Source organism: Gossypium hirsutum, chromosome A02 (assembly GCF_007990345.1).
Source record: "Gossypium hirsutum isolate 1008001.06 chromosome A02, Gossypium_hirsutum_v2.1, whole genome shotgun sequence".
Classification (NCBI taxonomy): Eukaryota; Viridiplantae; Streptophyta; class Magnoliopsida; order Malvales; family Malvaceae; genus Gossypium; species Gossypium hirsutum.
Window position 1 is genome coordinate 87,555,438 of NC_053425.1, and position 72,089 is coordinate 87,627,526.

Sequence of the window (72,089 nt, forward strand, 5' to 3'; positions counted from 1 at the left end):
TGGACTACAGAGATTTGAACAAAGCCAGCCATAAGGATAATTTTCCATTGCCTCATGTTGACACCCTAGTGGACAACACGGCGGGACATTCACTGTTTTCATTCATGGATGATTTCTCCGGATATAACCAGATAAAGATGCATCTTGAAGACATGGAGAAGACCACATTTGTAACCATGTGGGGCACGTTCTGCTACAAGGTGATGCCGTTTGGACTGAAGAATGCGGGGGCAACATATCAAAGGGCCATGATAACCCTTTTTCACGACATGATGCATAAAGAAATCGAGGTTTATGTCGATGATATGATCACAAAGTCCCGAACAGAGAAGGAGCACATGCAAGTCCTGAGAAAGTTGTTCTTAAGGTTGAGGAATTTTCAGCTAAAACTCAATCCAGCCAAATGTACCTTCAGAGCCAAGTCTGGAAAGCTTCTCGGATTCGTGGTCAGTGAGAAAGGGATTGAGATCGATCTAGACAAAGTCAAAGCCATACAAGAGCTATCTCCGTCGCGTACCCAGAAAGAGGTTCGAGGCTTTCTAGGAAGATTAAATTACATCGCTCGGTTCATTTCACAACTAACTGAGAAATATAACCCTGTCTTCCTTCTCCTCAAAAAACACAACCCAGGTGTATGGGATGAAGAATACCAAAGGGCTTTCGACAAGGTCAAACAGTACTTATCCAACACTCCGGTGCTGATGCCACCTAACCCGGATAGGCCATTGATACTGTATTTGGCAGTATTTGAGAATTCTATGGGATGCGTATTGGGTCAGCATGATGAGTCAGGAAGGAAAGAAAAAGCTATTTACTATCTTAGTGAAAAGTTCACTAATGTGAGACGAGATATCTGCCGATAGAAAAGTTGTGTTGTGCCTTGGTTTAGACAACCCGAAGGCTGAGGCAGTATATGTTGTATTACACTACTTGGCTTATCTCAAAATTGAACCCTTTAAAGTACATGATGGAGTCGACAGCTTTGAATGGAAGGATGGCCCGATGGTAAATTCTGCTCTCCTAATTCGACATAGTCTATAAGAACCAGAAAGCAGTAAAAGGGAGTGCAATAGCAGATTTTCTGGCCAGTAGAGCTTTGGAAGACTACGAGCCTTTGAACTTCGATTTCCCGAATGAAGATCTAATGTGTGTTGCGACCACTGAAGAAGGTGCTCTGGAAGAACTTCCCTGGAAACTAAACTTCGATGGGGCATCAAATGCTGTGGGTAATAGAGTCGGGGTAGTCTTGGTATCCCCAAACGGAGATCATTATCCATTCACTAGGATTTTGATTGTATGAATAACATGGCAGAATACGAAGCGTACATCATGGGTATCCGTGCAGCTATAGAACGCAAGATTAAAGTGCTAAAGGTGTATGGAGATTTTGCGCTAGTGATTTATCAACTCAAGGGAGAATGGGAGACCAGAGATACCAAGTTGATCGATTATCAGAAACTGATCCTTGAATTGGTTAAAAAGTTCAATGACATTACCTTCCACTACCTTCCACGGGAGGAAAATCAGATGGCCGATGCTTTGGCCATCTTAGCCTCCATGATCAAGGTGAACAAACAAGAAGATGTCAAACCCATCTGGATGAGCATTTATGAGACTCCGGCTCACTGTTACAATATTGAAGAGGATGAAGAAAAAGATGATCACCCTTGGTATCATGATATATTGCAAAACGTGAAGAATCGTGAATACCCAGACCAGGCAAGCGAGAATGACAAAAGGACGCTGAGAAGATTGGCCATCGACTATGTCTTAGATGGGGAGATCGTATACAAAAGAAGAAAGGATCAAGTGCTATTAAGATGCGTAAATGCTGTAGAGGCTAAGAAAATCTTGGAAGAAGTCCATGAGGGCGTTTGTGGGACACACACTAATGACTTTACAATGGCCAGGCAAATTATGAGATTCGGGTATTATTGGTCCACTATAGAAGGAGATTGTGTCAATTACGCCAAGAGATGTCATAAATGCCAAATCTATGGAGACAAAATTCATGTGCTGCCTTCGCCGCTGCATGTCATGACTTCCCCATAGCCTTTCTCTATGTGGGGCATGGATGTGATTGGACCAATATCGCCGAAAGCTTCCAATGGGCATCGGTTCATTTTTGTGGTTATCGACTATTTCACCCTAGAAGCTGCTTCATATGCCAATGTTACAAAGTCGGCAGTGAGCAAATTCTTGAAAAAAGAGATCATATGTTAATATGGGATGTTGGAGAGGATCATATCTGACAATGCATTAAACTTGAACAATAGTACGATAGCGGAAGTCTGCAGCCAATTCAAGATCAGACACCACAACTCGTCACCATACCGTTCGAAAATGAATGGGGCAGTGGAAGCGACCAATAAAAACATTAAGAAGATTGTGGGGAAGATGACTGAGACCTACAAAGATTGGCATGAGAAGTTACCATTTGCCCTCTTTGCTTATCGAACATCAGTCAGAACCTCAACTGGGGTAACACCTTTCTCTTTGGTCTACGGAATTGAAACGGTTTTACCAATCGAAGTCGAGATCCTGTCCCTTCAAGTGTTGTTGGAACTAAAGTTGGATGAAGCAGAGTAGATCCAGTTTTGATATGATCAATTAAACTTGATTGAGGAAAAGAGGCTAAGAGCTATCCGTCATGGTCAGATGTACCAAAAGCGAATGATGCGGGCTTATGACAAAAAAGTTCACCCTAGGGAATTCCATGAGGGAGACCTGGTTTTGAAAAAGATCTTTCACATACAGAAGAATTTTAGAGGAAAATGGATGCCTAATTGGGAGGGGCACTATGTGGTGAAGAAAGCTTTCTCCAGAGGAGCATTGATTCTAGCCGAGATGGATGATAAAAACTTGCTCAATCCTGTAAATTTAGATTCTGTTCAGAAGTATTTTACCTAAAGAGGGAAAGGCCAAGGTGAAAACCCACAAAGGGCACCTTGAGACCCTAAAAAAAAGGGAAGGCCAAAGCGAAAACCCGCAAAGGGCGCTTTGAGACCAAAAGGGTTTTTGAGTTGAAAACCCAAAAACGGGCAGCTCAAATTTTGAACATGGGGTATGTGGTAGTCCTGTCCTTCCAAAATTAACAAGAGGGAAGAATAGTACACCTTGAAGGATCAACAAAATATGCGAGATCTCCTGAACACACATTTAGTTCGAAGGAGCCTTTGAGAAATTCAAATAGTGAAGCTCGTTCTGCGATATCTAGGGCACCTTTTTTTCCTCATTTTATTTTGTGCCTTAGCAGACTTGCTATCCTGTTTAATGTATTCACTTCGAGTTTTGCTCAATAAAATTCCATCTTGTCCATTATGATAATCTCTTTCGAACATTTTTGTTGAAATCACGATTTTTGGGCTTATAACATTCACACAAAAGAAGTTATGCATATTACTCTGGAAAGTCTCTAAATAGTACAAGGACATGAAACAGGGCCACTAGTCAGGACTAACCAGGCTCAAAAGTGGGAAACCTTGGAAAAAGAATAGTCCAAATTGTGATAATTTCTTCAAACTTTCTGTCAAAGATAAAGGCTAAGCAAGAAGACGCGATAGCACATCAATGATAAAACCCGGATGAACTATGAGCAATGATACCTTAAGCATTTAAAAAGGAATTACTCTCATGACATTTCTACATTCATAATCGTTCATTTAGTTAGGAGCACTTGATTCAGTTTAATCATAACATTCTAATTATTTGACATAAACACCACATCTTGTTAGGAACATTTGATTCATTTCGATCATAGCATCCTAATTATTTGACTTACGCATAGGTCTATGAAACCGATTCTACAGATCTTGTCTCCTTGAAGTTGCAGCGGAGCAGATCGAAGACGGCGAATCTAGTCTTCCTGAAGTTGCAGTGAAGCAGATTTAAGCCACCATCCTAGCTCTCTAAAGTTGTAGTGTAGTAGGCTAAAGATTGTAGATCTTGTTTCCCTAAAGTTGCAGCAGAGCAGATCGAAGACGACGAATCTAGTCTTCTTGAAGTTGCAGTGAAACAGATTTAAGCCACCATCCTAGCTCCCTAAAGTTGTAGTGGAGTAGGCGGAAGATTATAGATGTTTCCCTAAAGTTGCAGTGGAGAAAATCGAAGACGGCGAATCTAGTCTTCCTAAAGTTGCAGTGAAGTAGATTTAAGCTGCCATCCTACCTCCCTAAAGTTGTAGTAGAGTAGGCTGAAGATTATAGATATTGTTTCCCTGAAGTTGCAGTGGAGCAGATCGAAAAAGGCGAATCTTGTCTTCCTGAAGTTGCAGTGAAGCAGCTTTAAGCCACCATCCTATCTCCCTAAAGTTGTAGTGGAGTAGGCTGAAGATTGCATATCTCGTCTCCAGTAGAGCAGATCGAAGAAAACAAGCCTTAACCCCCTAAGTAGTAGGGCAACAGGCTGAAGATTGCAAGATCTTGTCTCCCTGGAGTTGCAGTGGAGAAGATCGAAGTCACAATCCTTATCTCTCTAAAGCTGCAGTAGAGTAGGATAAAAACACGTGAACCATGTCTCCTTAAAGTTGCAGTGGAGCATATTGAAGTTACTTGAAGAAAAGAAGCACCAAAGAAGTCATGATTCGTCGAAACCGGGCAAAATTGGCCCTCTTCGAAGTCTTTGCTCTATTCTCATTACACGATAATGAGCAAAGAGGGGCAGTTGTAAATGGGCCAATTTGCCCGGCCCATTAGAAACCCAAAATAAAATACAAAATAAATAAATAATAAAAAAACCACATAATTAACAGTCCATTAAATGTCCTTTTACAAACATGACCCAAGTCCCAATAACCAACTAAAGCCCAAATTAATACCTAAAACCAAATTAATCTAAGACCCAAAATACAAGCCCGATAGGCCCAGAAAATTAAAACTCTAGAACCCTAGGGTTCTCTCCTCGCGCTGCAGCCAAGAACCGGACAACGCCTCCAGCAACCATGCCAAGCTCCAGCACCGTACGACTAGCACACAGCCCTCGTACGCTACGCCCGCGCCTCCGTACGATGCCAACGCACTCCGTACCTACGAAAGAAAACAAACAAAAGCAACAGCAGAGCAGTAGCAAATAGGGAATAATAAAAAAAATTGTATTTTGTTTTTCTTTCTTTCCGGCTATAAAGGCCTTAAAATTTCATTGTATTTTGGTTACGAGTACAGGTGATATACGCACACCAAAAAAAAACACACACAGAGAGAATAGAAAAAAAAAAACAATCAAATAGCATAGGTGATATCGTTTTTTCTCCGAATCTCTTTAGTTTTCTATGCATCGTTTTGTTTTCTGTTTGGGTCATTCGCCATTGTTATTTTGAAAAAAAAATAAAAGAACGGTGACAAAGGAGCCTTACTGTGCAAGCAAGCCATGGATTTCTTCTCCCTTCTTCGTTGAAATCGAAGTTGAGGAGGGATTTTGGGCTAAGATTCCTTTAGGCTCGAAGAGCCCCACATGGTGAAGATGAATCGGCATTTAAAAAAGGGGGTTAGGGATTTGAAAAATAAGCAGAATGGGTGCTTGTTGATTCGATTGGTTTAGTCCATATAAAAGACTGGGAACGGCGCCGTTTTGACCAATTTTAATGGTCTTGATACGATGTCGTGTGGTGGCCTTCACCCGATGACCCGACCCACGCCTGGTTAAGGCCCGCGTGTTAGGTCAGGGAGGGATATTTGCACCTTAAGTCCTTTTGTTTGGCGTTGTGTTGTAATTGAGTTTTATGTGCTTTTTCCTTTGTTTTAAATTTATTCCTTTAATTTACAAGTGAAGTTAATTCGATCCGCGCCTAAACGTAGCACTTTGGGATCTGGTATATTGCCAGTTTTAGTCCCTATGCATCCGCACGCGTTAAGCTTTAGTCTTTCTTCTAATTTCAGTAACTTATTGTATTTATTAATTGTCCTTTTAGTTTTATTTTTGTTTCAATTGAGCTTCTTTTTATTTATTCATTATTTTTAGCATGTTTTTATTCTTTGAAACCCTTTTATTTTTAAAAATTTACTTATTATTCATCATTTAATATATTATCTTGGAGTATTTTATTAAGTTTTTCATGGTCTTAGTTTATTATTCATACTTTCATTTATATACATGCACATATATCTATATATGTAACTATATATATATCTATCTATTTATTTTCTTTTAAATTTGTTTGTTTAAAATGTTCTTTTATATACATATATATATACTTTATAATAAGGTTAACTTTATTTTATGCATATTATTAATCTTATATTATTTTACACATATAATTTCTTTTAGATTTATCCTCATCTTTTATTATATAATCTTACATAATATATCTTTTAAATTATTATTATATATATATTTTTATTGACACCTATGTTTAATCTATATGTATATTATTAAATTTATGTATTTTACACACATAGTTTTCTTTATATATATATATATATATAAAAACATGTTCTTAAGTCCATTATAATTTATAATAAAAATAATTTAATCTTGTGTGCATTTCTATGATATTTTACTAACAATTATTTCTAAGTTTATTTATATACATATATATACATATGATTTTTAGATCCACCATGTTTTAAAGATTATATTTTATTATACATTATTATTTTTATTTTATATTTTCAGCATAATTTAAAATTTTCTTTATTACGTGTAAATTGTCAAATTTAAACCAATATTCTTCAACACTTTGCATATCATTCGATTTAAAATATTCATCCTATAATATATATTTTAGTAATTTAGTATATATTTCTAGTTTATTTTTACAAATAGTTTTAAATTCACCTATTTACATATTGTGTAAATTACATTCGTCATTATTTTAAAATCGTTTTGTACCATATTGGCTTCTAATTGTTTTTTTTTACATCTTACATTGATTGTTTTATATCATGTTATGTATATTATTGTGGCACATTTTTATGTATTGTTTTGTGGTGTTGTATTGTTGTATTATTATTTTCTTTATTGTATTACATGTTAATTATTCTCCATGCATGATCGAAATTGAGTAATATTTTTAAGTTAGTTATACTTAATTGTTTGTTTTGTCAATCGATCAAATAAGACACATTATCTCCATTCATCAAATATCGTATCTTATGTGTGTATATTATTCCATATCACTGTTTTCCACTTGGTTTACGAAATTTGGTTTTATAAGGTCCAAATCTTTAAAATTAATTCCATTTTATTTCAAGTCGAATTATTGCGTTTTAAACTAGTTTTATAATTATTCATTTAAAAATTCTTTAAGCAAAGGCGATGTTCGATATTTGGCAATTCGCGGAATCGTGCCCTATCGTGCTGGGTTACAATTTCTCGTTTGTTCAAAATAATCGAAGGTCCCTTTAAAATTTCACCCATGTCTTTTAAAAATTCTTTAAACGAAGGCGATGTTCGATATTTGGCAATTCGCGGAATCGTGCCCTATCGTGCTGGGTTGCAATTTCTCGTTTGTTCAAAATAATCGAAGGTCCCTTTTGAATTTCACTCACGTTTTCTAAAAACTCTTCTAAATGAAGGTAATATTCGATGTTTGTCAATTTGGGAATCGTGCCCTATCGTGCTGGGTTGCGATCTCCTGTTTATTCAAGATAATTGAATATTCCTTTAGAATTTCATTCATGTTCTCCAAATTCTAAAATAAGGCAATGTTCGATGTCTAGAAATTCGAGGAGTCATGGCCTACTGTGCTGGGTTTCGATTTTCTTGTTGGACTAAATAATTAGACATCCTTTTGCGGTTTTCAACAAATCAACTTTTGGAAGTCGAAATTTATCATGTTTTCGAGGGCATAAAGGATCATGTCCTATCGTGCTGGATGTGATGCTATATTCCTCTTAAGCGAGAGAATTTTGATGACAACTCGGGTTATTCAAATATTATTAAAAGGAACCACATTTCAAAAACATCTTTAAATCTTAGACATAATGACAGTATCTAATCGATTTGGTACCAATTTTGGGCGTAATGAGGGTGCTAGTCCTTCCTCATACGTAACCGACTCCCGAACCCGTTTTCTCATATTTTCGTAAGACCAAAATCGCTGTTTTAGTAAAAAGAAATATTTTATTAAAATAACCTAATTTCTAGGTGATTCGATCACACCGAAACAAAAAGATCGGTGGCGACTCCATGTTTTATTTTCAAAAAGTCGATTCCCCATTTTTCATTAAATTTAAAATCTTGAAAGATGGTTTCGACACCTTGGATACTCTTATTTATCTTATGTTAAAGTTTATGAATTAGATAAAAATTTCTGTAATAAATATGGTGTAATTATAAAATGAATACATGTAAATTCTATGGCTTAAAAGACATGAAATAAGTCAATAATGTCTTATTTTGAAATTGTTAATCATGAAATGCTAAGTTAACTAAATATATGATATAGGGTTATTAATTGCCATGGGAGTGCGAGTAAACATGTTTTGATACGTAGGAATTATGTTAATAATGTAAAAATGTGAATAAATGTCATCATCGCTATGAATAGAACTTATTGGTTAATTTTTATTTAGTCGATAGACTCGATATCATGTTAAAACATGAGATTTGTTTTGTAAAAGATAAAAAGCTATTGAAAATATGACTTTTCATTATTGGGAATTATTAAGTAAATGGACATGTGTATAAAGCCTAAGGAAATGTAAAAATGTGTATGTAGATGTAAAGCATAATGATGCCTACATGTAAAAAATATCATGCCCATAAGGCCTTATTAATATGGAATTGATCATAAGTATGTAAAAGAACTTAAAGTGCCCTTATATGATATATGGATATGTATGTGTTAATGGCCTTGATGGATATATGTTAATTATAATTGTAAAGTGCCCTAGTAGACTTAGTGAAATGTTAGAATATGGTTGGCATGCCAATTAGGATCTATAACGCCTTAGAGTTCTATCGCCTTTCGCCTTGGAACTTTGGTGCCCTTTGGTGTGGTGGAGGTTTCATATTTATGTGTGCTTTATATTTCCTTTGGGCCATGCACTTCGGTGCATCTTGGTTTGGTGTAGTTTATGCTCTTATAAGTTTATTGGTGTGGTAGAGGGATGTGTTGCACTTCAGTGCCTATTGGTGTGGTGGAGGAGTCCTGTGTTGTGAAATCAAATTTTATTTGATAATATGTTTTGATATAACAAATTAAAATATTTTTGAATAAAAATTAAAGTTGAACAAAATTAACAAAATAATATTTCAAATTAAGTTTAAGAGATAAAATTTTGAATCTTATATTTTGAACTCTTAGAAAATTTTTAAATCAACTTTTGAATCAAGTTAAAACGATCTCAATCAAAGTTAGATTTTTTGTCAATAAGTTAAATTGTTTTTAAACAAGTTAGAATAGCTCCAGGCCAATACTTTTTGGCCTAGTACCAATAGTTTTCAAAATATTGACACCCCTTTCAAAAATGATACCAAATTGACATTATGTTTTTCACAAATTTAGTTAAGTATTGATCAAGTATTGATTCATAAAGTATTGATAAAAGTCCTCTGGTATCGATATCTTTAGCTCCAACGGTTACTGAATTTTGCATTAAATGCAAAAAAAATCAATACCTCCTTTGCCAATATCGATACTCGTTAGGGGTGAGTATTTGATCGAGTCGAGTCAAAAAAATTCAAGTTAGTCGAGTTGATGAATCCTATTTTAGCAGTCGAACTCGATTTGAATTTTTTCGAATCAAATTGAATTAAGTCAAAAAATTTCGAGTCGAGTTAACGAATCCTATTATTTACACCCAATGTTGTATTTACATGGATTGGTTATTTAACTAGTAGAAGAATTACAAGATTATTTAACTATATAAACAATATAATGGTTTTGCTTTTTAACTTAATGAGTATACGTTTATCAAAATGACATAGTTTTGTCTTTTAACTTAATGATTTTGACTTTTAATTTTAGAAAAGGTGAACATTTATCAAAACTATGTAGTTTTGACTTTTCTTATTCAGATTTTCGGATAACTCAAATTGTGTAATTCATATTTGAGTTAAACCGAAAAACGTAATTTTTTATTCGAGTTGATTTGAATAATTTTTTTATTCGAGTTGATCTGAATAACTTGATTAACTCAAATAACTTGAACTATTTAATTCAAAATTTTAAATTTTTATCGAGTTCTTCAAATCAAATTAGATTTTGCTCACCCCTAATATTTGTAGTTGTAGGTGAATTTAATGCACTGGTTACTTCATATCCAATGGCTCTATTCATGTCTTTAATAACCTCAATAGTTGGAAATCAATTAGGGGTATAAACACTAGCTTCTAAAGATCCCACAACAACAAGATAGATAATCAAGAAAAAATATCAATAAAAAACAACCTTGTGCTTACAATTCTTAACAATTTTCTTTAAACACTTGTGTGCTTTCATTGTTTTATTTAGCTCAAGTGTTTCTCTTTGTAATTGAGCTTAATTTGCAAACATTCTAATCTTGTTAGGGTTCTTTCTTTGTTTGATCATTTGTATATCTTTGAGAAGGGATTGTGTCTTAAGGTATGGGTAGAAACTTTAAGGGAGTTTGTAAGGTTAAACCTTATCCTCAAAGGTTATCAAATTAGTAAATTTGAGAAAATCCTTAGTAGTGGAAAGCTAAGGTAGTGGAGTAGAGAATTGGGCCCAAACCACTCTTAATTATTGTGTAAAATCTTTCTATCCTTATTCTCTAGCTTCCATAAATTTTTTAAAAGCCAATTCACTCCGTATTGGCAATTTTGGTTTGATTATTTGAGTTAACACGTGTATTTAAGTAAATTTTACTAGAGTTTGAAATGGGCATAAATGAATTAAATTTTGATAATGAACTTTAATGTGCTTTAAAGGTAGGTGGCCTAGTGAACTTGTCCTGATTGTTATTAATGAAATTGATGATCATGTATGCATTAGTGAACTTGTCCTAATTGTTATTAATGAAATTGATGATCATTTATGCATTAGTAAAAGAAATAGAAATGAAATGTGATATGATGTGTAAAGAATATGCGCGAAAGTATATATACTAGGAATCTAAGGTATAAAGGATTAAATACTATATGAATAATTTACGAAATTCTTAAATGTGAATTTCATAATGTAATAGTCTAACAAACTATGAAAATGTAAGTTAAGCCCTAAAAGTTTATTAATGCAAATGGACCTGTTAATGGAACTAAAATGTGACTTGAATGAATTGGAAAATATAAGTTTAAGAATGACTCAACAATAACAAAACATAGGATAAGTAGGTTTGTCCATTGATACTTATTGAGCTTATTAAGCTCAGGCATTAGTTGTTTAAAGGCGCAGGTACCAAATTCGTTAAGAAGTTGTGATTTCCAACTTGGGAGCTTCGCATCACCCTCTATTAGAGATTTTTATGGATTTATAATAGTTATTATGGTATGAGCACTTTGGAATGCACATAAAGACTCAATTTGAATATGGTGTTTGTAAAAAATTGGTTTAAAAATCAAGTCGTTTTGATGTAATTATTCAATCTTTGTTCCTTTTTTTGGCGTGAATGTGATTATGCTATGTATCTTGACCTTAAATGAGTTTTGAAATTGATTTTTAATTATTTATAACTTATGGAAATGATTTGGACATGTTTAGGCTTGATTTTAAGTGTTTTTGACTAATTTTAGGGGCCTAAGGTTCGGTACCTCTACCAAGGGTATTGCATCCCAACTGTAACGAATCAGTTTTTAGTGGTGTTGGAAATTATGATTCCGAAATGCCATTTCTGTAAGCTGTGTTTATAAATATTAATCTTTAGTATTTACAAGACTAGAATGGAAATATATTAAAATTTGGTCTAGTAATTTTGTTTAATTGATAGTTAATTTATGTATAAGTGTAATGATCCTTTTTTGAAAAATGCGGTTTTGGAACCTCGTTTCCATAAACCAAACATGTAAACATTTTTATTAAATATTTATGGAATTAAAGTAGAAATGAATTGAATTTTGAACAATTAATTTTATTAAATTAGTGATTAACTATGGTACATGGACTAAACTGTAAGAGTGGTAAAAGTTCATTTGCTAAAGAATCTCTAATTATAAACTAAAGTAAGGGCTTAAAGTGGAAATTTTACCACCATATGAAGTTTAGGGAACGGTGGCTTAATGAGTTATAGATTAATTTTATAAAATTAATTAATTTATAACATTTATAATAAAAAAAGTAAGTAATAAAATAAAACAAAATATGTAATAAAATTTGGTTAGTGGAGAGAAAAAGAAACATTTTCTTATTTTCTCCATCAAGAGGCTGAATTAGAAGAGTTAAGAAGAAGGGGTTTCGACCATAGGTGGTCAACTTTAAAGCTTTAAATTGGTTAGTGCAATTTAGTTTTTTTCTTGTAGTTTTTATGTTTTTGAAATTTCGTGAGCTTAATCTAGTTGAATTGTGTGTTACTTTTCGGAATTGTTAAAGATTTAGGAAGCTGCCATTGTTGAATCTTTGCAGTTTTAGATATTAAATTGATAGATTTTAAGCTTAAGAGTGAAAAAGGACTAAATTGTGAAATTAATTTATAGTTTTGTACAATATGGACTAAAATGCATAAATTTTGAAATTTGTGGTTGAATTGAGAAATTACATGTCCTAAATGGACTATAGTGAAATTGGGTTAGAAATTTGAGCTCTAAATTGGAAGTTATGTTAGTCTCGATTTTAAGGACTAAATTAAATAAAATGTAAAATTTTAAGGACATTTGAATAATGAAATTAAACTAATACATGAACATAATAGGATAATATAAGATGTGTGGAATTAATAAATTGCATGGAATAATTTTATAAATAAAAAATTGGACCAAATCGGAAATAATCAGGGAAAAGAAAAAATTATTTAATAGTCCTTAAAGTTTTAATTTGTTTAATGTTTTATCCAATTAAGTTCATATGGTAGGGTTATATATAATTGCAACATATTCTTAAATTATGAAATTTTTTTTGTGTGGTTGTAATTTGAATTGTTTACAATTTGGTACAAAAAGATGTGATATGGACTAAATCGTAAATAAATGATAAATTGATTGCTAAATTGAATATAATGAACTTAAATTTGATATATTTAATTAATTGATGTTTTATTATGATTGATCGAATAGGATTGGTATGAATTTGGTTGATTATTGAGATAGATGATTAAATTTAACAATTTGCAAAATATGTACGACATTGAAATTGAATGTGGTTTGAATAGATTTTGATATTATATCATTATTGAAATATTATCCATAGTTAAAAATGACGCAAGATCGTCAAGAAGAAAGAAAAAAGAAAAGGCGAGAGTCGACGACGGGTGACGTGAGCTTTCGATTTGTATTTCTATGACCCAAAACTAATTTTAGTTAATACATATTTATGATAAATTTCATTATATAGCATTAAGGTAAGCTATTAACACCACGTTTGATTGGGGGGAATGGAAAAGGGTTATAATGGATTAGAGCTATAATCATTAATTCAGTTGTTTGGTTGAATGGAATGGAATAGAGCTGTAACAGTATTCTTGTGTTTGGTTGAATGAAATAGATTTTGTAATTTTATAAGGAAAAAGGCTTAAATGACCAGATCTTTAGCGTGTTTTTTAGGTAGATGATTTTTGTTATTAATTTATAATAAGATTAATATTAAATATAATTGAATAAAAAATAAAAAATAAAAAATAAAAAATAATAAATAATTTAATCATAATTTTAACATAATTATTATTAAATACAATTTAATAAAACAATATATAATTTAATGACATTCTTAATATAATTATTATTAAAATATAAACTAATAAAAATCATAATATATAATATTATAAAAATAATATATAACCTACTTTATTACTTTTAAACTGCAATGCATAATTAATTTGCTAAAATATCATTAGCGAAACAAATAAATTAATTATCTTCTAAACTAAAAACAAAAGATTAGAAGTAATAAATAACTTGAGAATTATATTTTACATCTAAACATGATGGTCACTGAACTAACTATAAATACGACAAAGGCAAGTGCACCTATTGAACAATAGTATAGCTATGGTGAGTAGAGAAAATCGTATCCATAAGAACTAAAAGTACTAGTAATTACCGTCTTCTTATTATTTAGCCGATAAATTGGAGTGATTTTATTTTAATCGAAAATTTATAAACTAATTTAACTAAGAATGCAAAAGAGAGTGAAATAAGAAAATAATTGAAGATAACCAATGAGATAGACAATACCCAGGAAAGAATCCACCTAGACTTCACCTATTATTATGAATCTGAATTAAATGATTTATCCACTTGTGTCTTGATCCGTAGAAGTCCCTAAATTATGTTAATATCTCTTTCAAGAGTAAGAACAACTGACTCTAGGTTGATTAATTGAAATCTCTTTCTAATTAAAACCTCTATTGTCGCATTAACTCAATCTATCGATTCTCCTATTAGATTTGACTCTAATTTGGTAGATTTATGTAGTCTTATTTCTAGTATTGCATCCAACTCCACTCAATTATGCTAGATCTACTCTTAAACAGGGACTTTTGCTCCACTGAAATAAGCACATTAAGCATGAATTAATATCCTAGAATATTAAAACAAGAAATAAGCATACATAATTAAGAACAAAAATCAAGTATTTATCATGTAAAAACAGAAATTAAATAATAGGATTCATCATAGGTTTCATCTCCCCTAGGTATCTAGGGGATTAGTTCATAATCCTAAATGAAAACATCTCAAAGTCAAAAAAACCACAAGACATAAAGAAACTAAAAAAAAACTTCAAAAGAAATTAAAAGGAGATCTTCAATATTGATGGAGATCTGCTTCCGAGTTGGCTCCGATGGTGTTCTTCGAATGTTTTGTTCGATCTTCTCTGATGACTCCCTTATGTCTTCTTTTAATGGGTATTTGTAGACTGCTCATAAAGCCTAAAAATTGAATTTCTTTTACGTATTTCGGAAGTAGGATGCAAAATTGACATGGGCTGGCACATGGGCATGTGGCTAGTTTGTGTGGCTCACATGAGCGTGTGTCTAGCCCGTGTGGAAATGCCTAGGCCGTATAGCTCCTGAAAATAGCTCTATTTGTCCGATTTTGGCTCGTTTTTCACTCCTTTCTCTCCTAAATGCTCTCCTAAGTATAGAAACGTGAATTTAAAGGATTAGGAGCATCAACTTCACTAATTTACACAATTAATCATCTAAAAATGTATTAAGAATGAGACTAAAATATGTTACTTTTATAGCTTATCAAAACATAATGTTCATACATTAACAAAAAGTTACATGATGTCATTAGCTTATATGCTATAATTTATATGTTAAATTTTACAACATCAAAAAGTTACAATAGTCTATGACATTCTATCTTGTCATTACACTATTCACATATTACATATACAAAAAGTTTCCAAAACATCACCAACACAACCATGATTTTTAATGGTCAGAAATAAATCTTCTCACTCATTTCAATCACATAAAATAAGGTAGACTAAAAAAAATGAGCATTTGCGTTTGATGGTCAAAATTTTTTCTCAACGCACGATAGCACTTATCCTAAATTAATCCTTCTACTTCAAATAAGGCCAGATATGATTTTTGAGCACTTTGTTGAAGCATTTTCTCGGAGGCAATGCTCTTACTTAATTCAAAGCCAATAGCCCTTATTTTTTCCACTAATAACATGGCAGCATCAGTAATTGTGTAACAGTCCAGTTTAGACCCTAGTCGGAATAGTGGTTTCGGGACCAAAAATTTGAGTCAAAAAAATATTTTAATATTATTTTCTGTGCTTATAATATGTGAATTGACATGTGTGAAAGTTTCTATGAAAATTTAATCGTTTGTGTACTCAATTTGATAAAAGGACCTAATCACAGAAAATGTAAAAGTCGCCTTCTAATTCTTAAAGTGCCTATTTGATATGTCTTTGTAAATGAAAGGTCCTTATGTTGTAATTGGACCATTAACAAGGTTAATGGACATTAATGACCATCCATTAAATGATTATTATATGGTTTAATAAAAGGGCAAATTTGGCATTTGATTAATAATTATAAGTTAAGTAAAATAAAAGCATGAAATTGGCCATTAATTCATCCATGTTGCCGAAATCATCAAAAGAAAAAGAAAGAAATACAAGCTAGGGTTCAGCTTTGATTTTCATTGATTGAGGTATGAGTTTTGTTCTATTTTCGATAATTTCTACGTTTTTTTGATCGTTGCTTAGTAATCTATCAAGCCCATGTCTCAATTTTTGATTTTGTTGATGATTTTGAGTTATGTTATTATTGATAATGTGAGCTTTATGAATTTTGATGATAGTAAGTGAAGGATATGTTTTGGGTTAACATATTTTGTATTTGAATTTTTGATGAATTTGAGTAATTTGGACTAAATTGTGAAATTTGTAATTGAGGGACTAAAATGTGAAATAAATGAAACATTTGGGCTTATACGAATATTATGTGAATTTGGCTTAACATGGGTATATGCAAATTTTGTGTATTTTGTGACTTTTGTGATCAGTGACTAAATTGTCAAAATATGAAAATATGAGGGCTAATTTGTAAAATTCCCTAAATGTTTGTTTGTGGATTGATTTGAATGATTTGGTGAATACAAGAGTTAAATTTGAATTTATATAGATCAAGAACTAAAGAAAATAGATTTAGATCGGGAAAAGTCAAAAGTCATCAAGTAGCCGATTCTATTCATTTGAATCCGTACGAGGTAAGTCTATATAAAAATAATTGTATTTGAAATGGTTTATTTATACTTATATGCTATTGAACAATGATAAATGGCTTTATGCCTTGAATATGAGAAATCCAAGAAAGTATCGACAGAGTTCCAACGTCTGAAAAGCCTCGTACGAACCCTAAGAATAGTTAGGATACATATGTCATGACATAGGATCTGATATGTGTTTTTGTGTAAGACCACGTCTGCGATGTTGGCATCGACTTATGATTTACGTGTAAGACCACGCCTGGGACGTTGGCATCGTATTTGATTTCGTGTAAGACCCTGTCTAGGACAATGGTATAGATATTTGATTACATGTAAGACCATGTCTGGGACGTTGGCATTGTAACGAGCTTTTCGAGCTATCCGCGTATCCTTATGATTCTGAACTGTTCAACAAGCATTCTGATAAATGAATGATTATATGAGATATGTATTTGATTCAGGTACGTTCGAAATGTATACTATGTTTGAGAATAAAAGGTAAGTATATATACAAGTGATGATATAAGTATGCGAATGAGTTATGATATGTATGTGTGAATCATGTTCAAATGAAATATAAGAGATATATGTTTAAGTGAATGTATTTTGCCTCAAATTATATGAATGAATTGATGTTATTTGTAACGTCCCGAATTTTGGGCCTAGAAGTTTTGGGATTTGAGCATAGGGACAGTGAGGATGCTACACGTATGAGTTTGGCTACGTATTTAAGTGGCAGAATAGGCCTACTGGTTTGGTGGTTGAGTGAGTGTTAGCATACCTTAAGGTTTTGAGTTCGAGTCTCTGTATGGGCATTTTGGAAAAACATTTTATTTATTTCTTTTTGTTTTTAAGTTAAATAATTATTTTGTTATGGATTTATTATTATTATATGTTTTTATTTTTATTTTGTTTTTTTCTGTTTTTTTCACGTTTTTTTCTTTTTTTGTTCTTCTTCTTTAGTTTTCTCTTTTTGGCTCTTTGTTTTCTATGAAATCGGTTGCTGACTGATTGTGGAATTTCGTTCCTCTATTGTTATCTTCGATCACATATCTGGTGTGGGATTTGAACCTTGTTTACAGTTTCCTTTCTTGTTTATTTTGTTTGCAAACATTTGTTTTTAGCTTTTCTTGATTGAATGCTAACCCCTTTAATTTTGGGTTTTTAGTCGATGGAAGTGATGAGAAATCGTCACTTTTTTGTGGTTATTGATAGAGCAAAGGTTAGGGACAAGTTTGGTGGTAAAACGGTGGTTTTGGGGCTATTTTGGGTGGTTTCGTGACCTCCCCGACGGCCACACGGGCGTGTGCCATGGCACATGGCAGTGTAGATTTGGGAATTAGGGTTTCAAGCAAAATTTGGGTGCTATTTGGGATTTTTGTCAAATTTCCTTTACACAGTCGTGTCCCTTGGATACACAAGCGTGTGGGTTTGGGAATTAGGGTTTTGGGTGAATTTTGGGGCCATAGGGGCATGTGTCCTAAAGGGGCATGTGAGAACTCCACACGGCCGTGTCTCATCTGTTCTTAATTTTTAGCATTTTTGGACAGTGAGTTACACGGGCTGTTCACACGGGCGTGTGCCTCCTTCACACAGGCGTGTGAGGCCTCCACATAGGCGTGTAGACCCCCACACGGCCTAGGCAATCGGGGCACACGGCCATGTGGTGCTAACTTGCGAAATTATTGTATTATGTTGATTTAAGTGTAATTGTGACTCTGTGGGTGTCAACCCTCGACTGAGCTTTACTGAGGGTAATTATGACTCTGATCTGGACTTGAGATGTGTGTCATATGTGATTGGTTGTGTGACAAGCTTGATACTGAATTCGACTTATGAGTGTGTGAACATGTCTGATTCTGTATTGACTGACTGAATATGAATGGTTGTTCTGATTAAATGTCTGGAACTAGTATTCTGAGTTGGGGCATCCACATACATACATCTGCATACAAAGCTTTTGGGGTGGGGTGTTGAAGAGATGGGAGATTTACGATTTGACAGTTTATCTGCATTCTGATAGCCCCTAATACCCAGAGGGTCGTAAGCAGTCCCAATACCCTGAGGGTTGTGGACATTACTGGTAACGGTATAGCGGTTTACCGCCTTGCACTGTACCGCGTGTACGTTAGCTACGTTACGTACCATTATCTGATCTGGCAGTTGTACTGTACGTCTGTAGCGCGGTTCACCGTATAGCACAGTACAGCTTATACTAACATATCTGATCTGACAGTTATACTGCATGTCTATACCGCGGTCTTCTACATGGCACCGTACAGCTTACTGATAGCCCTAATACCCAGAAGGTCGTAGGCGGTCCCAATTCCCTGAGGGTCGAGGAAAATATTGATGATCATCGTTGCTGGGCAACCCGGGATGACGTTTTGTGGTGTATAAGGTTGGATGGGCTTTTGAGGTCCTATTCGAAGTGCAGGGATGTAACACCCCAATCCCGTATCCGTCGCCGGAATAGATAAAGGGGCATTACCAGTCTTGAAACTCATATCAGAACAGTAAAATTTTTTTTTTGAACATTCCTTTAGATAAGTACTAGAGACAGTCAGCGATACAATTTAAACTTCTATAAGTACATATTCAAAAGATGCCATTTTCGCATGGCTTATATACATTAACCAAAATATCCTCTCACTACTAGTCTATTCTATACATGCCATAAGATAATCCAAAACGTAGCAGTACCAAACAATGGATAGTGATAGTGTGACTAGTTGCTGATGATCCCCGAGCCTGTAGCTTCGCAATGAGATCTATAAAATAGAGAAAACAAAGTAAACGGAGTAAGCATTACAATGCTTAGTAAGTTTTAAGCAGTGACAACAGATAACAATCAAATTATAACATAGTTGTTCATATTTTTATTTCACTCTTCTTTCGGGCATACCATCCCTTTACCGAATATGCACATCTCATAATATACAATAGGCAGATAAACTTTCACATAAAAGTGAGCTCATGTGACATAGATATATTGTATGATTTCACATATCCTCTCACACTGATCCGAAGTCACATAATCATAGGAATAGTCTCATAGATTGCTCTCATATGCATCACATAACCACCTTATGATTTAGTTCAAATCAAGCTCACATATAAACTTGGAGTACATACCTGTTTAACCTTTCGCGTTGAATATATTTATATGCAATTCTTATTACGAAGTCTTATAGCTCTAACCTCTACTCGGATTATCGGCGAGACCTTTAGCTCAGACGAAATCTCCACATGAAGTTATCGGGTCTTACCCGGACAAAATTTCCACACGTAGTCATCGGGTCTTACCCGGACAAAATCTCCACACGTAGTCATCGGGTCTTACCCGGACAAAATCTCCACACGTAGTCATCGGGTCTTACCCAGACAAAATCTCCACACGTAGTCATCGGGTCTTACCCGGAATATATTTCCAAGTTTCATGTACATTTAATCACATGCTACAACATTCACATCGACTGTCATATTTGTAATTCATTTGCCTCATCCAAAAATCTAATAATACACACCTTTCACCGTTTGTCATTTGGCCACAATATATATATACACATCTCGTACATATCTCACATTAGCCATTTGGCTTTACCACATATCCATCTCATACACGTTTCGCATTAGCCATTCGGCCTTACCACATATATTCATGTTCACATTCATCACATTGGCCATTCGGCCTTATCTCATATATGCATGTTCACATTCATCACATTGGCCATTCGGCCTTATCACACATACGCATGTTCACATTCATCACATTGGCCATTCGGCCTTATCACACATACGCATGTTCACATTCATCACATTGGCCATTCGGCCTTATCACGCATATATATATATACAGGTTCACATTCATCACATTGGCCATTCGGCCTTATCACGCATACGCATGTTCACATTCATCACATTGGCCATTCGGCCTTATCACACATACGCATGTTCACATTCATCACATTGGCCATTCGGCCTTATCACACATATATATACGGGTTCACATTCATCACATTGGCCATTCGGCCTTATCACACATACGCATGTTCACATCCATCACATAAAATCCTAAATTAAAATATAAATTTTCATATATTCACATCACAATTATCCAAATATACTTCACATACCACATATACTTTCACGTATACACACTGTCTTGGCTGAATCTACATCTATCATTTTCCAATATCACAATTTAGAATTCACGTATGGGTTTAATCAATAGCTTATGAGCAACTAAAACAAGTTTATCAAGGTTTACAACATAATCTCAAATTCAGCACAAGCTGTTTTTCCTGAGCAATAGTCACTAAATTATTTATAACTGGAGCTACAAAACTCCAAATCACTTTCTGTTAATTTTTCCTGAATATAGACTCGTATATATTCCATCCATAAAATTTCCATAATTTTAGGTTCTTCCAATCAATACCATATTTTTCTTAAAGTTTCCCCTGTTTCACTGTTTGACTAATCTGACCACTCTTCACTACGAATCAAATTTCTCATTTTACAGAATTCAAAATGTGTTGTATTTAATTTCATTTGAAACTAGACTCATTAAGGAGTCTAATCATATAAATTTTATCTTATAACCATTTTTGTACAATTTATAATGATTTTCTAAAAACCGAATAGGGGATTTCGAAGGCATTCTGACACCGTCTCACACAACTTTAAATATCTCTTTATAGGAAATTTCTTTGCTCACAAGGTCTCTTTTATAAGAAACTAGACTAATTAAGCCTTGGTTACATATTTTATGCAGCCTATAATTCCACACCAACAATTTATAGTGATTTTCTAAAATCACGTTACTGCTGCTGTCCAAAGCAAATTATTACAATTTGCTCTTAAATTTCCAAGTCCAAACACTTATGAACTTACCATTTGAGTTTAAGACATATCATGGCCACATCATATATTATTAAATCAACTCATTATGTCCTATTATGATTGAATTTACTCAACGTTTAATCACTTAAAACTTACCTCGGATGTTGTCGAACGATTTCGGCGGCTATTCGATCACTTTTTCCTTTCCTTTATCCAACTTTGGTCCTCTAAGCTCTTGAGCTAATTCAAACAAATTTAACTTATTAAAGTCTCATTATGCTAGCTTATGGCCGAATGTACAACATCAATCTATGCATTCATTCGTGTGGCCGAACATGCATGTCTATGTTGAGGCCGATTGCATACTTAATACATTCTACAAGTATGGTCACTTGTATTGACCAAATACCATTTTGTTTCAAGTTCAAAACTTGGCTAATACACATATATGCACTATTAAAACATCCTCTCCATTCCATCAATTCAACACATGCATTACTCATTAATATACAAAATTATATTCGGCCTTAGCACACCTCTTGCTGGCCAAATTTTTTCTCTATCTAGCAACATTTTATGTACTATGCCGAACCAAAAAGATCAAACACCTAGCTTAATCATTTCCAAAACACTTAACCGGCCTTTGACCAAGACTTTAAACAAAGTCTATGTTCGGCTATCACACATATGGGCATTATTAGTTCAAATTTTTAACAAGATTAATTTCTTTGATCTTAACCTAAATGACAACCCCCATTGTTCATCTAGATTTAGCATGAAACAAACACCAACCAAGAAAACAACACCCATGGCCGAGTATCATCTTCATCACATAGCAAGATTTAAACCATAGGCTAGGTAGAACTCAAACTAACATAAAAAATATGCATGAATCTCATGGAACAACATCAAACTTACCTTAACCTAGCTACAAGCATGGCCGAATCTCTTCAACATTTCCTCCTCCTAAACACCAACCAACCGAACATGAAGCAAGAACTCCTTCCTTCTTCCTTAGAATTTTCGGCCAAAAGAAATGAAAGAGGATGAACAAATTTTCTTTTTTTTTTTCTTTTCTTCACTCACGGCAATGGGGGGGGGGACAATCACACACATCCTTTCTTTTCTTTTTTTTTTTTGTTTCTCATCCTACTAACACTAATATTTTATTGCCCATGCCCTTTATTTTATTAATCCTTACATAACGCACTACCCCAACATGTTTATGACATGTTTTTAGCCATAACATCTTGTCCACCCATGCTCATGGCCGGCCACTACATATTAGGGGGGGGGAAATTGACATGCAAGTCCTCTCTTTTGATTACATGCACTATTAGGTCCTTGTAGATTAGCCTATCACATTTCAAAAATGTCACCCATAAGTCCTTTTGACTAAATTCACATGCAATTTACTAAATCGAAGCCTAAAACTTTCACACATTCATATTCACATATTTTAGACAATAATTATCATATTCAAATAATTTGGTGACTCAGTTTAGCGGTCCCGAAACCGCTTTCCGACTAGGGTCACTTTAGGGGTGTCACAACTCTTCCCCCCTTTAGGGATTTTCGTCCCCGAAAATTTCTACCGATGCATAGTTTAGGATAACGTCCTCTTATTGAATTATATTCATATAAACATTGGCTCATCGATAGCAATTGTAATTCATTATTGATTTCTCATCGATCTATAAAATCATTTTCTTATCTTAAAACAAATACATAAACATTTCTACAAGTATGCACATATATCTCATTTTCTTGATTTCATAAGCAATAATCACTTAATTTAATTCACAAATGCATTTCAAACACATATTAAGCACATATTAACATGTATAATTCACATCATCAACCCACATATTTGTAACCCACATTTTCATTCATGTATAAGCTGTAACCTGACCGAAAGTACACATATACTCAAACATCCCAATAAATATCCTTTATGACTTTATCACATCTCAATATTCAACTTAACTCATTTCCAAAAGAAAAGTCAACTTCCACGTACCTGAACATTTAGTTCATTTAGCACATTCAATCATAGTTAACGTTACCCGTATACAGTCGAATAGGCATAAAGCCTAATATAATACATTCAATCATAGTTAACGTTACCCGTATACATTCATCAAAAATTCTTTCAAACTTTCGAATGTCGAAACTTAATCAAAATAATTTCTTGAACAAGATTAACAAAATAGTGTCCATTCAGCAATAGCACATATAACTTCATATACCGAGAATCTCATAGACTAAATCCATAACACATTTTCAACTAAGCACTTAAGTGCACATATAACATAAATCTATTCCTTAACAACATATCCACCATTTTTTTTCATGTATCCACTTATAACAAAATTACAGCCGAAACAATAATCAATCGTCAATTTATATCTATTAATCCCCAATTCAAACTCAAATACCGAATATCATTATCTAATTAAAATTCAACATCTAACTTCAATTCTACTTCTTAAGATTTGTCAATTTAAAGAGCGTCGTACTTGTCTGAGTATGTCACTTACTTAAAGCCATAGTCCAACCATGGTCTTACATATTATCACATATCGAGTCGATGCCATGTCCTAGACATGGTCTTACACAACATCTCAAATCAATGCCTTCATCCCAGACGAGGTCTTACATGAATCTCATTTCACACACTTAGTGCCCACTGATCGATCTCGCACACATAGTGCTTGGTTGAAGAACTCGCACACACAGTGCCTCAATTATCGATTTCGCACACATAGTGCTCAGTTAAAAGAATTTGCACACACAGTGCCTCTAATCATTCGCACACATAATGCCCATATTCATTCGTTATTACACATTGAAATGACTTAACTAAGTCTATAAAACATCATATATGTACACTTTTAAACATATCATCTCATTTAAATTTGAATTCGTATAGTAATGAACACTTAAACTTTGCTCAAATTACCGGCACGAAGCCTACTAGGCACGAAGGCCCGAATACACGTCACCAGCATGATTGCTCCTCGGGACCTAGCCCGGATATAACACCAGCACGAATGCTCTTCGGGGTTTAGCACGGATATATCACTAGCACGAATGCTCTTTGGAACTTAGCCCGGATACATCACTAGCATGAATGCTCCTCGGGACTTAGCCCAGATATATCACTAGCAAGAATGCTCCTCGGGACTTAGCCCGGATATATCACTAGCACGAATGCTCCTCGAGACTTAGCCCGGATATATCACTAGCACGAATGCTCCTCGGGACTTAGCCCGGATATACCACTAGCACGAATGCTCCTCGGGACTTAGCCCGGATATATCACTAGCACGAATGCTCCTCGGGACTTAGCCCAGATATATCACTAGCACGAATGCTCCTCGGGACTTAGCCCGGATATATCACTAGCACGAATGCTCTTCGGGACTTAGCCCGGATATATCACTCTCAATTCTCATGTACATATACACATATAGCAATACACATTAGTATATCATTTACATTACTTGAATACAAACACAACATGCTTATCGACCATTCAACTTCCAGTTCCATAGCCACATACAAAAATCACATTTATAGTTATAACACTCTTTCAAAATTGCATCACTTATACCCTTATAATTCAATCCAAATCGAAATTCAAATACGAGTACATGATACGTACCTGATCAACTTAATAATTTAGGCATATCTAAGTGAAGTTATATTGCAAATTCTTATAGTTAGAAGCTTGCTACAGCTCGATCGGGATCAAGATTCATTACAATACAGCAAACACATTTCAATAGCCAAAAATCATCACACTATCATTTTATCACTTTATGGCATGTATAAATAGACTCACGCATGCTACGTTAGTCCTAGAATCGACTAAACCGTAGCTCTGATACCAATAAAATGTAACACCCCAATCCCGTATCCATCGCCGGAATAGATAAAGGGGCATTACCAGTCTTGAAACTCATATCAGAACAGTAAAATTTTTTTTTTGAACATTCCTTTAGATAAGTACTAGAGACAGTCAGGGATACAATTTAAACTTCTATAAGTACACATTCAAAAGATGCCATTTTCGCATGGCTTATATACATTAACCAAAATATCCTCTCACTACTAGTTTATTCTATACATGCCATAAGATAATCCAAAACGTAGCAGTACCAAACAATGGATAGTGATAGTGTGACTAGTTGCTGATGATCCCCAAGCCTGTAGCTTCGCAATGAGATCTATAAAATAGAGAAAACAAAGTAAACGGAGTAAGCATTACAATGCTTAGTAAGTTTTAAGCAGTGACAACAGATAACAATCAAATTATAACATAGTTGTTCATATTTTTATTTCACTCTTCCTTCGGGCATACCATCCATTTACCGAATATGCACATCTCATCATATACAATAGGCAGATAAACTTTCACATAAAAGTGAGCTCATGTGACATAGATATATTGTATGATTTCACATATCCTCTCACACTGATCTGAAGTCACATAATCATAGGAATAGTCTCATAGATTGCTCTCATATGCATCACATAACCACCTTATGATTTAGTTCAAATCAAGCTCACATATAAACTTGGAGTACATACCTGTTTAACCTTTCGTGTTGAATATATTTATATGCAATTCTTATTACGAAGTCTTATAGCTCTAACCTCTACTCGGATTATCGGCGAGACCTTTAGCTCAGACGAAATCTCCACATGAAGTTATCGGGTCTTACCTGGACAAAATCTCCACACGTAGTCATCGGGTCTTACCCGGACAAAATCTCCACACGTAGTCATCGGGTCTTACCCGGAAAAAATCTCCACACGTAGTCATCGGGTCTTACCCGGAATATATTTCCAAGTTTCATGTACATTTAATCACATGCTACAACATTCACATCGACTGTCATATTTGTAATTCATTTGCCTCATCCAAAAATCTAATAATACATACCTTTCACCGTTTGTCATTTGGCCACAATATATATATACACATCTCGTACATATCTCACATTAGCCATTTGGCTTTACCACATATCCATCTCATACACGTTTCGCATTAGCCATTCGGCCTTACCACATATATTCATGTTCACATTCATCACATTGGCCATTCGGCCTTATCTCATATATGCATGTTCACATTCATCACATTGGCCATTCGGCCTTATCACACATACGCATGTTCACATTCATCACATTGGCCATTCGGCCTTATCACACATACGCATGTTCACATTCATCACATTGGCCATTCGGCCTTATCACGCATATATATATACAGGTTCACATTCATCACATTGGCCATTCGGCCTTATCACGCATACGCATGTTCACATTCATCACATTGGCCATTCGGCCTTATCACACATACGCATGTTCACATTCATCACATTGGCCATTCGGCCTTATCACACATATATATACGGGTTCATATTCATCACATTGGCCATTCGGCCTTATCACACATACGCATGTTCACATCCATCACATAAAATCCTAAATCAAAATATAAATTTTCATATATTCACATCACAATTATCCAAATATACTTCACATACCACATATACTTTCGCGTATACACACTGTCTTGGCTGAATCTACATCTATCATTTTCCAATATCACAATTTAGAATTCACGTATGGGTTTAATCAATAGCTTATGAGCAACTAAAACAAGTTTATCAAGGTTTACAACATAATCTCAAATTCAGCACAAGCTATTTTTCCTGAGCAATAGTCACTAAATTATTTATAACTGGAGCTACAAAACTCCAAATCACTTTCCGTTAATTTTTCCTGAATATAGACTCGTATATATTCCATCCATAAAATTTCCAGAATTTTAGGTTTTGCCAATCAATACCAGATTTTTCTTAAAGTTTCCCCTGTTTCACTGTTTGACTAATCTGACCACTCTTCACTACGAATCAAATTTCTCATTTTACAGAATTCAAAATGTGTTGTATTTGATTTCATTTGAAACTAGACTCATTAAGGAGTCTAAGCATATAAATTTTATCTTATAACCATTTTTGTGCAATTTATAATGATTTTCTAAAAACCGAACAGGGGATTTCGGAGTCATTCTGACACCGTCTCACACAACTTTAAATATCTCTTTATAGGAAATTTCTTTGCTCACAAGGTCTCTTTTATAAGAAACTAGACTAATTAAGCCTTGATTACATATTTTATGCAGCCTATAATTCCACACCAACAATTTATAGTGATTTTCTAAAATCACGTTACTGCTGCTGTCCAAAGCAAATTATTACAATTTGCTCTTAAATTTCCAAGTCCAAACACTTATGAACTTACCATTTGAGTTTAAGACATATCATGGCCACATCATATATTATTAAATCAACTCATTATGTCCTATTATGATTGAATTTACTCAACGTTTAATCACTTAAAACTTACCTCGGATGTTGTCGAACGATTTCGGCGGCTATTCGATCACTTTTTCCTTTCCTTTATCCAACTTTGGTCCTCTAAGCTCTTGAGCTAATTCAAACAAATTTAACTTATTAAAGTCTCATTATGCTAGCTTATGGCCGAATGTACAACATCAATCTATGCATTCATTCGTGTGGCCGAACATGCATGTCTATGTTGAGGCCGATTGCATACTTAATACATTCTACAAGTATGGTCACTTGTATTGACCAAATACCATTTTGTTTCAAGTTCAAAACTTGGCTAATACACATATATGCACTATTAAAACATCCTCTCCATTCCATCAATTCAACACATGCATTACTCATTAATATACAAAATTATATTCGGCCTTAGCACACCTCTTGCTGGCCGAATTTTTTCTCCATCTAGCAACATTTTATGTACTATGCCGAACCAAAAAGATCAAACACCTAGCTTAATCATTTCCAAAACACTTAACCGGCCTTTGACCAAGACTTTAAACAAAGTCTATGTTCGGCTATCACACATATGGGCATTATTAGTTCAAAGTTTTAACAAGATTAATTTCTTTGATCTTAACCTAAATGACAACCCCCATTGTTCATCTAGATTTAGCATGAAACAAACACCAACCAAGAAAACAACACCCATGGCCGAGTATCATCTTCATCACATAGCAAGATTTAAACCATAGGCTAGGTAGAACTCAAACTAACATAAAAAATATGCATGAATCTCATGGAACAACATCAAACTTACCTTAACCTAGCTACAAGCATGGCCGAATCTCTTCAACATTTCCTCCTCCTAAACACCAACCAACCGAACATGAAGCAAGAACTCCTTCCTTCTTCCTTAGAATTTTCAGCCAAAAGAAATGAAAGAGGATGAACAAATTTTCTTTTTTTTTTCTTTTCTTCACTCACGGCAATGGGGGGGGGACAATCACACACATCCTTTCTTTTCTTTTTTTTTTGTTTCTCATCCTACTAACACTAATATTTTATTGCCCATGCCCTTTATTTTATTAATCCTTACATAATGCACTACCCCAACATGTTTATGACATGTTTTTAGCCATAACATCTTGTCCACCCATGCTCATGGCCGGCCACTACATATTAGGGGGGAAAATCGACATGCAAGTCCTCCCTTTTGATTACATGCACTATTAGGTCCTTGTAGATTAGCCTATCACATTTCAAAAATGTCACCCATAAGTCCTTTTGACTAAATTCACATGCAATTTACTAAATCGAAGCCTAAAACTTTCACACATTCATATTCACATATTTTAGACAATAATTATCATATTCAAATAATTTGGTGACTCAGTTTAGCAGTCCCGAAACCGCTTTCCGACTAGGGTCACTTTAGGGGTGTCACAAGGGATGGGTGGGTCGATTAAATCCCCACAGGATGTGTAGGGTTTGATGGAGATAGTGTATTGGTTGGATGGGTGGGTTATTTTATAACTCATTTGCACTCATATGCATTTGTGTGATTCTGTGACTGCAGTATCTGTTTAACTATTTGACTGAAATATTTGACTGTCTGATTGATTAAGAAATCTGATTGTATTATTTGACTGAAAGACACTCGTGTCTAAAGGAACCTTGTGTGATAGGCTAAGGCCCAACCGATTCTGATTCTAGAAAAAGGCTTAGGCCCAGGTTGTGACTACTGGGAATTACCGTTATTGGGTCTAACAGAGCCATATAACTGTAAAGTTACATATGGTCTATTTTGTTATAGTCGCTCTGTAAGTATGGTCTACTGCTGAACTGTTTTGAGGTTTACTGTATCTGTTTCTGCTTTGGTAGCTAGTTGGTTTAATCTCACACTAAGCTCGTATAGCTTACCCCCTCTTCTGTTCCCCTTTCAGGTACACTTCAGAATTTTGGATGCTGGGCTCGGTATGTGGAAGACTCAGGCAGTATAAACCATTAGTTTGTGATTTCGAATTTTTATTTAGTTATTCAGTTGAAATGTAAAGTTTTAATTCTGTGGTACTATTTTTTCTTTAAGACTTAATTGTTTTATTATTCGGGTTTTAAATACTTGATATTAATGTTTTTAGAAATTGAATTAAGAGTGACTGGTTTTTGTAAGATTTTCTCACGATCACTTCGGTGATCAATGCAGCATTCCGAGTTCGGTCTAAACTTCTAGTCTGGGTTTAGGGTGTAACATTATTTGTTAAGTTTATTTGTATATGGCTTACTAAGCTTTTGAAAGCTTACTTTGTGTGTGTTTGCATTATTTTATAGATATCGTAGCTATCGAGAGCTCGGGGATCGTCAAGGATCATCACCACACTATCAAACTCTATTTTGGTACCGTTTGAAAATGTACATATTGTAGTATGGCATGTATAGGCTAGAGGATTTTGGTTATGTTTTGTGATATGTATATCTAGCCATGTGATATGGCTTGGTTATGGTTGAGATTATGAATGAATTTGGTATATGCTTGTGTTCATAAATGGTATGTTTTTATGTGCTTCAATGGCCTATTAAAATGGTCAATTTGGTAAGGTTTTAGCATGTGAATGGATGGGGTGAATTGGAGTTATGAAACATATGATTTAATATGACTTTGGCTTGTGATTTTAAATGATTAAGTATAGATTATAAGTTTGAATTTGGTTGATTATAATATGGTATGAATGATGTAAGTTTTGGTATTAAAATTGGCTGAAAGTATAGTGCAAATGTGCTTGGTTTGATGCTTGTAGGTTTAACTCAAATTGGGTGGCAAATTGGCTTTTCAAATGGCCTATTTTTGTCCATACGGGTAGAGACGTGGGCATGTATCTTACCTGTGTGCTATAGACGGTCATGTTGCACGACCGAGTGTCCTCTAGGGTACCCTACGATTTTAAGTCAGTCTTGAGCATAGCCAAGGCACACGGGCGTGTGGCTAGCCGTGTGACCCAAGTCAGTTTCGACTACCAACAAGACACACGGGCATGTCTTGTGGCCGTGTGATTAAGTCACTATGTATGCCCTAATTTGACACGGTCTAAATACATGGGTGTGTCTAATGCCTATGAAGTACACGGCTTATTAACACGGGCGTGTGACCTCTGTAACTTAGAAAATTTATTTAAGTTTTGAAAAATTTTGTATGAGTTTGGTTTAGTCCCGACCCCTTTCTAATGCATGTTTAAGGTCTCTATGACCTATATAAAGGACTCTTTTGTGATGTATGATTACAATTTTGGATGAAGTTTATGAATTATTTGTGAAATGTTTCGATTTGTTCGATAACGCCTCTAACCCTAGTCCGGTGACGGATACGGGTTGGGGGTGTTACAAATTGAAGTAGAAATTTTTTCAATTCCATCATCCTTTTTTTTTTCTTATCTGAAGATGTGAAACCATCTTGGTTTGGCTTTGGCAGTTGTGATTGTGTAAATGAGACATCCATCTCATCCAAGGAAACATCATATTCGCATCCACGGTAATGGTTTCTTTCTTCAAGATTATTTGCAATAGCTACATCAACAATTTTTTTTTCTTCTTTGAAAATATGGAACCATCTTGGTTTGGCTTCGGCGGTTGCAATTGTGTAGTTGAAACATCCATCTCATCCAAGGAAACATCATCTTTGCATCCAAGGTAATTGTTTCATTTTTCAAGATTATTTGCTGTAGCTACATCCTCAACATCTATTTCTTCAACAATATCTATAGTTGTTTAAGCATCTTTTTTAGTGGCTCGATCTTTTGCATATATGGAAGTAAGTTGGTCATAATAAGGGAAATTGTTATGTCTAAATTGACTGGCTGGTTCATGGCTCTCTAAGAAAAAAAAAAGGAATCCACATTAGATATAAGTTTGTTCAAAACAAGATAGTAAAGAAATAAAATAATTCTTGCACTTATATATGAGTTTCATACAACATCTTCAGCAATAACCATCTGCCTATGCTTGTCCCAACCAAAGCCGTTATTTTCTTTTCCATTGAGCATGTCTTAAATGATTGTCCAATCCCTTTTCAATGTCTTAATCCTCTATTCAAGATTAGGTTTAGCCTTCAACATAGAATGAGGTAAAACTTTTTCTAACATTCTTTCCAACTCATTTAAATAATCAGCCTTAAACTACATATCTGCGTTATAGGTTCCAACATTGTACAAGTCGACCATACAGACAACCAACATAGCATCTTCTTCTAGAACCCATGTCCTTTTGCTTCCCCGAGAATTTTGGGAAGAAGTAGTTGATTGGAAAAGCCTGACATAACTATCTTAAGAAAAAATGCAAATTAAAATTAGGTTCGATATTATGAATCAAAAGGTTGACACTTTATAAAATTATAACACATGAAAAATCAAAAGAAAGTAAATTAAAGTTGTAATTCAACAAGTCCAGTACAATACATAAAGACAATTCAAACAACATCAAAGTTTCGTGAACTAGATACATGAAATAACATAAACAAATTAACATTCTACTATGTTTTAATAAACCTAACTAATTTCTAGATGCTTTCTATTCATAGAACATTTGATTGGCTAGTTTCATCCTCCAAGTAGCCCATGTATCCTATGGATAAATATTTACGATATTTGATTCATCATTATCTATCATATTACTAGGTAATCCTTTTACCAACTCCGTTTTAATAGGATCAAGACTCATATAGGTTCGAATAAAATTATAGAGCAAACAGCATGCAATAATGATTTTATTGTGCACCCTTATAAGATAGAATGATGGACTCCTAAGTATTCCCCATCTAAGTTTTAATAACCCAAAGCATCTTTCAATAACATTGCCTGCTGAAGCGTGTTTCATATTGAAAAATTCTTCTAGAGTACTTGGCTAGTAACTCTGACGCCACTCATTTAAATGATATCTTTGTCATCTAAAAGACGAAAGAAATCCCTTAAACTTTGTGTAGCCATCATCAACTAGATAATAACAACCTATAAAATATATATACATAAAAACTATTTATTATGGTTAACTTTCCCAAAAAAGTTTAATTACTAAAATTAATTCAAATTTCTCCAATTCCGCACTTTACCATGAGGAACTTTTAGTTCATGTCTCCTACTAATGATATCTCGAAGAACCCATCCATCAGCAACAGAACCTTCTCAGTCAGGAAGAACATAAACAAAATGCATATCAGGTGTACAAACACCTAAAATATTTGTTACTATGTCGCCTTTTCACGTTCAATATCTAGGTTTATCAACTTTTGGAACCCTGGGTTCTATCTAAAGCACCTAAGCAATTCTACATCACATGTAGGATACTAGATTTAAATCTAAATTAACTAAATTGTACACGAACTATATATGGAACCCACTCCAATACCTTGAACAATTTCCACCTTCGTTTTGTAGAATTAGTTGTAATTGGCTCTGCCTTTTAAATAGCACATCTTGTAAACGTATGACAACACTTAAAACATTGTGAAATGATCTACTAACGGTTTCTTCAGACCTATTAAAGTGATGCTTGATATCTTGATTTTTAAGATGATGAGAAATGATATGTAAAAACATTACCACTTGCTCATCAATAAGCATGTTCCTTGACAACTTCAATCCTCCTAAAGTTTGTAACATCTTACATAGTTTTAAAAAAGTATTTCTATTCATCTTAACTTGTTCAATATAAATCTCTTCACTAGCATGTACAAGTCTTTTCACATAATATCGTTGTGCATAAAAATCTAAAATATATGATCTAATCCTTGGACTAGAGGTATGTAGGCTAAAGACAACACCCAATGTAACTAAGAACCAACTCACAACTGTAAACATTTGCAACCATACTATTAATGCAAGACCAATTCTTTTTTGCCTCTCATTTTGTACTATCAAAGGCAAACAAGCCATTATTTCAAGATATTAAAGTGTTACATATCTTCAAATCATAGTAAAAGGGTCATACTTCTTTAATACTAATCTCAATAAAAGTAAAATAAATCAAAGAATTTAATTGAAAAACAACTTACAGTGATTCAGTGAATACAAGCGGCCCAGCTATGGGTGGAGGAAGCAATCAAGCAAGCCAAAGAAGATGAGAAAATAATAACACACTGCCAAAGAAAAATTAACAATACATATTAAGAATCTTTGCGAAGCACAAAATAGAAATTACAAACATCTCTGCAAGTAAAAAACCTGAAATTCATTTCTTTATCAAATTTCATTCAACAAAACCGACTCTTTGTTTAGCAAATAATAATGTACTAAACAAAAATTTCTTTGTAGCTGTTTTAAAAATGGTATTTAAAGATAACTAAATTACTTTAAAATATTATGCCCTGTTGAATGAATATGAATTCCCACACAAATAGAGGACATTATAATTTTTGAAGACATTATAATTTTTGAGGTAGTAAAGCGACTGGAATTATAATTTGACCAATTTAAAATCTATTAGAAAAGCTTAATACATGCCACCTATTTAATCACCATACTTTTATTTCCAACAATTTATTCACTCTACCAATCCAACTATTATTATTAAAATTATTTTTGTATTTGCATGACTACTTTTTTTCAAAAGTAGAACATAAACCATGAGCATGATAAAATTTGAGAAGCAACATAAATTTTCTTTGCTGAACATCTTTTTAGTTAAATAAAAAATAAAGTGTAATGGCTGTTCTAAGGAAAATGTTGAAATCTGCTACACCAATCATAATACCAACAGATACAAGATATAGAGAATATGACACCTTAATAGCAAATAGCCTATAAAATGAACTTGAAATACACTAGTCATAATAACTTGCTTTCTTCTTTTGAGTAAATTGGCTTTATTTATTTTATTTCCTCAATTTATTTTGTGGACTTACATATCTTTTGAGTTGGAAATAAGCTAAGGACCTACTTGTCTGGGGAATACTTAGCATACCTAGTTACCAACACAATAGCCCCAATTACTGTATAGTTGTTAATGGTGTAGCAAACAAGATACTGTGCTTTTTGAGATTCAACAGTACACACTTCTTTTTGTATATCAATGTTTTGTTTCACTTTTTTGCACTCTTAATATATCATGTATGTGTAAAATGATTAAATCGTCTGTAATTCTAACTTGGTCAAGGGTTACCCTCCTAATTGGGCTCATTTTCATTAGTGTTTCTTGAACTTACTCTATAAAATGACATGTTGTTACTTAAACTGCAAAAGTGTCTAAAGAGATAGTTGTCTAAGAATGCTAAAGATAACCTTTGTGAGCATCCCATAAATGATTGGTCCCGTTTTCTTAATTCAAGCAACAAAGTCAATATGCAGACAAACAAATTCTCACAAGCAAAACAAAATAAAAAGATTTTCATACTAACACATGCTTAAACACCAAATGCACTGATAGCAATAACAAATTCTCACAAACAGTAGAGTCAAAATTCAAGCAACAAAGTCAATATGCAAACAAACAAATTACAAGCAAAAATAATGCTATTTATGGGATGTAATCTCTTTTTTTTTTTGGATACGAAATCTTGTTCTAATAATAACATATTTTTGGTAACTGATTAATCATAATGTTCAACTGCCTCATGGGAGAGTGAGTAAAGTGATGTATTTTTACAAAGGCTAGACATGAACAAAAGGAAAAATGAGCTCCCAAAAGAAAAAAAAACAGAAGAAGAAATTATTTTCAACCATTTTATCTGGAAAAGTTGACAAAACAAAACTTTTAAAAAAATATGGGATGATGATTTGTTGAAGAAAATAACTTTAACAACTCTCCAGAATAACTTTAAAAACCTCATTGTAACACCTCTAACTTGTATCCGTCGCCGGATTAGGGTTACGAAGCATTACTGAACAATTGGGATAACATTTAACATCAAACATTTCAATAAAATATTTAATGTTAATTAAATAAATGTCATTGAAAACCTATCAAACATGTGCATTTGGGCCTTAAATCGAGCCTTCGAGGCCCTAAAAATAGATTAGAAATAGTCTGAGACATTTGAAATAAAGCAGAAGATTTGGGAAGGAGTTCCAAAATTTGAAAACAATGGGTCATCGGTCGTGTGGCCAGGCTGTATGACATAGCTCACACCATGTAACAATCGAACAAAGGGACAAACGGTCCTGTCCTAGCCTGTGTCTCCACCCGTGTAACTCATTGAGTTGGGTCACATGGTCGTATCGTAGGTTATGTGCCAGACTGTGTAACTCTTTGACTTGCAACACATGGCCATGTCACAGATCGTGTGTTAGGCCATATAACTCACTGACTTAATACACTAAGGATTTACAATTGACACGTGGTCGTGTAGTTAGGCCGTGTGTGTCACACAATCTTGTGACAGCTGTGTCCCAAGCCGTGTGATCCATATTTAGACTCTAAAAATATGTCATTTCAAGGCCAAAACACACCTAACCATCCAACCCATTTGTGCACACATTCAATTGACCTAAACATTGTTGGAAAAATTACATTTTATGGGAACTTTGAGGCATATTCTCAATAGGTAAAGGTGGAGAGTTGAATCATATAATTACGGTTTCATATTCTACTCCATAATACCTTTACAACGATATATCATATGCTCAAATGATTAAGTGATGAATGAGAAATTGATGCTCAAAGTAAGCTACTTGGAAATATTGTTGAGGAAAAGTAAAGGCTTTTACCAAGTGTGAGATGTGTTTATATATGTGAACTCTCTTGAAGGGTAATTGAATGGCTAAGCTTGTAACCCTGCCTTGTGTTCAGAGGGCTGCAGGTCCAAACCTGACAAGGTTGGGGTGCACCTGTTTGACGTGGGCAACGCGAAATGTCCAGATCGGTCGGGCCCAAATGAGTCTGGAGATATTTTAGCCTAATACGGATTTTTTTTCCTCAGCAGACATAGTGCACTTATATATAGACAATATTAGATTCCAATCAATTTGATTTAATTTTTAAATCAAATTGATTTTTTTGGCTCCTTAATGGAAGATTTTGTGGTTATTTTTGAATTTTCCACCATCCTATAAGCTTATAAAAGGCTGCATTTTCTATGGGATTAAACTTACAGTCTAATAATTTCTTATACCAAGATTCTGTTGATTTCAAAATTCTTCTTTTGTCTTTCCGTATTTTTACAACATTCCAGTGATAGAAAAAGGAAAAGTTCGTTCGTTGATCATTGTAATGGTCCTACTACTTTGATCACTATTGTTGTTGTATCTTGGGAGACATTTGACCAACGTTTCTCCAAGTACCGTAAAAGTGGCTGAATCTGTCTTAAAGAAACTATGTTTAACAGGCCTCAACGTTTCATAAAATCCTTATTCTTCCTTCTGATTTTAATTTTGATTGTTTTTCATATTTGATAAATTAAATATAAATATAAATATAAATAATTATAATTTATTTTATATGTTTATATTTAATTTATTTTGTTCTCTAAAATGTTTTGTCCAATAAGAACAAGCTTCTATAAGCCAACAGTACTAGAGTCGTCAACAAATTTTCTCTGGCAAGAAACCAACTGGTTGAAATCTAAGCAAGAAGATTCTACAATAGTTTACTACAATAAGCCATATTAGCATAATTCATAGATAATAGGGGCAAATATTAATCCCTTGGTAATAATATAATAGAGTGAAGGAACATAAAAATCCTGAAAGCCTAAATAGAAAAACTAGTTGCATCACCAACAATACCAAGGACAAAATTCTGAAAAGCTAGAAAAGAACATAAAGAAATCTACCTCCAATTGCAGTCTCCCTAGTTCCAAACTGTAAGAGCAACCGAAAGGCAATGAAACTTTGGGCAGCGGCCATGATTACTCCTCCCACAGATCAACTAAAGATCAGGACTTTGGGTATTCAATTGAACAAAGCCTAAACACAAACTATTGGAAAAGGAAAGATATTGATCATCAAAGTTAAACTTCTCGTTTGCAGCTTAGGAAAGTAGAAATGAATTTTAAGGTAGATAAACAAAATGGGGTATTGATTTAAATGAAAAACATGATCAAATGAGAGGTAAAAAGGGTAAACTCACCGAAAGCCTGGCAGGATAGAAATTCAGATCCAAGATCTCAGAGATTTTGTTTATTAAAAAAATATCAGAGATGATAGTGAAGGGAAGAAGACTAACAATCGGGATTGAAATGGTGAAGGAAGCAGTAACAAAAAGAGGCAGAAAAATTTTATGGGTGAGAAAAAAATGGCAGAGAGGAAAATGAAAGGAACAACGGAAGGGAGAAAATGTTTACCTGAAAGACGTTGGATAAAGGGGAGAAATGCTATGGCCGGAGTCGAAGGAAGCAATGAATGATTGTTGTTTGAGTGTTTTTGAGGTGAGAATTTGGTGAGGGTAAAATAGAGTTCTTCATGCACCGAATCAATAATCGGTGGATAGGAGAGGGAATATAAATCAACAAAATTTCCCGCATAAGCCCAGAATGGAATACAAATGTAAAAGGACATTCCATTGAACCAAACAGCTGTTTGTGTGGACCTGCAGAATAGATTTATAATGGTATAGCCATTACATTGAACCAAACATTACCTAATAATCTTAAATAGTAGTAAAGATTCATAGTAACTTTTATGAATGTTAATAAGATAGATTAGGGTGTTAAAGTAACAAATTTTAAAACTATTTATTTAGAAAAACTTAAAACCATTTTTTATTTTTATTTTTCGTATATACATTAATATTTTTATTGCATACATAAATAAAGTGTAATATGGGTTGATTGTCAATCACCCTAGTTAAGATAAGCTTAAATGAAATATTTACTCTTAAGATATAGCATTATTTCCTCGTAGTTACTTGAGCATTGATTTCATTATCACTTTTGGTTCAATTCTTTATTCTATTAAAAAAAAATTATCTTTGACATGTGGTATTTTTAAAATTTTAGAGAAAAAATATTAATTATATATTTATAATTAAATTAAAAGACAAAAAAATATTTTTTATTTTTTGTATTCTTTTTCTTTCTTTCTTTTTTATTTTTTCATTTTTGTTTTTTGTCTTCTTCACCTAGAACCATCAAGCTTCAGCAAATTTAAGATTATAAATTTTATATTTAAAAAGAAAAAATCAAAGTACCACTCACTACTAATAAAAAAAATTGAAGTAAAAAACTATGGAATAAACCTCAAGGTTCAGAAACTTTGTTTTCAAGTTTTAATAACAAAATTTATTGTTTCACATAAATTATTGATTGTAAAATCTTAGACACTGCAATAAGCCTTAAGACCATATTCAAGTGCTCCTCGAGCGGCTTGGATAGAGTAAAATCCCAAAAATTCTTCATAGTCAAAGGGATTGAAGAGTAAGCCATTTTTGTCATCCACAAGCTCTTTTGGAGCCTTTACTTGGTACCCTCCTCTAGGCGTTGCAAACAATCCCACGCAATACCTTGTCTTGCTCTCCTTCATCATGACGCGATGATAAGTAGAACGCAATCCACCATTTAACCATACCTGCAATAATATTATTTCCACTGTAAAATTTATAATCCAAGTAATTAAATTGTATAACTTTATTTTCTCTCTATCTCTTCATTTTTTGTTTTATATTATGTGACTTACGCTGAGGGACTCTCCAGTCATAACAAAGAAAGTGTTTGATAATGGTTTTACATTGATCCATTCACCATCTTTGTTTTGAATCTCTAATCCATTAACTTCATTTTGATACAAAAGGGTCACCAGATTTTGATCCGAGTGAGCCCTAAGGCTTGGCTCGCTACTTTGAGACCCTTCATATTTCATGACCTTGAGAATATAATTTGTGGAGTCAATGAACTCAGCCACATATTTCTCCACACCAAAAGTCTCAAAAATCATCCTCCTAATTGTCTTCTCTAATCCTGATGCTAGCCGTGTGAAAGATACCAGGGTTTCACTGTCAAACCCAGTGCAGTTAATTAGTAAAACCAAAATATTTTAATTCAAAATGAATAAATAAATAAGACAATTTTACCCTCAAATTTTCCTGAAAATTAGAAAGTCTTTACCAAAAGTAAGAGTTCAATGATAGAACTTTAAAAAAAAAATGAAAGAAATCCAAAGAGTTATTATTCTAAACCTGAAGCTTTTGTTTCCTTGTGGCCACAAGATGTTAGTGAGGTCTGATTCAATGTTTTCAGCAATATGTGCATCATCAATGGTCATGTTTTCATGCAGTCCTGATGCGTCCCTATAATAGCCTCGAAATAGCTTGCCTGAAACATGAAGCTTTTTGGTTTGTAAAGGCAGATCGAAGAGCTCCTCCATGGCTCCAAATACTGCGTGTCGAAGCTCCAGGATTTGGTCAAACAAAGCCTCGAAACAACCGTACTCCTCCAGTGCTTCCCGGACTTGGAGTTTCACCAAATCCCACTCAGGACTGCCTGGCTTCAGCTCTTGTTTCGAGAAATCTATGACCGGGAGCCTAACCAGAGTTTCTGAACTCATCTTTGCTTTCGTCTTCCTCTGTAAACAATTGGAAGACTTGAAACCTACTTATAGAGTATTCGCATTGGATTGAAAATGTAATTCTTCTCCAATATTTAGACCAAATTTCAATTCGAAAGGCTTTACATAAATACCATGTGCGACCGAATATAATTACCCCATAATTATTAAAAAAATTAACTCAACCATCAAAAAGGATTTAGGACTTATTTTAAGTTGCTTAAATATATTCCCTTTACATATTATTTTTCTTGTTTTAAGGGAAGATTGACTGTAAAAGAGATAGTATGTTAGTAAGTCTCATATATTTATATATTGAGGAGACTTGTATAGGTAATGTATTGAATTGAGAAATATTTTATTTTGTTCATTGTGGGACACTTATTTGAATGCATTGAGTGAAATAATCAAGTGACTGTCTTAGTTTATGTTTTAAGTTTTTAAGAGAAAAATTTAAAGGGGATATTTACACCATAATTACAAAGATAAAAAGTCTAAATAGATGTATGTTAGAGCTTGAAAACTCTTGTTTTACAAGGTGATAAGATGGTAAAATATTCTCTCTAAGTAAAACCCCACAAATATAAGAAAACTGAACTAAGCATATTGTGACACTGTTGTATTTTACCTACAAATATTAATTTTGTGCTCAACAAGATTTAAGAAAATAAATTAGTACATATCAGACTTTCAGAATAATTGTATAAAAAATGCAACAAATGAAAGGTTAATATAATGATTATAATAAAATTTCTCTTTCTATACAATGAAAAGTTTGCAATGATACAAATAATTCCCATAGCGAATAGCACGTGTAGATATAAACTTTTAATGAAGTTGGGTTTGATTGGTTATTTTTTAGGTTAAACTATATTAGTAGTGATTTAAAATTATTATTTTTTATTAAATTATGAAATGTTATAAAATAATTATTTAATTATTAGTATTTTTTTTGGTTATCCAATTATGAATAGATACAAAATGGTCACATAATTATTCAATTTTGTCATTCTTGGTCACTAGTAGAATAACAATGGCAATTTTTAAAATTGACATAATTGTAACTTTAACCCTTAACATTTACACATTGTGTAATTTGGTATTTATTTCTTATAATTTTGCTTTTCTTTGTGACATTGAGGGTTAATATAAAAGAATGAAAAATATTGAAATTATTATCTTGGGTTTTGGCGTGATTTCATTTTTTGGATATTTCCAACAAATTTAGTTGATAATTTTTTTAATTGTTTAGTTGAAAGGGACATAAAGAAAAGCAAAACTATAAAAATGATCAAACTGCACAATGTGTAAATGTTGAGGGTTAAATTTTTTAGAGTCAAGACAAAATATGTTAAGGGTTAAAGTTGTAATTATATCAATTTTAAAAGCTGTCGCTATTAGTTAGTCGGTGACAAAAAAAGACAAATTTAAATAAATAGATAATTATTTTGTAATTTTCATAGTTGGGTGATCAAAAAAGAAATTTACCAATAATTAGGTGACTATTTTGTAATTTTTTATAATTAGATGATTAGAAAAACACATTATTAATAGTTAGATGAATGTTAGTGAAATTTATTTATTTTTAGTTTGTCCTTCATTTTTCCCTTAATTCTCTCAATAAAAAAAATAAAAATAGAAGTGTCAAATGCATCCAAATAGATATTCTTAATTTATTAAGATTCTTTACAACTAGAAAACGTTCATATATAAGGCCACAAATCACAATAAAAATAATTATGTTTAGATTCATGTGAATATCTTGTCCTATTATTTTCACCTGCTTCAAATCATAATAACTTTTGCATCTACGTACCATTAAAGGTTATTTTATAAATTTTATTTTATTTTAATTTCCTGTCCCTCTAACGTCTCCTATGTGGCTGATTATTTTTTTAATCTTCCTACTCTTTTTAAAAATATTATTTTTAAAGTTCGGAAATATATATATTTTTAAGTATAATGTGCTTTGCTTCTACACTTTACATTTGTTGATACATGTGTGATGTTTTATATTTTGTTAATGCAAATGACCAATGATAAAATAATAATCAAGTCTTAACTTAATTGACACTTTTGTCATTACAATAATTAAGAGGATATGAATTCAAACGCGATTAAGCACATATTTACTTCTATTTTAAACTTTTGAATGATTTATAAGTAAAAGTAGACATTATATAAAATAAAAATAAAAATTCATGAGAAAAAACAAATTATTACAAACAAGTCCATTATAAATCTTGGACAAACTAATTTTTCACTATCATGCCAATACGGTTCAGTCCAAAATAAACAATATTTTTTATTTAAATTTAATTATAAAATATATAAATATTGACATAAAATATTTTATAATACATGTTCTCTTAGTTCATCAAATCTTAATTTATCGTAATTAATTAAATTTATTTGAGTATTTTAATTATTACCTTTCGTTAAAAGATTCTCACCTTGAATTCTTTAAAATAGTATAATTAAAATTAAAAAGAGTTGTAAAGTTTGATAAGCAAATAAAAACTTAAGATTTAAAGAACGAGATCCATGGTCGAACGGATTAGATTATCGATTTTTAGTTAAATCGATTTATTCAGTTTGATTAAATAAATCATTAAAAAATAAAAATCACTAAAAGGGGGAAACTGCTTCAACTATCGGTTCAATCAATTTAGCAACTCAGTTCAATCGGCTCATATCAATTCGAGGGTCAACTAGTGTAAGCTCCTCTATTTGGATCGATACTTCAATCCAGCCAGTCCAATATGATTCAAACAATATTGTCAAAATTTTGTTCAAAATTATAAATGTTTTTTAGAATTTATGTTTGAATCACTAGTTATTATAATTGTATACTGATAACTCTAGAATATAGAGTTATCTTTAGTACTTTTAAACAAATAATTCATGCAAATTATGAAAGGGTAATAGCAAATTTAATAGTTTTTATTATAATTCTATTTTGTTAAATAATAATAGGGCAAATTTGTTATTTTGGTTGATTTATATGCTAAACACATGATTTCTTCATCATTGTTCACATGCTAATGTCGCAACATGGAGCTCGCAACTCTTCAGCTCGTACTTCACTAGTCCACAAGCCCTCTGTTTGCAGATTGCATGCATTGCATGGAGACAAGTCGCATACATTGCAGGTTGCGGTATAAGCTCGCATACATCGTAGCTCACAGCTAGCCCACATACAGCTCGCAAGTATTACCTCGTTGATGCGAGCTAAGCTCAGATGTGTAACTCGCACTTCACCAGCCCGTATATATAGCTTGCACTTCACTAGCTCATAACTCTCAGTTCGAAGCATCTTAGTTTACAAGCTCGCAGTACACAACTAGCGGAGGTAGCTCGCAGCACACAATCCATAGTCCTAAGGTAGCAAGCACTGCTTGCTGGAATGTAGCTCGCAGTTCACATGTTGTATACACGGAGCTTACACTTTATAGTTCTCAGCTTGCACTCTAGCAGTTCGCCAGATATGCGAGCTATGGCACGTTCACTATTAGCAAGAATGAAGCTTGTAATCCACAGCTTGCAATGTCAGCTTGCCATTTTCCAACTCACCATCTGTGCAAACTATTGCATAGTTAGCCAACTCCAACACACACAATAAAGACTCTGTCTACTGTGGAAAGCGAAAATAAAACAACCACCAAATCAGCCATGGAGAAAATCAAGCAACCTCTTTCCCAAATCAAGGAAACCATCAACCTCCATGAGACAAAATCAAGGGGGTGACGCCAAAAATAGAAGGATCCAAGGGGGCTCAAACTAGTATAAATGGTGGGCATATGCTTGAGGGAAAAGACACTACACAACACAAGAATGTGAGCAAGCAATACAAAAAGTTGAGAGAAGAAAAGTTAGCAAAACTTGAGAGCATTGTGCTCAGAATGACACAAAAAGAAAGAGAGGAGAAGGGGAATCATGACAAGTGCCACAGAGAACCATAGAGATCGACTTTCCAGTTTTCTTTCCTTTGTTTACTACTTTCTTTTGTGTTGATCAACATGATTGTAACTTATTTCCTTGTTTTTCAATTTAATTGTTGTGACTTAATTTTGTTGATGCTAGAATAATTATGATTTCTTAGTTTTAGTTATTAATGCTTTGCTGAAGATGTTTTGTGCATTTGGTAGTTTACTTGTTCAAGTATTATCATGGTCACGCTTTCTAATGTATCAATAACATGGGTAAGTCTATGAATTAATTTATTGATTTGAAAAGATGATAATTAATGGACACACTACTTGAATGGTGCATGTTTGATTTCTTAATAATCGAATTAGTAATAATATTGAGAAATGTTGTTACCTTGCATAACATTTAGGTATGATTATTGAATATGTAGCGTTGAAGTTAATTAGACATAGACATGTGTAAAAGAAACTAAAAGGTTACACAGTCACAATCAACCTACAACTTGTAGATTTTGGGTTAGTAAATCACCAATTTGCCACGGGATCACCGTGACATTCTTTAGCATTGTTTTTAATAATTCTAAGTTAAGGGAAGGTAATTATTCTAGACCTTCATGTCATTGTGATTGAAAATTTTGTTAGTATTTGTTGTTTACATCTTGTGTTAACATTTTAATTTGCTTTGCATACTTTGTTTAACTTAGTTTAATTCCTTAATTAAATACTCACAACCAAATCTTTATTACTTACCAAATTGTTAATAACTAATTTTGCAATTATTGACTTACTTATATAGTCCTTGTGGAGACGATAACTCTATCCTTACTACTTTATTACTTGTTGACGGCTGTGTACATTTGCACATCATTTGATAATATGCAACAAGTTTTTGGCGTCGTTGTTGGTGGCTGTCTTATTCATTATTTGTGAAGTTAATTACCTTTCAATTTGGTTTAATTTATGTTATCTCACTTTAGTTTCTTGTGAATCTTCAGATACCAACTGTTTCTGAATGTGGACCAAATTATTGATTTATTTCTAGTCGATCCTGAAATTACACATACTTTTAGGAGAAGAAGATGGCAAGCGACCTAGATACAAGTTGAAGAAATGAATCCTGCACAAAAAGATCAAAGAAATTGAGTTGCTAATTCTCAAAACCTGGTCATTGTTGCTGATGATAGGGACCGTTTAATCTTTAAATATGTTGTGCCTCTTTTCAATGAACTCAATCTGGGTATTGTGAAGCCCAAAATTGAGGCACTGTAGTTTAAATTAAAACCAGCGATGATCCAAATGTTACAAATGGTGGGCCAATTTAGTGGGATGCCTACTGAAGATCCACATCTTCATCTTTGATTATTCATAGAGGTGAATGACTTCTTCAAATTGGCTAGAGTGACCAAAGATGCTTTACGTTTGAAGTTGTTTCCATACTCATTAAGAGATAAAGCATGAGCATGGTTGAATTCCTTACGGCCTGACTCTATAATCACATGGAAAGAATTGGCTGAAAGATTCTTGATGAAATATTTTCTTCCCACTAAGAATGTCAAACTTCAGAATGAGATCACTACATTTCAACAACTTCATGATGAATATCTGTATGACGCATGAGAGTGGTTCAAAGAGTTATTATAAAAATGTTATCACCATGGTATTCCATATTATATTCAGTTGGAGACCTTCAACAATGGTCTCAATGCTAATACAAAAAATGTGGTAGATGCTTAAACTAATGGATCCCTTCTTTCAAAATCATACAATGAGGCATAAGAAATTCTTGAAAGGATTTCTAGCAACAATTATTAATGTCTAACTCAAACAGCCACAAGAAAAAGGCTGATAGGAGTACACGAAGTTGATGCACTTACTTCGTGGCAGCCCAGGTATATTTTATGTTTTCTATGCTTAAAAACATAATTGTTAATGGTTTCAATGGTAACATGATAGATCTGCAACTGAACTAGTTTGAGAATATCTCTTCTGTATATTGTAGAGATAACCATGTTTTCAAGAATTGTCCGTCAAATCCAGAGTCAATCTATTACATGGGGAATCAAAATTAGAGTGGTTTGTAGTTGAATTCGTACAATCTTTTATGGCCAAACCATCCAAATTTTTCATAAGGAAATCAATGGGTTGGTCCAAGTAACTCTCATATGCCAGTATGACAAAACTATTAACTAGGATACTTTTAACAAGTTCAAAAACCTCCACTAATAGAACTTTTGAGTAGTCTCAAGAATTTACTAAAGGCATACATGAGAAAGAATGATTCCCTGAGTCAAGGCCAAGCAACACTGATCTAAGGCCAACAACAACATTGAATATTCTAGAAAATCAAGTGGGATAGGTAGCCAATGAGGTTAGAAACTGACCTGAATGTGATTTTCCAAACGACACTGAAAACCCGAGGAATTTGAGTAAGCAACATTGCAAAGTCGTTACCTTAAGGAGTGGGAAGATGTTGGAAACCAAGAATATTGAAACTGAAGGCAAGCCTGTTGATGCTTAGAATAATGAGAAAATTCAAACCGATGTTGGTATTCCCACAGTACAAAAGTTTGTTCCCGTAGTAGAGAATTATGCACTTAAGACCTAGAAAGTAATCCTAGTGTAAGAAGGAAAATAGGAAAAAATTAAAACCCTACCACCTCTCTATCCTCAACAACTCCAGAAACAAAAAGAAGAGGTTCAATTTAAGAAGTTCTTGAACATGCTTAAACAGCTTCATATCAATATGCCACTACTGGAAGCTCTAGAGAAAATGCTGAATTATGTCAAATTCATGAAGGACATCCTCTCTAAGAAGAGAAGAATAGGGGAATTTGAGACAATGGCATTAATAAAAGAGTGTAGTGCATTCCTACAAAACAAGCTACCCCAAAAAATGAAAGATCTGAGGAGTTTTATCATACCTTGTAACATTGGAGATTCTTACTATGGTATCGCACTATGTGATTTGGGAGAAAGTATAAACTTGATGTTTATGTTTGTGTTTAGGTGATTGGGTATTAGTGAAGTTAGACTAACGACAATTACACTTCAATTGGCAAACAAATCATTAGCACATCCAAAAAGGAAGAGTGAAGATGAACTGGTTCGTGTTGATAAATTTATACTTCCAACTAACTTTATTAATTTAGATTTTGAAGTAGATAAAAAAGTACCAATCATCCTGGGAAGGACTTTCTTAGAAAATGGTAGAATGTTGACTGGTGTGCAAAAAGGCGAACTTACCATGCGCGTTTAAGATAATCATAAAACCTTTAATAAATTTAAAGCCATGAGATTTCCTGATACAGTTGAAGAATGTTCCACAATGACTGGCATGGAATCATTGGTCTCTACAAAATGAAGACTTAATTTTGTAGATGACCCGTTGGAGTGTATCTTAATGTCTGATCCACCAAGTGACAATAAAGATGAGGAATATCTGGCTTTGCTAAAAGCCAATTTGAAGGGAGTCATTCCCCAATCTCAATCTGAATCATTGGAATTGGCATCCTATGAGCATATACAATCAAAAGCATTAATTGAGGAGCTACCCAAATTGGTGTTAAAGGTACTTCCATTCCATGCAAAATATTTTTATTTGGGTACTTCTTTGACTTTGCTTGTGATAATTTCAGCTGAGTTAATCAAGAGTTAAGAAAAAAAGTTGATTGATGTTCTGAAAAATTTTAAAAAGGTAACCGAGTGGATTATAGCTGATATTCAAGGTATTACTCCATCTTTGTACATGTATAAAATCCTACTAAAAGACGGTGAGAAGACATTGACTGATGGACACAAAAGACTAAACCCAATCATGAAAGAGGTAGTCAAGAAGGAAATCATCAAATGGTTAGATACGAGAATTTTTTACCCCATATCTGACAGCTCGTGAGTGAGTCTAGTTGAATGCGTACCAAAAAAAAAGAGAAGGAATCACGGTTTGGGAGAATGATAATAACGAGTTGATTTCAACAACGATAGTTATGGGTTAGCGAATTTGTGTAGATTATAGAAAATTGAGCAATGCGACTCGGAAGGACCATTTCCCGCTACCATTCATGACCAGATACTGGATAGACTTACGGTTCGGGACTATTATAATTTTTTGGATGGTTATTCGGGGTAAAATCAAATAGCTGTAGCCCCGAACATCAACATAAAACCACTTTCGCTTGCCCGTACGGTATGTTTTCTTTTCAGCGAATGCCTTTCGATTTATCTAATGTGCCTACAACTTTTCAAAGGTGCATGATGGCAATATTTACTGACATGGTTGAATGATTTTTGTAAGTATTTATGGATGACTTTTCAGTGTTTGGAGATTCATATGTTGACTAATTAAATAATTTAGCTAAGGTGCTAAAACGGTGTGAAGAAATGAACCTTATCCTTAACTGGGAGAAATGTCATTTTATGGTTAAGTAAGATATCGTTTTGGGGCACAGAATATCAAAACAAGGAATTGAAGTTAGTAAAGCAAAAGTCGATGCAATAGAGAAGCTGCCACCACCTATGTCTCTAAACGAAATTAGAAGTTTTATAGGGCATGCCAGATTTTATCGAAGGCTCATCAAAGACTTTTTAAAGATTTCCAAGCCATTGTGTACTTTGTTAGAAAAAGATATAGCATTCAATTTCAATGAGGTGTTCTTGAAAGCCTTTGATGAGATGAAACAACGTTAAAGTTTGGCACCCATTTTTGTTACATTAAATTTGAATTCTACTTTTGAGCTGATATGTGATGCTAGTGACTTCGTAGTTGGAGCTGTAATGGGTCAATAGAGAAACAAAGTCTTCCATCTAATTTATTATGTAAGTCAAACTTTGACATGGGCCCAATTAACCTATATGGTAACTAAAAAAGAACTACTTGATATTGTCTTTGCTTTTGATAAATATTGTTCTTATCTTATAGGTACTAAAGTGATAGTCTATACAGATCATTCGACAATTAAATATTTGCTAACGAAGAAAGATGCTAAGCCAAGATTGATTCGATATGTACTTTTACTCCAAAAATTTGATCTTGAGATCAAAGATAGGAAAGAGCTTGAGAATTAGGTGACAAACCATTTGTCAAGATTGGAACAACAAAAGGAAACACACTCCTCTTTCCTATTAATGAATATTTTTTGGATGAGCATATCTTCAAGGTAAGTCAAATTCATGAAATTCCTTGGCTTTCTAGTTTTGCTAATTTTTTAGCCAGTGGAATAATCTATCCAAAATATCATACCAAAAAAGGAAGAAATTCCTTCATAATACAAGGTATTATTTTTGGGAAGAACCATTTTTGTTTAAATAGTGTGCAAATCAAATGATCAGAAGGTGTGTAGCCAAGAGTGAGGTGGCTGATATCCTTTATCACTGTTATTCATCCCCAAGTGGGGGACATTTTGGGAGTTCGTACACTGCAACTATGTTGTCGAAAGTTTGGTTTTTTTGGCCGACTTTATTTAAGGATACGTATGCCTATGTGAAGAATTGTGACTGGTGCCAGCGAGTTGGAAATATATCAAGGACTAACGAGATGCCTTTGAGTAATATCACTGAAGTAGAATTATTTTATATGTGGGGCATTGACTTTTTGGGTCCATTTCCTCTTTCATATGGTAACAAGTACATTTTGGTGACTGTTGATTACGTGTCCAAGTGGGTAGAAGCCGAAGCATATCCAGCAAATGATGCCAAGATGGTCATGTGTTTCCTACATAAGCATGTATACACTAGGTTCAAGACTCTGAGGGTTATAATTATCGGCAAGAGATTTCATTTTATGAATAAGTGGCTGAAGTGGTTACTTCATAAGTATAATGTGAAGTACAAGGTTACTATGACTTACCATCAAAATTCGATACAAGTTTGGTCAAAATAAGATAATAAATACAGAAAATAAGTCTTACACTTATATATGAGTTCCACACAGCATCTTCAACAACAACCATCTACCTATGCATGTCCCAACCAAAGCCGCTATTTTCTTTTCCATTGAGCATGTCGTAAACGATTGCCCAATCCATTTTCAATGTCCTAATCCTCAATTCAAGATTAGGTTTAGCCTTCAACATAGCATAAGGTAAAACATTTTCTAACATTATTTCCAACTCATTTAAATTATCAGCCTTAAATCACGTATCTACATTATAGGTTCCAACATTATACAAGTCGACCATACAGGCAACCAACATAGCATCTTCTTTTAGAACCCATTTCCTTTTCCTTCCTCGAGACTTTTGGCAAGAAGTAGTTGATTAGAAAAGCCTAACATAACTATCTTAAGAAAAAACACAAATTAAAATTAGGTTCGATATTATAAATCAAAAGGTTGGCACTTTATAAAATTATAACACATGACGAATCAAAAGAAAATAAATTAAAATTGTAATTCAACAAGTCCAGTACAATACATAAAGACAATTCAAACAACATCAAAGTTTCGTCAACTAGATACATGAAATAACATAAACAAATTAACCTTCTACTATGTTTTAATAAGCCTAACTAATTTATAGATGATTGCCATTCATAGAACATTTGATTGGCTAGTTCCATCCTCCAAGTAGCCTATGTATCCGATGGATAAATATTTAGGATATTCAATTCATCTTTATCTATCACATTACTAGCTAATCCTTCTACCTACTTTGCTTCAATAGGATCAAGACTCATATAGGTTCGAATAAAATTATAGAGCAAACAACATGCAAAAATGATTCTATTGTGCACCCTCATAAGATAGAATGATGGACTCCTAAGTATTCCCCATCTAAGTTTTAATAACCCAAAGCATCTTTTAATAACATTGCCTGCTGAAGCATGTTTTATATTGAAAATTTCTTCTGGAGTACTAGGCTGGTAACCCTGATGCCACTCAATTAAATGATATCTTTGTCATCTAAAAGACACAAGAAATCCCTTACAATTTGCGTAACCAACATCAACTAGATAATAACAACCTATAAAATATAAAAAAAACTATTTATCATGGTTAACTTTCCTAAAAAATTTTAATTCCAAAAATTAATTCAAATTCCTCTGATTCTGTACTTTACCATGAAGAAATTTTAGCCCATGTCTCCTACTAATGGCATCTCAAAGAACTCATCCATTAGCAATAGAACCTTCCCTACCAGGAAAAACATAAACAAAATGCATATCAAGTGTACAAACATCTAAAACATTTGTTGTTATGTCACTTTTTCACGTTCGATATCGAGGTTTATCAACTTTTAGAACCCTAATCTTGATGTGGGTTCCATCTAAAGCACCTAAACAATTCTACATCACATATAGGATACTATATTTAAATCTAATTCAACTAAATTATGTACGAGCTATATATGGAACCCACTCTAATACCTTGAACCGTTTCTGCCTTTGTTCTGTAGAATTAGTTGTAATTGGCTCTACCTTTTAAATAACACATCTTGTAAGCGTATGACAACACTTAAAATACTGTGAAATGATCTACTAACGGTTTTCCCAGACCTATTAAAGTGATGCTTCATAACTCAATTTTTAAGGTGATGAGAAATGATATGTAAAAAAAAAAACATTGTCACTTGCTCATCAATAAGCATGTTCCTTGACAACTTACATTGATTCAGTGAATACAAGTGGCTCAGCAGTGGGTGGAGGAAGCAATCAAGCAAGCCAATGAAGAAGAGAAAGCAATAACACACTGCCAAAGAAAAATGAACAATACATATTAAGAATCTTTGCAAAGCACAAAGTAGAAATTACAAATATCTCTGCAAGTAAAAAACCTGAAATTCATTTCTTTATCAAATTTCATTCAACAAAACCGACTCTTTGTTTAGCAAATAATAATGTCTTGATTAAAAATTTCATTAAACAAAATTTCATTATAGTTGTTTTAAAAACGATATCTAAAGATAACTAAATTACTTTAAAATATTATGCCTTGTTGAATGAATATGAATTCCTACACAAATAGAGGACATTATAATTTTTGAGGTAGTGTAGGGACTGAAATTATAATTTGACCAATTTAAAATGTATTAGAAAAGCTTAAAATCACCATACTTTTATTTCTAACAATTTGTTCACTCTTCCAATCCAACTGTTATTATTAAAATTCTTTTTGTAGTTGCATGACTACTTTTCTATATTTCAAAAGTAGAACGTAAACCATGAGCATGATAACATTTGCTTTGTTGAACATATTTTTAGTTAAATAAAAAATAAATTGTAATGATTGTTCTAAGGAAAATGCTGAAATCTGCTGCACCAGTCATAATACCAACAGATACAAGATATGGAAAATATGACACCCTCATAGCAAATAGCCTATAAAATGAACTTGAAATAAACCAATCATAATAACTTTCTTTCTTCTTTTAAGTGAATTGGATTTATTTATTTTATTTCCTCAATTTATTTTGCGAACTTACATGTCTTTTGAGTTGGAAATAAGTTAAGGACATACTTGTCTAGGGAATACTTAGCATACTAGGTTACCAACATAATAGCCCCAGTTACTGTATAGTTGTTAATGATGTAGCAAACAAGATACTGTGCTTTTTGAGATTCAACAGTACACACTTCTTTTTGTATATCAATGTTTTGTTTCCCTTTTTTGCACTCTTAATATATCATGTATGTGTAAAATGGTTAAATGGTCTGTAATTCTAACTTGATCGAGGGCTACCCTCCTAATTGAGCTCACTTTCATGAGTGTTTCTTGAACTTGCTCTATAAACTGACATGTTGTTGCTTAAACAATAAAAGTGTCTAAAGAGATAGTTTTCTAAGAATGCTAAAGATAACCTTTGTGAGCATCTCATAGATGATTGGTCCTTTTCTCTTAGTTCAAGCAGCAAATTCAAGTAGCAAAGTCAATATGCAAACAAACAAATTCTCATAAGCAAACCAAAAATAAAAAAAGTTTCATACTAACACATACTTAAACACTAAATGCACTTATAGCATTAACAAATTTCACAAACAATAGAGTCAAAATTCAAGCAGCAAAGTCAATATGCAAACAAACAAATTGCAAGCAAAAATAATGTTATTTATGGGATGTAATCTCTTTTTTTTTATACGAAATTTTGTTCTAATAATGACATATTTTTGGTAGCTGATTAATCATAATGTTCAAGTGCCTCATGAGAGAGTGAGTAAAGTGATGTTTTTTTACAAAGGCTGGGCATGAAAAAAAAGGAAAAAATGATCTCTCAAAAAAAAAACAGAAGAAGAAATTATTTTCAACTATTTTTTTAGAAAAGTTAACAAAACATAACTTTTAAAAACTATATGGGATGATGATTTGTTGAAGAAAATGGCTTTAACAACTCTCCAAAATAACTTTAAAAAGCCTCTTTGTAACACCCTTAACTCGTCTCTGACGCCCGATTAGGGTTACAGAGCATTACTGAACAATCAGGACAACATTTAACATCCAAACATTTCAATAAAATCATTTAATGTTAATTAAATAGATGTCATTAAAAACCTATCAAACATTTGCATTTGGGCCTTAAAACGAACCTTCGAGGCCCTAAAAATATATTAGAAATAGTTCGGGACTAATTTGAAACAAAACAGAAGATTTGGGAAAAAATTACAAAATTTGAAAACAGGGGTTACACGACTGTGTGGCCAGGTTGTTTGACATAGCTCACGCCATGTAACAATCAAACAAAGGGACACATGGCTGTATCCCACCTGTGTCTCCACCTGTGTAACTCACTGAGTTAGGTCACACAGTTGTGTCATAGGTCGTGTGCCAGATCTTGTAAAACACGGCTGTGTCACAGATCGTGTGCTAGGTCGTGTAACTCGTTGACTTAATACACTAAGAATTTACAATTAACACATGGCCGTGTAGGCAGGCTGTGTGTGTCATACAGCCATGTGACTGCCCGTGTCTCAAGCCGTGTGATCCGTATTTAGACCCTAAAAACATGAAATTTCAAGGCCAAAACACACCTAACCATCCATCCCATTTGTGCACACTGTAACACCCCTTACCCGAGTTCAACGTCGGAACAGGATATGAGGCGTTACCGTACTTAAACACATGTTTACAAACATTTTCGTGCCATAATTTTTTTTCCAAATTAAAAATTTTTAAAAACCGAACATAAAGTCCCTAATACGAGCCTATGAGACCCAAAACACGCTTCGAAAAAGATTTGGGACTTAACTGAGTACTTTAGAAAACTTTGAAAAATTTTAAGGTAAATAGGGCACACGCCCGTGTGGAAAACTGGCACGCCCGTGTGTCATCTTAACATGATCGTACTGAAGGCCCGTGTAGCTCACACAGCCTAGGCATATTTAGACACGTCCGTGTCCCTAACTCGTATGGATTTATTTTTTGATTCGAACCTACAGGGGTTTTCACACGGCCTCTGGCACATGCCCATGTCCCTCACACGACCATGACACGCCCATGTCTCAGCCCGTATACAAAAACCTTGACACTCTGTTTCTAACGTCATCAACCAATTAAGGGCATGCGGTTAAGGTACACACCCGTGTGTTAGGCCGTGTCCTCTATATGACTACGACACATGGCCGTGTCTCTGCCCGTGTGTTTACTACCATGCATACTGACTTGTAAAATTGAGGTGCAGGGGACACACGGCTAGACTACACACCCGTGGGCAAGATTGTGTGTCACGCACGGCCTAGACACATGCCCTTTGTTTGCCCGCGTGGACAAAAATAAGGCTATTTACCAAGCCTTTTTGCCACCTTTACTAACCCCAACCTACACAATATCAACCAAAACCAATCCAGGCCTAACACATATAACCAAATCAACCACAACCATGAGAAATTTCCATCAAATGCATTTAATAATAATCAATATTAGCCAACATTAATGGCCTATACAAAATGAATATCACATCCATCATATGAGCCAACTATTGTGGCTAAACTAACAAGACACTAAACAAAAGATTCAAGTCCCTATACATGCCAAAATCAAAATATTAAACTAGTTATACCAAAGCTTCAAGTGATAGTGTGATTGATGCCTCCAACATCCCTTGATCCCCAATACTAGTTTGGTGGCACTATAAGCAAATGGAAAGAAGAGGGTGTAAGCATAAAGCTTAGTAAGTCGTATATACATCAACCATGCATATTATAAATCAACATAACATTCTTGAGTGAACATTGTTAAATATCAGTACATGCATATATATATATTGCAAGTATAAACCAAAGATTTCAATATCATCCCAAGATCATTTTCATAGCTAGAACTTACTCATGTCATTCTTACCATCAAGGCAACATAACTAGACTGATATCTCACGAGTTTCGAATAAGAACCTATACCACTCACAACGTGATTATATCATTCCATATCATTGTCATAAGCTTTTAAAATAACCCGTGAAACCATTTGGAATACTAAAGGATATCTGAAAATCTTTAGGTGAAATGCCGATGTCATGTTCCAAACATGGTCTTACATTGGCTCACATGTCGAGGCCGAGGCCATGTCCCAGACATGGTCTTACACTAGCTCTCGTCTTAATGTCGATGCCATGTCCCAAACATGATCTTACACTGGCTCTCATAATGTGGCTGATGCTATGTCCCAGACATGGTCTTACAGTAGTGCACATATCAATGCCGATGCCATATGGCTAATGCCATGTCCCAGACATGGTCTTACACTAGCGCACATATCAATGCCGATGCCATGTCCCAGACATGGTCCTATACTGGCTCTCACAACATCGCTGATGTCATGTTCCAAACATGGTCTTACACTGGCTCTCATATCGTGGCCGATGCCATGTCCCAGACATGGTCTTACACTAGCGCACATATCAATGTTGATGCCATGTCCCATCATTAGTTAGATTATGCTACAAGGGTCCCAAAAGTACAAACATTATCAAGAAAGACCATCAAAATCACTTACTTGTAAGGGTAAAGAGTGGCTGAAATTTTGAAGCTCCAAAACCCCTCAAATGGCTAAAATTTTTAGTGGTGAAAGAAGGGATGAAAAAGATGAAGTCTTTTGTTTTATTTAATCTCATTTTCTAGTCAAAATAGGCTACCAACTTCACCAAATTTGATTTTTTTTATTCATCTTTGTCCCTATGGCTGACCACCCTTATTGAAATGGGTCTATTTTCCCTTTAAAGACCCTAATTATGATTCTCTAGCTATTTAACACCATTTTCTAGAAAAACAAAACTTTTGTTCTTTATGCGATTTATTCCTTTTTCGAAATTAAGCATGAAATTGCTAGAATTATTTCACCAAAATTTTCATGTACTCATTTAAACATACTATAACACATAAAATTATATTAAAAATAATTCTCTGACCTTAAGTTAGTGGTTCCGAAACCATTGTCCCGACTAGGCCCAAAATCGGGGCTGTTACAATTCTCCTCCTTAGGGATTTTCGTTCCCGAAAATCTTACCGTTAAAAAGGTTTAGGTATTAGTCTCTCATAATTTCCTCAGGCTCCCTTGTGGCCTCTTCAACCCCAGGTCAGTGCCACAGTACTTTCACGAGTGCTATACTTTTATTTCTCCATTGCTTGACCTCTTGACATATGGAAAACATTGTGGATCTTTTCTAACTCGGAAGGCAAGGCTAACTGATAAGCTACGGGTCCAATTTTTTCAGTCACCTCATAAGGTCCAATAAAACGTGGACTTAATTTTCCTTTCTTACCAAATCTAAGGACTTTCTTCCATGGGGATACTTTGAAAAATACCTTATCACCGCCTTGAAACTCAATTTCTTTTCATTTCAAATCCGCGTAAGATTTCTGTCTATCCGAAGCGGCCTTCAAACAGTCACGAATCACCTTCACTTTCTCTTCAATCTCTTTGACCAAGTCAACCCCGTGAATCTGATTCTCTCTGAGTTCAGTCCAATACAAGGGCGTTAGAAACTTACGCCCATACAAAATCTCATAAGGCACCATTTTCAAACTTGACTGATAGCTATTGTTCTAGGAAAACTCTACCAGCGATAAATATTTTTCCCAACTGCCTTGGAATTCTAGTATGCAACACCACAACATGTCTTCAAGAATCTGAATTACTCACTCCAACTGACCGTCAGTTTACAGATAGAAAGCCGTGCTAAAATTCAACTTTTCCCCAAAGCTTTTTGTAACTTTTTCCAAAACCTCGAAGTAAACCTCAGATCTCTATCCAAAATAATCGACAAAGGCACTCCATGAAGTCTCACAATCTCAGAAATATATAACTCGACTAGCTTATTGAGTACGCATAGAAACAAAATGAGCTAATTTCGTTAGTCGATCAACTATGACCTAAACAACATCTTTCTTTCTGAGTGAAACGACAATCACATCACAAAATCCATGGTAATACGATCCTATCTCCATTCAGGAACCATTACAGGCTAAAGTAAACCTGAAGGTACTTGGTGCTCGGCGTTCACTTGTTGACATGACCCAAACAACATCTTTCTTTCTGAGTGACAACGACAATCCCATCACAAAATCCATGGTAATACGATCCTATCTCCATTCAGGAACCATCATAGGCTGAAGTAAACCTGAAGGTACTTGGTGCTCGACTTTCACTTGTTACCAAATTCAACATTTTGACACAAACTCTAAGATGTCTCTTTTCATGCTTGGCCACCAATACAATCTCTTCATGTCATTATACATCTTAGTACTACTCGGATGGATTGACATACAACTACTATGTGCCTCGTGAAGAATTTTCCCAATAAGCTCATCATCCCTAGGTACACAGACCCTATCTCGGAACATCAAACAACCGTTGGTACTAATCCAAAAATCTGATTCGTCAACTGTCTCACACTGAGTCATCTTGGCTTGTAAATCTTTATCACTATTCTAAGCTTCAAAAATCTCTTGAAGAAACATAGGTCTAGCTCTCAACTCTACTAGAATCAACCCATCCTTGATTACGGACAACTGAAAATTCATAGCTCTCAAGACAAACAATGGCTTCCTACTTAATGCATCAGCGACCAAGTTTGCCTTTCCCGGGTGATAGTCAATTACTAACTCGTAATATTTAATAAACTCCAACCACCTTTGTTGCTGTAAATTTAAATCCTTTTGAGTCATCAAGTATTTTAGGCTTTTATGGTCAGTGAATACCCGGCATTTCTCGCCATATAGATGGTGTCTCCAAATCTTCAATGCAAACACTATAGTGCCTAACTCTAAGTCATGAGTTAGATAGTTTTTCTCATGCGGCTTCAGTTGTCTCGAGGTATACGCTATCACCTTACCTTCTTGCATGAGCACGCATCTTAATCCATTCAAGGATGCATCACTATACACTACAAATTTCTTTCCCTGTTCCGGTTGCACTAAAATTGGAGTTTCAGTCAACAACGCCTTTAGTTTCTCAAAACTCTGCAGGCATTTTTTTGTCCATTCGAACTCGACATCTTTTTGCAGCAACCTTGTCATCAGAGTAGCAATCATGGAAAATTCTTTAACAAATCGTCTGTAGTAACCTGCTATGCCTAGAAAGCTTCTAATTTTCAATACATTCCTCGGTGATTTCCACTCAACAATAGCTGAGATCTTACTCAGGTCAACTCTAATTCCATCACCCGACATGATATGTCCTAAGAATCCGACCTCTCGGAGCCAAAACTCACTTTTACTAAACTTGGCATACAACTGTTTATCTCTTAATATCTTCAAAACGGTTCTTAAATGCTCCATGTGCTCACTCTTATCACGAGAATAAATTAATATATCATCGATAAAAATAACCATGAACTTATCCAAGTACGATCAAAAAATATGATTCATCAAGTCCATAAACACGGTGGGGGTATTTGTTAAGCCAAAGGGCATGAAAAGGAACTCAAGTGCCCACATCTCATCTGAAATACGGTTTTCGGCACATCTTGCTCCTTAACTCTTAGCTGGTAATAGCTAGATCTCAAGTCTATCTTAGAAAACACTGTGGCTCCTTTTAGTTGATCAAACAAATCATTAATCATTGGCAAGAGATACTTGTTCTTCACTGTCACCTTATTGAGTTGTCTTTAGTCTATACATAACCTCATCGACCCATCTTTCTTTTTCACAAAAAAGTACCGGAGCACCCCACGAGGAATAGCTCGGTCTCACAAAACCCTTGTCCGTTAATTCTTGTAACTGTACTTTTAACTCCTTAACTCTATTGGAGCCATCCTATACGGAGCAATCGAGATATGCTATACCAGGGACTAACTCGATACCAAACTCAACTTCCCTAGCTGGAAGTAATCTGGGCAATTCTTCCGGAAACACATTCGAGTACTCACATACCACTGGCACTAACTCAATCTTTACTCCTGAATTTTGGGTATTCAACACAAATGCAAGATAGGACTCATACCATTTCCTTATGTATTTCTCAGCAGTCATAGAAGAATTCAGTACTGGTAAACTGTTGGATTCACTTGATTCAACCCGAATAATATCCTCATTTTCACTTCTCAATATAATAAATTTACTACCACATTTTGCTAACAAGTTATGAACAGTCAGCAAATTCATGCAAGAATTAGGTCAAATTCATCAAACGGTAGTAGCATGAGCTTAGCCGGAAAACAGTAGCCCCTAACCATTAAAGGACAGTTTCTACACACTTTGTCAAGTATTACATGTTTGCCTAACGGGTTGGACACTTTTACAACAAATTCAGTAGACTCCACTAGCATATTCGTACTAGGTACCAATTTTATGCAAAATATAAGAGTGGGTAGATCTCGGGTCTATCAAAGCAACTATAGATATATCATAGATAGAAAAGGTACCCGTAATCATATCGTATGTCCTTGCAGGCGCTTTACCCTCAGGCCTCACAGCAGAATCTCTAGGCGTACCACTATTGCCAGCCCCACTCCCAGGGTTCTTCTGAGGTCTACCCCTCGAGTGAGCATTACTCGCTCTTACATATTCCTTTTTGTCTTTCTCCTCTATCTCAGGACAGTTTCGAATGAAGTGGTCTAGTGAACCACACTTGAAGCAGCCTTTGTCATTACCTCGGCACTCACCGAAGTGTTATCTACCACACTGCGAACACTCCGGTCTATTCGGTCGAGCACACCAACGCTCGAAATAGAAGTGGTCTGAGCTTTAGACGCCACATACTGCTTATTCTTATTTCTGCTTGAGAATCCTGTCGATGTATTTATTCTTGGATGAGGTCTGAAATAATCTTCCCATTTTTCTTTTCTTTCAGTCACGTGACTCAATATCAGCTCTCATCTTTTCTTTGGCCAATTCTTCGGCCTTACACGCTCTCTTAATAAGTACTACAAATTCCTTTAACTCCAAAATACTAACCAACAATCTGATGTCTTCGTTCAAACCATCTTCAAACCTCTTGCACATAATGGCTCCGGTAGATATGCACTCCCTAGCGTATTTGCTAAGTCTTACGAACTCACGCTCATACTCTGTTATAGTCATTCGACCTTTCTTCAATTTTAGAAATTCTTGCTCATACTCTGTTACAGTCATTCGGCCTTTCTTCAATTTTAGAAATTCTTTCCTCTTCTGGTCTATAAACCTCTGACTAATATACTTCTTTTGGAATTCTTCCTAAAAAAACTCCCATGTAATCTTTTCCCTTGGTGCAACTGACATAAGGGTATTCCACCATTGGTAGGCCGAGTCTCGCAGGAGTGACACAACACACTTCATGCACTTCTCAGGGGTGTAAGACAATTCATCGAATACCCTAATGGTATTTTCCAACTAGAATTCTGCTCTTTCTGGTTTATCATCAATTTTAGTCTGAAGCTCCTCGGCTCCATGCTTACGAATTCCATCTACTAGAGGTTTTTCTCTCCTAACCATTTCTACTCCTTGGGGAGCCATATGGGCAGGTTGAGGAATCAGAGGAGGTAGGATAGGTGGAGTGTTTAGATTTGCACGAACGAACTCCGAGTATCAAGTAACCATCATATGGAGGTAGGCTTCTCTAGCCCCTTCGTCCTGACTCAATATCACTGGTACACTTTTAACTAGCGCGGTCCCCTCAGTGGGAGCCAGTGCATTACTTTCCACATAATCCACCATAGCTCTGTCAAGATCCATTTACTATATGAAAAATAATTTAAATTTGTCAAGAGTCGTCACACTATCACAATATATTTATAGCATGTATAGCTAGACTCGTACAAATGCTAGGTTAGACTGAGAATTGACTAAACCATAGCTCTGATACCACTAAACGTAACACCCTTTACTCGAGTTCAACGCCGTAACAGGATATGAGGTGTTACTGTACTTAAACACAAGGTTACAAACATTTTCGTGCCATAAATTTTTGTCAAAATTAAATTTTTCTAAAAACCGAACATAAATTCCCTAATACAAGCCCACGAGACCCAAAACACACTTCGAAAAATATTCGAGACTTAATTGAGTACTTGTAATAACCTGAATTAGGGCCTAATCGAAATAGTGATTTCGGTACCACAAATTTGAGATAGAAATAATTATTTTATTATCATTTTAAGGTCTATGGCATGATTTCATGATTGTGTGAAAATTTCGTTTAGAAATTTTATCGATAGAGGGTCCAATTTGATATTTAGGACTAAATTGCAAAAGTTGTAAAATGTGTGTTCTAGTTCACAAAGGTACTAAGTACTTGTGAGTAATAGGTTTTTAAAGTGGAGGTCCTTGGATAGTAATTAGACCATTATACTAGTTTGGAAAAAAATACCTAAAGGAAGATAAAACACAATAGTTTTTAATTAAGGGCATTTTGGTCATTTAGTTATTAAAATGAATTAAAAACAAAATTAAAAGCCAATTTTTGTCCATCTTCAACCCCTTGGTCGAATTTCACACGAGGAAGACATATCTAGGGTTTTTCAAGCCTCCAAGCTCGATTGTAAGTCCATTTTAGCCCCGTTTATAATGTTCTTTACGTTTTTAGAGTCCGGTAACTTGATTAAGTTTATTCTAGCAATAATTTAACCTAGGATTTATATTTGGAAAAACACCTATAGGTGAAATGTGTTTATTTTGATGTTTTATGGTAGAATATGAATCTTGAAATTGTGTTAAACAACTTTTGCTAAGCGATTTTACGTGAAAACGAGTAAAATGACATAATCGGTAAAAATACCTAATGTTCATAAGTACATGTTAGAGTGAGAATTTGATGTTTCCATAGAAGGGAAAAATGATCATCATGTCATAAAACATAATAAAATAGAATGAAGTTTAATTTTCGAGCCTTAGGGCAAAAGTGTAAATATGTAAAGTTTAGGGGCAAAAATATAATTTTGCCAAAGTTTGAGTCAAGGACTATTTTAATAAATGTGAGTATTAAATAAGCTAAATTTGTTATTGTAGATCAAGAGAAACAAGAGTCGAGTCGTGATCGAGGGAAAAATAAAGTTTACGAGGAATAGATTCAATTTCTAACATTTTGTACCGAGGTAAGTTCATGTGTAAATGCAATAACATAATTGTCATTTTAAGTAATTTAATATTATTTATATAATATGATGATTATTATCATGAAATATTATGCTTTGTGGATTATTATTTAATAATATGCAAATTATGTGAGCTACTTGATAAATCTGAAATGCTATCAAGTATCGGTTCCGACATTCCATGGAAGACAGCAAAGATGTGTGATTGAGGAAAATCCTGCTTGAACCTTGGGAATAGATTAGGATACAAGTGACATGTCACTAGGATATTTGAGTTCCGAACTCGTTGAGTTGAGTCTGAGTTCACTTATGGATGCGAACGCCCGAGCTCGTTGAGTTGAGTCCGAGTTCGATTATGGGCGGTTTACATGGTAGCTTGGCTACATAATTTTCACAGGCTATTGATTTTTTCTAGTTGCGGGTATGGCACTTATGTGCATGCAATCCGTGTATCCAAATTATATTCCGATGTGTTCAACGGGTGAATCCTAAGTGAATAAGGAGAATACTTAAGACGAAGGTAACATGTTGGTAAGTGTGGTGAATGAGAAAATTTGGACAGGTATGTGCTTAAACCCTTGAGTTGAGAACTTGGTATGATGAAATCGTGGTAAGATAGTAAATGCAAATGTAACATGAATGTCTTAGTGATATTTATACAAATGATGTTTTATGTTGGATTGCATAATTATGTTACTTGCTATTTACATGTGAACTTACTAAGCATTTATGCTTACTCCCTCCTTTACATTCTTTGTATTTTGACAAGACAGCTCAAAAATCGAGAACGGTCGAAGGCTCGCTCACACTATCTGTGGACCATTTTGGTATAGTGGCTTGTATATTTTGAGTATGACATGTATAGCATTATAATCATTTTGTGTATATAATCTTATGATATGGCTATTAGGTGGTAAGGAATGATTAGCCATTGGAATGACTAACCAATATCATATTTGGTGTTATGTATACTTAATGTGCTATCTAATACATGGAAATTCATAAAAAGGTGAAATTTGCTATAAAACAGTATCATATAGTAGCAATGATGTGAGTTTAAAAAATCACTAAAAATACTAGAGACAGAATTAGATGGTGAATAAAATATGAAATTGAAGCTTATTGAGTCTATTTTTTATATGGAGAAATAAAAAAGGTAAATGAGTTGTATTTTATGAAAAATGTGAGTTTTGGTGGGACAGAGTCAGAGCAATTTTTGAATCCCCTGTTCCGAGTTTAGAAATTCACTAAAAATTGTACAAAAATAATTATGAGTCATACTTTATATTTATAGATTCCTTATTGAGTCTACATTTAAGAAAAATAAACTATATAGTCATCTAAATTCTTTACAGAGGGAAAAGTTATTTGTAGTGAATAGAGGTCAGAGTAGTCAAACACTAAAACATGGGAAATTTAACTAATAAACTGTACTAATTGGCCCGACTAAAAATTCTAGAAACAAATTGGAAAATATATATATGAGTATAGTTTCAGGAAAAATTTATGAATTTTAATTTCAAGTTTCGTAACTCGAGATATGATTTTTTTAGCGACTGATGCAGATGGGCAGTTTATTACGAAAGGTGAAATAAATTGTTTGAAATTGTTTAAGTAATAATTTAAGTCTGTTAACGCCTCGTGCTCAACTCCGGTGATGGTCTCAGGTAAGGGGGTGTTACATTTGGTGGTATCAGAGCTACGGTTTAGTCGGTTCTTGGGCTAACGTGGCATATGTACGGGTTTTGCTATACATGCCATATATATGTTGTGATAGTGTGACGACTCCTGACCTTTAAAATGATTTTTTTATAGTAAATGGATCTCGATTCAGCTATGGCCGATGATGTAGAAAGAAATGCACCAGCTCCTGCTTAAGGGGCGGTGCTGATTAAAAATTGACCTCCTACTGTTAGTCAAGGAGGAGGAGAAGGGGCTCGGGAGGCCTTTCTCCAAATGATGAATGCATGGTACACCCAGTTCGTTCGTACAAACCCGAATGCTCAACAACCTCCCCCACCTCCCCCGATTCCTCAACCTGTACCCCCGATGCCTCAAGGTATGGATCTGATAAAATTTCATAGAACCCCAGTTGACAGAATTCGCAAGCAAGGGCTGAAGAATTCAGGGCAAATGTTGATGATGATGCCGAGAAAGCAGAATTTTAGCTTGAGAATTCTATTCGGGTATTTGATGAATTGTCTTGTACACCTGAAGAGTGCTTAAAATGTGCTATATCCTTGTTGAGAGATTCAGCCTATTATTGGTGGAAGACATTGATTTCAATGGTACAGAAAGAGAAAGTGACTTGGGAGTTCTTTCAAGAAGAATTTCGGAAGAAATACATGAGTGAAAGATTTGTTCAACAGAAACGTAAAGATTTTCTCGAGTTGAAACAAGGCAACATGACAGTTACTGAGTATGAAAGGGAGTTCGTTCGATTGAGTAAGTATGCTAGAGAATGTATTCCTTCAGAGGCTAAAATGTGCAGACGATTTGAAGACGGACTCAATAAAGACATCAAAGTATTTGTGGGAATTCTTGAGTTGAAAGAGTTCGTAGTACTTGTTTATCGGGCTTGCAAGGCTGAAGAACTAATTAAAGAGAAGAGAAAGGTAGAGGCTGAGACTAGAAATTTGAAGAAAAGACCGATGAGCAGTGCATTCCCACCGCAATCTAAAAAATCTAGAGATATGTATTCTCGTTCTCATGTTTCGGCCGAACATTCGTATGGGAATCGTAAGAAGCAAAATGCGGGTTTTAAATTTCAGACTACTTGTAACACCCCGTACCCGAGATCGTTGCCGGAGTCGAACACGAGGTGCTAACAGACTTAATTCATTTATTTTCTCAGTCCATTTTAAAAATTTCCAGACAAGCTGGTTAACTGCGTCACTGTCACCTTAAAAATCATATCTTGAGTTCCAAAACTTCAAAACCAGTTTCGTAAATTTTTCCTGAAACTAGACTCATATATCCATCTACAAAAGTTTTTCTAGAATCTTTGGTCGAGCCAATTAGTACAGTTTATTAGTTAAAGTCTCCCCTGATTCAGGGTTTGACTACTCTGACCTTCATGCATTACGACTTAGATATCTCCTTGTACAGGGCTTCAATACTTATTCCATTTGTTTCTAAAGAAACTAGACTCAAAAAGGAATCTATACATATAAGGCATGACTTCTAATTATCTCTGGTTGATTTATAGTGAATTTCCTAAGTCCGAACAGGGGATCCAGAAACCGTTCTGGCCCTGTTTCATGAAAACCTTAAAATCTCATAAAATACTGTTCATATGATCGTTTCATTACTTTCCTATGAATATATATTCATCAAGGTTCAATTACATAATTCATTAACTATTTAACTCCATTCCTACTATTTTTAGTGATTTTTCAAATCCACACCACTGCTGCTGTCATCATCTGTTTTTAAGGTAAACTTTACCTATTTCATGGTTTCCCATGAATCAACTAGAGTTTGTCATACATAGCATCACAATAATCATAATTAACCATTCCCAATGGCTAATCGTTACCAAACATTTCCATACCTCTCAATTAACAACATACAAAATGATTATAATGCTATGCTCAAAGTGTATATAAGCCATTTTCGCATGGCTATCCAAATTTATACAAAACCAAAGGGTACATGACCAACAACAAAAAGGGTAGTCCTATACATGCCATTTTTAGAGTTCAACCAAAAGTGTACCAAAAGGGCTTTGATAGTGTGGACGACTTCGCCTTCGACAATCCCGAGTCCGATAGCTGACGAACCAAAATCTATAAAACAGAGAATCAAAGAAACGAAATAAGCATTGAATGCTTAGTAAGTTTTGACCAGTGTCAACAGATAACAATCAAATTATAACCTAGTCGTTCGTATTTTTATTTCACTCTTCCGTCGGGCATACCATCCCTTTACCGAATATGCCCATCTCATCATATATAATAGGCAGATAAATTCTCACTTGATAGTGATCTCTTATAAACATAGGTACATTACATATTTTCGCCTAACTTTCCACATTGACCAAACGCACAATAATCATAGAACAGTCTTATTGCTTTACTCACATATGCATCACATAACGACCTTGTGATTTAGTCCAAATCACGCTTAAATATAATCTCAAAATACATACCTGACCAACTTAACGCATTGAACGTATTTATTACCAGTTGATACTGTGAAGTCGTATAATCCTATGCTTTACTCGAATCTTCAGCGAAACCTTTAGCTCGAATAGTCCCCACACGTAGTTATCGGGTCTTACCCGGATAAAATCTCCACATGTAGTCATCGAGTCTTACCCGGAATACATTTCCAAGTTTCATGTACATTAATCACATGTTACAACATTCACATTAGCCATTCGGCTTTACCACATATGCATATCTCATACATATTTCACATTCGCCATTCGACTTTACCACATATACATATCACACATATATTTCACATTAGCCATTCGGCTTTACCACATATACATATCACACATATATTTCACATTAGCCATTCGGCTTTACCACATATACATATCTCATATATATTTCACATTAGCCATTCGGCTTTACCACATATACATATCTCATACATATTTCACATTCGTCATTCGGCTTTACCACATATACATATCACACATATATTTCACATTAGCCATTCGGCTTTACCACATACACATATCACACATATATTTCACATTAGCCATTCGGCTTCACCACACATATATATATTTATCTTGTACATCAATTTCAGCCATAGCTTATAAGCAACTAAAATAGTTTCATCAATGTTTACAACAAATTCACATATTCACCACAAGTTGTTTTCCTGAGCAATAGTTACTAAATTATTTATAACTGGAGCTACAAAACTCAAAATCAATTTCTGTTAATTTTCCCTGAATATAGACTCGTATATCTTTCATCCATAAAATTTCCAGAATTTTAGGTTTGGCCAATCAATACCAGATTTTTCTTAAAGCTTCCCCTGTTTCACTATTTGACTAACCTGACCACTCTTCACTACAAATCAAATTTATCATTGTACAGAATTCAAAATATGTTCTATTTGATTTCATTTGAAACTAGACTCATTAAGGAGTCTAAGCACATAAATTTTATCTTATAACCATTTTTGTACAAATTATAATGATTTTCTAAAAACAGAACAGGGGATTTCGGAGTCATTCTGACACTGTCTCACACAACTTTAAATATCTCTTTATAGGAAGTTTCTTTGCTTACACGGTATCTTTTATAAGAAACTAGACTAATTAATATTTTATTACATATTTTATTCAGCCTATAATTCCACACCAACAATTTATAGTGATTTTCTAAAATCATGTTACTGCTGCTGTCCTAAGCAAATTATTACAATTTGCTCTTAAATTTCCAAGTCCAAACACTTATGAACTTACCATTTGAGTTTAAGACATATCATGGCCACATCATATCTTATTAAATCAACTCATTATGTCCTATTATGACTGAATTTACTCAACGTTTAATCACTTAAAACTTACCTCGGATGCTGTTGAACGATTTCAACGGCTATTCGATCACCCTTTCCCTTTTCTTTATCGGATTTAGTTCCCCTTTGCTCTTGAGCTTAATATCAACAAATAAATTGATTTAATCATTTTGAACATCAAAGAGGAATTCAAGGTACTTAGCCCTTATATATTAGGCATTAGAGTCATATATGTATGAAATCACGAATCAAATTCAACATATTAGCCAATATTCTCCTTAGCCGAATTTTCTAAGTCGAGATAAAAACATCAATATGCTTACCTATGGCCGAACATACACATCAACCTATGTACTCATTCATGTGGCCGAATATGCATGTCTATGTTGAGGCCGATTGTATACTTAATACATTCTACAAATATGGTCACTTGTATTGACTAAATACCATTTTGTTTCAAGTTCAAAACTCGGCTAATACACATATATATACACTAGTAATCAAATACTAACATTTGCACTTCACCTTAATAGCTAGCTTAGCAAACCTTGATTTAACATATAATTGTTCATAATACAATTTAAGCATACTCTCCATTCCATCAATTTCAAAACACATACATTACTCAATAATGTTCAAAATTATATTCGGCCTTAGCACACAACTTGCTAGCCGATTCTTCTCCATCTAGCAACTAATGCACATATGAGCTCATTTGTTAGACTCTACTTCATCTAACAACAACCATATTTCTCTTCTACCTCCTACCATGGCCGAATGCTCAAGATACCTCAATACCGAAACTTTTAACTTGGGTTGCTTAAAGAACTTGGTGATGAGTTCAAATTTATCTAACACCTCAAGCATCATAACATATCCATATAGCTAACATGCTAATGGTATCAAGGCTTCAACTAAAACTTTTGAAGCCTCTTAGTCGAATACTAACTCTCTAATAACCCCAATCCATCCATAAGATAGTTAGAATTTAGACTAATCATCCAAGGGATGTATGAACTTTCAAAGCAACACTAAACATACCTTAATCTAGTGAACCACCATAGCCGATTTTCTCCAAGCTTTTTCCCTTCCTTTCTTTCCTCTATTCGGCCAACTTGAGCAACATGATAACTTTTTTCTTTTTTTTTTCTTCATTTTCCTTTTTCCCTTTCTTTATTACTAACTTTTTTTTATTTTATTGTTTCCTACATACCACATTAACACAAAGTGTTTATAATATGGTTAATCCCATAGCATGGCTGGCCACTAGTTCATCTTTTGGGTATTTTGACATGCAAGGACAACATTTTCTAACATGCATCAATAGGCCACTTTAACATTTGCCTAGCACATTTCTAAATTTTCTCACACAAGTCCTATTTAGCAAAATTCACTTACAATTAACAAAATTCAAACATGAAATTTTCACACATGCCTATATACATATAATAAGCATCAAATATAATGGTTAATTATTTTATGACTCGGTTTTGTGGTCCCGAAACCACTTTCCGACTAGGGTCAATTTAGGGCTGTCACACTACTTCTGTGGCTAGTGTAGGAAATTCGAGATTTGTTAGACCCGAGTGCCAACGATGTGGTAGATGTCACCTTGGTCCATGTAGAACTAATGAATGTTACCAGTGTGGTTCTCCAGATCATTTTATTAGAAACTGTCCTGAGAGAATTGAGAAAGAAAAATTTCAGAATGCAAAACCTAGTGGTGTAGTTTCGAGAGGACGATCTTCGAGAAATGTTGGGAATGAGGTAAGCGGCAAGAATGTAGTCAAAGATTCAACGTTTAAATCTGAAGCTAGAACTCCAGCTAGAGCTTATGCCATAAGGGCGCGTGAAGATGCTTCATCTCCCGATGTGATCACTGGTATTTTTTCTCTTTATGATGCTAATGTTATTGCTTTGATTGACCCCAGTTCTACTCATTCATATGTGTGCATGAAATTGGTGTCAAATATGAGTATACCTGTTGAGTCTATGGAATTTATGATTAAAGTGTCAAACCCGTTAGGCAAATGCGTTATAGTTGATAAAGAATGCAAGAAATGTCCGTTGATGATTAGAGGTCATTATTTTCCGGCCGACTTGATGTTGTTGTTTGACGAATTAGATGCTATTTTTGGTATGGATTGGTTGACATTGCATGATGCTATAGTAAATTGCAAACAAAAGGTTATTGAATTAAAATGTGAAAATGGTAAAATTCTGAGGGTTGAATCAGACGAATCAGAGGCACTGCCTAGTGTGATTTCTTCGATGTCGGCTCAAAGTTATTTGAGAAAGGGTTATGAAGCTTATTTTGAATATGTGTTGAATACAAAGGAATTTGAGAAGAAAATTGAATTAGTGCCGATTGTATGTGAATTCGCGAATGTATTTCTAGAAGAGTTGTCGGGTCTGCCTCCTGTCAGAGAAGTAGAATTTGGTATTTAGTTGATACCGGGAACAACTCTGATCTCGATTGCTCCATATAGAATGACATCAACAGAGTTGAAAGTATTAAAGTCACAGTTGCAAGAGTTGACTGACAAATGCTTTGTGAGACCGAGTTTTTCGCCTTAGGGTGCTCTCTATTATTTGTGAAAAAGAAGGATGGTTCTATGAGATTGTGTGTAGACTATCGGCAGTTAAATAAGGTAACAATCAAGAACAAGTATCCATTGCCGAGAATTGACGATTTGTTTGATCAGCTGAAAGGAGCAACATGGTTTTCAAAGATTGACTTGAGGTCTGGATATTACCAGCTGCGAGTAAAAGAGTCAGATGTGCCTAAAACTGCTTTTAGAACAAGGTACAACCGTTATGAATTTTTAGTTATGTCATTCGGTTCGACAAATGCTCCTGTTGTGTTTATGGATTTAATGAATCGCATATTTCGGCCATACTTGGACAAGTTTGTTGTGGTATTTATTGATGATATCTTAATTTATTCGAAAGATGAGATAGAGCATGCTGAGTACTTGAGCATAGTTTTGCGAACTTTGAAAGATAAGCAATTGTATGCCAAATTTAGTAAAAGTGAATTTTGGCTTCAAGAAGTTGGACTTTTGGGTCATATTGTTTCAGGTGATGGTATACGGGTTGATCCTAGTAAAATTTTGGCTATTGTTGATTGGAAACCGCCGAAAAATGTAACTGAGGTTAGAAGTTTCTTGGGTTTAGCTGGTTATTATCGACGATTTGTAAATGGATTTTCTATAATTGCTACTCTTATGACCAGACTACTCAAAAAGGATGTTAAATTTGAGTGGATGGAAGAATGTCAACAAAGCTTTGAGAAATTGAAAAAGTTACTGACTGAAGCACCAGTGTTGGTACAACCCGAGTCAGGTAAAGAATTTGTGGTGTATAGTGATGCTTCTCTAAATGGCTTGGGATGTGTACTTATGCAAGAAGGAAACGTGGTGGCTTATGCTTCGAGGCGGTTGAAACATCACGAAAGGAATTATCTGGCTCATGATTTGGAACTGGCTGCTATAGTGTTTGCTTTGAAGATTTGGCGACATTATTTTTATGGTGAAAAGTGCCAAGTATATGCCAACCACAAAAGTCTCAAGTACTTGATGTCGCAAAAAGGCTTGAATTTGAGACAGCGGAGATGGTTAGAATTATTGAAGGATTACGAGCTTGTGATTGACTACCATCCGGGGAAAGCAAATGTGGTTGCTGATGCTTTGAGTAGAAAGTCATTGTTTGCTTTGAGAGCTATGAATACTCAGTTGATGGTGTCTGACGATGGTTCGATTCTAGCAAAGTTGAGAACAAGACCGATGTTTTTACAAGAGATTTGTGAAGCTTAGAAAAGTGAAAAAGATTTGCAAGCCAAGAGGAAGCAATGTGA

The 72,089-nt window shown here is 34.3% G+C and overlaps 1 protein-coding gene, 1 long non-coding RNA gene and 1 other non-coding gene across 3 annotated transcripts; all 3 read right to left on the bottom strand.

Moving 5' to 3' along the window:
* Positions 1–4,720: 4,720 nt before the first annotated feature.
* On the bottom strand, positions 4,721–5,514 carry LOC121212458 (uncharacterized). The gene is made up of 2 exons (XR_005907676.1): positions 5,351–5,514; positions 4,721–5,024 (listed from the first exon to the last, which is right to left on the bottom strand). It is a non-coding gene; the product is annotated as an uncharacterized lncRNA (long non-coding RNA).
* A 33,548-nt stretch (positions 5,515–39,062) lies between these two features.
* On the bottom strand, positions 39,063–40,440 carry LOC107952624 (probable 2-oxoglutarate-dependent dioxygenase AOP1). Its single transcript, XM_016887821.2, has 3 exons — positions 40,025–40,440; positions 39,526–39,841; positions 39,063–39,417 (listed from the first exon to the last, which is right to left on the bottom strand). Exons 1-3 carry the CDS (start codon positions 40,390–40,392, stop codon positions 39,166–39,168), a joined length of 936 nt encoding a protein of 311 aa, XP_016743310.1. The 5' UTR covers positions 40,393–40,440; the 3' UTR covers positions 39,063–39,165.
* A 5,435-nt stretch (positions 40,441–45,875) lies between these two features.
* Positions 45,876–45,982, bottom strand: LOC121216718 (small nucleolar RNA R71). The gene has a single exon (XR_005912895.1). It is a non-coding gene; the product is annotated as a small nucleolar RNA R71 (small nucleolar RNA).
* Positions 45,983–72,089: the final 26,107 nt, after the last annotated feature.

Excerpts from the sequence above, each read along its gene's own strand:
- LOC107952624 (XM_016887821.2), bottom strand. The coding sequence starts at position 40,392 with ATGAGTTCAGAAACTCTGGTTAGGCTCCCGGTCATAGATTTCTCGAAA. Across the intron at positions 39,842-40,024 it reads CAAGGAAACAAAAGCTTCAG|TGAAACCCTGGTATCTTTCA; the intron begins GTTTAGAATAAT and ends TGGGTTTGACAG. Across the intron at positions 39,418-39,525 it reads TGACTGGAGAGTCCCTCAGC|GTATGGTTAAATGGTGGATT; the intron begins GTAAGTCACATA and ends ATATTATTGCAG.